Genomic DNA, 72,089 nt, shown 5'->3' with positions numbered 1-72,089 from the left:
TGCACGTAGTAAGTACACCGTCATGCTTTCGGGATATGTGTCATTTTAGATTCCACAATGATTCTTTAGTTGTGGACACTACATCACCCCGCACTCCCGCTCTTGCTCTTCGTCCTCATCTTTTTAAGTCACCTTGATTTAGCACCTGTGTGTTCTATCAAGTTTCTTTATGAAAATATTTAGCGAACTCCATGACAGTAGCTAAAGCAAGGGGCTATAACAGCACAAAAGTAGACTACAAATGTATGCTGGGCCGGGCATGCCCTGAGTTAGTGAAGTGAGCACTACTGGAGCTAAATTGGAGTGAGAACATACAAAAATGATATGGTAATACTAAATGCAGGTTTACACACTCCCAGGAATGGCATACATGATGGATCATTAGCTTATACACTAACTTTCACACATCTACAGTGGGGGAAAAAAGTATTTAGTCAGCCACCAATTGTGCAAGTTCTCCCACTTAAAAAGATGAGAGAGGCCTGTAATTTTCATCATAGGTACCACGTCAACTAAGACAGACAAAATGAGGAACAAAAATCCAGAAAATCACATTGTAGGATTTTTAAATGAATTTATTTGCAAATTATGGTGGAAAATAAGTATTTGGTCAATAACAAAAGTTTCTCAATACTTTGTTATATACCTTTTGTTGGCAATGACACAGGTCAAACGTTTTCTGTAAGTCTTCACAAGGTTTTCACACACTGTTGCTGGTATTTTGGCCCATTCCTCCATGCAGATCTCCTCTAGAGCAGTGATGTTTTGGGGCTGTCGCTGGGCAACACGGACTTTCAACTCCCTCCAAAGATTTTCTATGGGGTTGAGATCTGGAGACTGGCTAGGCCACTCCAGGACCTTGAAATGCTTCTTACGAAGCCACTCCTTCGTTGCCCGGGCGGTGTGTTTGGGATCATTGTCATGCTGAAAGACTCAGCCACGTTTCATCTTCAATGCCCTTGCTGATGGAAGGAGGTTTTCACTCAAAATCTCACAATACATGGCCCCATTCATTTTTCCTTTACACGGATCAGTCGTCCTGGTCCCTTTGCAGAAAAACAGCCCCAAAGCATGATGTTTCCACCCCCATGCTTCGCAGTAGGCATGGTGTTCTTTGGATGCAACTCAGCATTCTCTGTCCTCCAAACACGACGAGTTGAGTTTTTACCAAAAAGTTCTATTTTGGTTTCATCTGACCATATGACATTCTCCCATTCCTCTTCTGGATCATCCAAATGCACTCTAGCAAACTTCAGACGGGCCTGGACATGTACTGGCTTAAGCAGGGGGACACGTCTGGCACTGCAGAATTAGAGTCCCTGGCGGCGTAGTGTGTTACTGATGGTAGGCTTTGTTACTTTGGTCCCAGCTCTCTGCAGGTCATTCACTAGGTCCCCCCGTGTGGTTCTGGGATTTTTGCTCACCGTTCTTGTGATCATTTTGACCCCACGGGGTGAGATCTTGCGTGGAGCCCCAGATCGAGGGAGATTATCAGTGGTCTTGTATGTCTTCCATTTCCTAATAATTGCTCCCACAGTTGATTTCTTCAAACCAAGCTGCTTACCTATTGCAGATTCAGTCTTCCCAGCCTGGTGCAGGTCTATAATTTTGTTTCTGGTGTCCTTTGACAGCTCTTTGGTCTTGGCCATAGTGGAGTTTGGAGTGTGACTGCTTGAGGTTGTGGACAGGTGTCTTTTATACTGATAACAAGTTCAAACAGGTGCCATTAATACAGGTAACGAGTGGAGGACAGAGGAGCCTCTTAAAGAAGAAGTTACAGGTCTGTGAGAGCCAGAAATCTTGCTTGTTTGTAGGTGACCAAATACTTATTTTCCACCATAATTTGCAAATAAATTCATTAAAAATCCTACAATGTGATTTTCTGGATTTTTTTTCTCTCAATTTGTCTGTCATAGTTGACGTGTACCTATGATGAAAATTACAGGCCTCTCTCATCTTTTTAAGTGTGAGAACTTGCACAATTGGTGGCTGACTAAATACTTTTTTCCCCCACTGTAGATGGCCGGGCGGGGTGGGTGTGGAGCCAGAGACAGCAGGGGTTCAAACTGTAGAACCCTGTTCCTACATTTGATTATAAAAATGGATTTTATCAAACAAAACTACGCTACATTTTCTGTCTGGGACCCTTAGGATGACAAATCAGAGCAAGATTACTGAACGTAAGTACATTATAAACCTTCAGAGGTGAATGTATCAAACCAGTTGCCGTGATACGTTTTTTTGTTGTGCACTCTCCTCAAACAATAGCATGGTATTTTTTTCAGTGTAATAGCTACTGTACATTGGACAGTGCTGTTAGATTAACAAGAATTTAAGCTTTCTGCCCATATAAGATATGTCTATTATTGTGGAAAGTTTGCTGTTACTTACAACAGTCATGCTAATCACATTAGCTCACGTTAGCTCAACCGTCCCGTATATGGGACACCGATCCCGTAGAGGTTAAGAACCAAACAGGAGCAAACAGAACAAAACAGGGAGGGACCTACCTTACATTTGTCAAATTAAAATTCTCGTTTGCGTTTTCCGTTTGGAGTAAACGGTTTCTGTTCAAAACGTTTTGCAACAGACTAAACGTTTTGCAACAGAATCAGCAGAATGACTACACCCCAGAACATCTACCAGAGGGAAGATGGCGGAAGTGAATGATGAAGTGGAATCTGAGTACAATGGCGGTAGAATCAAGGAGAATTGGAGTTGTTTGCAGTGCCTTGCAAAAGTATTCATCCCCCTTGGCCTTTTTCCTATTTTGTTGCATTACAACCTGTAATTTAAATTGATTTTTATTTGGATTTAATGTAATGGACATACTCAAAATAGTCCAAATTGGTGAAGTGAAATGAAATAAATAAATAACGGAAAAGTGGTGCGTGCATATGTATTCACCCCCTTTGCTATGAAGCCCCTAAATAAGATCTGGTTCAACCAATTACCTTCAGAAGTCACATAATTAGTTAAATAAAGTCCACCTGTGTGCAATCTAAGTGTCACATGATCTGTCACATGATCTTAGTATATATACATCTGTTCTGAAAGGCCCCAGAGTCTGCAACACCACTAAGCAAGGGGCACCACCAAGCAAGCGGCACCATGAAGACCAAGGAGCTCTCCAAACAGGTCAGGGACAAAGTTGTGGCGAAGTACAGATCAGGGTTGGGTTATAAAAAAATATTGCAAACTTTGAACATCCCACGGAGCACCATTAAATCCATTATTAAAAAATTGAAAGAATATGGCACCACAAAAAACCTGCCAAGAGAGGGCCGCCCACCAAAACTCACGGACCAGGCAAGGAGGGCATTAATCAGAGAGGCAACAAAGAGACCAAAGATAACCCCGAAGGAGCTGCAAAGCTCCACAGCGGAGATTGGAGTATCTGTCCATAGGACCACTTTAAGCCGTACACTCCACAGAGCTGGGCTTTATGGAAGAGTGGCCAGAAAAAAGCCATTGCTTAAAGAAAAAAATAAGCAAACATGTTTAGTGTTCGCCAAAAGCCATGTGGGAGACTCCCCAAACATATGGAAGAAGGTACTCTGGTCAGATGAGACTAAATTGAGCTTTTTGGCCATCAAGGAAAACGCTATGTCTGGCGCAAACTCAACACCGCCCTGAGAACACCATCCCAGTGGCTAGATGTGCCAAACTTATAGAGACATACCCCAAGAGACTTGCAGCTGTAATTGCTGCAAAAGGTGGCTCTACAAAGTATTGACTTTGGGGGGTGTGAATAGTTTTGCATGCTGAAGTTTTCTGTTTTTTTGTCTTATAAAATATTTTGCATCATCAAAGTGGTAGGCATGTTGTGTAAATCAAATGATACAAATGATACAAACCCCTCTGGCGTTTCGTGGGAAGTTGATTTGGAAGAGATTAAAAATATTCCTGGAGTGATTGAAGCACGTCGGATGAATCGAGTGGTGAATGGGGAAAAAGTGAAGCGTTTATCTGTTCTTTAGTTTTTTGAAATTGAGTCTCTCCCTAATGAAGTGCGGTTAGGGTATATTAACTACAGAGTTAGAGCATTTATCCCAAGAACAATGCAGTGTGAACATTGTAAAGCTTTTGGTCATGTAGAAAGTGTTTGCAGATGGGAGAAGCCGAGATGTACAAGATGTGGAAAATATCATATTATGTGTTGTAAAAGTGAAGAAAATGTGACATGTAATTGCGGTGGGAATCATGAAGCCACGTCTTCTGAATGCCCCACAAGGGTAAAGGAGAATGAGGTGGCCAAAGTCAGGGTTGTACAGAGCATTTCATATGCAGAAGCTGTGAAAAGGGTTGAGGGTTTGAAGGTTGCACCAGAAGAGTCCATGGTAGTGGATAGGCCTTCACTGCAGGCTGCAGGGATTGTCTTACACCAAGAGGATCCTGACATTTTAAAGGTTAAAAAGGTGGACTTTGTGGCCTTTATCGCAATGATGATAAATGGCACTGCCAAGGTGGAGAAAAGATCTAGGAAGATTGAAATCATAGTGATTTTGGCGGAGCGGTTCCTGGGGCTGAAAGATTTCACAGCAAAGGAGTTACATGGAATATTAGCAAAAGCCGTACCACCTTCTCAGGACCTAGAGCCTGAGAAGGGAGACATGGAGAACTAAAAGAAGGGAGAAGTGGGAGTTTTCTTTGTTTTGGCAATGTACTATTTGTATTAGGGTGGATTGTTAGAATCACTATTAATTATGGATTTATTTTTATTTATTTATCTTTTGGTTTTAAATCGTCCAGTTGGTGGCGGCAATACAACTTTTGGATGAAGTCCGCCATAAAACCCACAGAAGAAGAAGAAGAAGAAGCCGGAGCAGGAGGGTCGGATTGGGAACTATGTGGCGGACCAACTATTTTCAGATAGAAGACGAATGCCAAGATGTTGACACAAGTCCAGAGGAGGAGCAATGAAGAGATCATTGTGGACTGTGAGGTCGAGGATAGAATAGACGCCGGAAGGGAAAGGAGGGGGAAAATGGAGTCCTTTGAGAAGGCAAGAAATTGATATTGGTTAGGAGAAATGCAGTATTATCATAAGGAGACGTATACTTGGATGAATGAGGAGGAATGGATGGAAAAAGAGAGGCAGAGGAGGTCTAAGAGAGAGAGGGAGGAAGACTGTGAGTTTGAGTCAGGAAAAAATGGCGAAGGGAGAAGGTTCGTTAAAGAAGAGTGGTAGGAAATGTAAGCAAAGTGAGCTGAAGACAGGAGTAGAAATGGAAGAGGGTGAAGTATCGAAGGTTGTAGGTGTGGTGAAGTGCTCGGAGCCAGAGGCTTGCGCAGAGGGTCAGGATAAAGATGAGTCTGTGACAGTAGGAGTGAAGTTTGTGGAAAAAGTGGATTCTTGCCTTTTGGCTGATCCATTTGTGGTTTCAAGATCGGTGAAAAAAGCGTTGGGTATAGTGGAATCGGTGAGGGTAACCAGAAGTGGTCTAGTGATAACGACATAAAAACAGGGTGGCGAGAGTGGGGAAACAGAAGAGTCATTGTCTGTTCTTTTGAGTTTTGAAGTTGAGTCTTTGCCGGATAAAGTGAAGTTAGGATATATAAGTTATCCTGTGCGAGCGTATGTGCCGAGTACGTTACGATGTTACAGGTGTCAAACTTATGGGCATGTGGCAGCAGTATGTAGGAGGGAGATTCCAAGGTGTGAGAAGTGTGCAGAAGGGCATGAGACTAAGGAGTGTGAAGCAGTGGGGAAAGTAGTGGTATGTGCTAATTGTAGGGGTGGCCATGGGGCTGGGGATCAGACATGTCCAGTGCGAGAGAAGCAGGTTGAGGTTTCCAGGGTAAGAGTAGAGAAGAAGTTGTCATATGCGGAGGCATATGCGGGGGGGTGGTGAGAGTAGGAGATATATACCAATACAGTGGGATAGGCAAGCAAGTGATATATGTTTCTGTAAGATTGGGTTTTTAGCGTTTATAGCAATGGTTATTAATTGTACTGCAGGGATGGAACGCAAATCGAAGAAAATTGAGATTGTGGTGGCAGCTGCAGAGAGATATTTGGGTGTGTGAGACCTGACAGCAGAAGAGTTACAGGGAGTGTTAAGTGGTGATGTCCCATCATTTCAGGTTGAGGGCATGAGGTAGGAGTGAGTATATTTAAATAGTGGAGAAGGGTGGGGTTAATTATTATTATTAGTTTTGAAGTTGTGAGTGTAGTGTTAGATGGTAGGATATTTCTTTGCTTTGTTTGATTTTATTTTTCAAGGAAAGATAAGGGAGTTGTACTCCAGTATAGTAGGTGGCGTTAATGCAACAAATTGGATGCCAACCGCCGTTAAACCTCATTGAAGAAAAATAATAAGAAGAAGATCTACCAGAGGACACGTCATTCATGTGCGACGGTGAAACGCCCCTACGCTACCTAGAAGATGGACGTCGAGCCGATGTAGGCATTGCGAGTGGCATATCTATATTTTATATAACCGTGCAAGTTTACTCCAGACACGCTATTAATATGACGTTATAGTAATAACAAACTTATGTTACTGAATATGGCTGAACATTTTCATTCATCATCGTCAGTATATTTGGCTTTCTAGCTAGCAGCACGGAGTCAACTAACGTTAGCTTGCCTGCAGTGCTAACGTAGCTAGCCAGCTAGTTATTTTTTTCGGGCTTAACTAACGTCAGTGAGCTAGCTAGCGAACTTGTCAATAACTAAGTTGACGCATTGGGATCACTATGATAATGACAGGTAGGTAGGACTGCTTAAGGCTAGCTACTTCTCTTTCACGTTAGACTAACTAGCTAATAGCTAGTTCGAACGAATTTGCTAGCTTCTGAAGTTGCGTTCTTCTCAGGCGGCGCTAGCTGGTCACCGTAGTAACTACCTAGCTATGACATGCAGGCGAGGAAATTGTAATAGCGGCATGGATTCTCATTTGAGTAGCAATAGCACAACCGGTGGTGCTAATCGTAAACAAAGTATAATCAACGCCCCAAACAGATCCGGGACTGAGCCTTGTTATGATCGTAAAGTAGGGAAGGCTGAGTATGGGCACCAAGCATGCCAGGGCAACATGACTGTATCCTCACTGAAGACACGTCTAGCCCCGACCATTCAAACCACGTTATCCGCTGCTGTGGATACCCTCTTGGGCGAAGTAGTACTTGTACTAAACGAGACCCAACAAGAGCTGGTTAACAAGGAGCAGGAGAACGAAAGACTCAAAGTGGAATTGAGGACTTTACAGGAATGCCTTAGCAGCGCCCAAAAGTTAATTGACCAGTTGCAAATTCCTTTCCCTGGTGCACAGACCATGGGTCAGTCGGTTTTCGCCCCGTCTCTCACATCTATTGGCTCTATGGACAGGGACCGCCAGAGCCACCGTAATGTGAACGGTGCGGATGGCCGGTGTGTTTCCGGGGTCGACCTAGAGATGGGTGGCTCTCTCAGTGAGTCTCTGCATGGTTATGACTCCAGGGATGACTATAAAATGTGTCAGCTCTCAATCCAATCAGATGGCTCTGTGACCAACCATTCTATGGACTCCTATGCTGCCAACGCACCTAACATCTGCTCCGACCCCAGCCGGCCAGGTAAATTATTCCTATTTGTCATAAGGCAATCCAATGTGTATACGTAGATATAAAAAGAGAGAATATCATTACAAATTTGTTGTAGCTCCATGCCATTCATTTAGAATTAATGGAAACATGGAATGTCTATGTGCTTCTAACATCCCTTTCTGTTGTTTTGTACTAAACAGATGAGAGGCGGCAGCAGGGGACCCAAGCAGTAGGACCAAGGTTTGAGATCAAAGAAGAGCAGGGGCCAGGTCCAAGTTCAGGTCCAGGGCAGGCCTGCAGTAGAGGCCCAGGGCTGAGGAGCGCCGGGGGTGCTGGTGGTGAGCAGACTGCCTCGAATGTGGGTGATCTGGGATACATCCATGTGGTGGAGCAGGAGGGGTCATTGCGCTCCAGCAGCTACTCTCTCCGCCACCCAAAACCCACGCGGCCACGTGCTGCTACCTTTGGTCCGGCTCAGGGGGGACTGGCAGGACAGAAAGCGGTGTTGAGGTCCCCTGGAGCAGTAGGAAGTGACATGTCCCCAGGTAGGGCAGGAGAGACAGCAGGACCATCCACCTCTCCAGGAGACCCAGACACAGATCGCCCCCACCATTGTCTGGAGTGTGGGAAGACCTTCCGCCTCATTTCCAGCCTGAAGAAGCACATCCGTATCCACACAGGAGAGAAGCCCTACCCATGTGGGGTGTGTGGCCGCCGCTTCCGTGAGTCGGGGGCCCTGAAAACCCACCTTCGCATTCACACCGGCGAGAAGCCCTATTCCTGCTCTGATTGCCCTAAAATCTTCCGCCACCTAGACGGCCTGCGCAAGCACCAGCGCACCCACACTGGTGACAAGCCCTATGTGTGTGCCATCTGTGGCAAGCGTCTGAGCCGACTGCAGCACCTGAAGCACCACCAGCGCATCCACACCGGAGAGAAACCCTGCAGCTGCCCCTTCTGCAACCGCACTTTCAAGGAGCCGGCGGCATTGCGCAAGCATGTCCGCACTCACCGTGAAGAGTCTGTTCACATGGAGGCAGGCATGGGCGACGACCCGGACCCAGACGCCCTGAACAACATCAACAGCCTCCACCCTGCTGCCCCCTCCCCTCAGATGAGGTTTGATGAGTGGGGAGCCGAAGGGGACGATGTGGACTGTGTGTAGGATGGTGTCATCCTTCTGTCTACTGCCTACAGCATTAGAACATGACGTTTAAAGAGTCTTCCTATTCCATTACTGTACTGTGTGAGGAAGTCTCCATTCCTTCCCTGAGAAACAGGCTATCTATCTACACCCTTAGTGTTGTCCAGTGACCAGGGTAGCCTGTTCATTTCAGAGACACTTCATGTGCCTGTCTGACCCTTTGACATATCTATCCTTTAGTGCTTTATAATCTTAGAAATGTGAAAGTAGTTTATATAATATGAAATGTACCTATGTATCATGTTCCCCCCTTCTCTCATTGCTAATGACCCTCCTATACAACTCCAACAACCTACCTAAACTGTGTTTGAATACTCATACTAAACATATTTGTGACGTAAATTGAGTATGTAGTATGCTTATTGGTCATAGTATGGATATAGTAAGAATGCCAAAAGTTCCCGAATGTTGTACTACATTTGCCAAAATACGAAGTATACAAGCTGTGGACACTATTTCCGTGCTTTTAGGGCCCATAATGCAATTCTTCAGGAAATGGGTGTAGCTTCACAACATTTTCAGATTTGAAGAAAATGTAGGAAAATAGGCAGCTGAAGTCCGACGAGAGCGGAAACAAATTCATTGCTTTAACTAATTATGACAAATGTTAAGAAAATGTTGACCAATGTAATAAAGTAATTACTTTTCAAATTACGAACTGCATAGCGTATCATTACACAGTTGCTTGTATGTACTGGTATGTTATCTAGCTAGCTACCTAACGTTAGTTGGCTGCTAACAAGATAGCAAGAACTTGCGTAACAAAAGCATCAACTTTCAGTAGACAGGCGAAGCGCTAGTACACTCAACTGAAAGGATACCGTTCGTTTACAGTATACTAAAATGAACTAATAGTATGTAGTATATACTCATTAAGTATGTAGTATACAGTATGTTAGTATGGGTTTTCAAACACAGCTCTAGTGTATAACAGCCATGTGTCCGCTGGAAATACAAATCCTGTAAGGTGCTCGTCATATGTATTTTGAGATTGAATGGAGTTTTATGCAACCATGTCCAAAGACCATTTAATGGAAATTTAACAACAGTTAATTTGCTACTATTATTGCCACCGCCATGGTGACATTAAACAGAGATTCAGCATTGTGACATTACCATAAACAACTGCAACTTCAGAGAGAGTGCAAGGCTTTACTAGCACCTACCCCACACAGATACTGATAAACAGCTGCATATATGTACCAGCCGGGAAATCCCTCTTTCATGCAACGTGATAGCTGTGTGGTAATGCTGCGCACATTAGCCTCTTGCTTCCTACTCTCTTTGTTTTTGTCAGAAGTTGTTACTAATAGTCATGTCATATTGCTGAATGTACCTTTAACTATTAATGCCGCTATGTAATGTAAATATGTAATCACTTGCAATTCTTCCTGGTATTGATTGTCCCATTCAGACAGAAAAGGGGAACCATCTCTATCTGAAGGAGTGTCTGTCTGATCAGAGCATAGCAGAGTACACTTCAAATTTCAGCCTTTTAAAGCTGTCAATCTCTTTCCCAGCGTATGATCCTTGTGAACCAGACTTGGTCCATCTGCAATTATGGAAAATGTACATTACTGTTGACAATATTGAAAATATGCTTTAAAATGCACAGCTGGAGTTACATCCAGCATACGTAGTGGGTTCTCTGGACCCAAGGTAACAGGGTCATGTACCGCATTCAGTGGTTATTTTTGCACGCCAATATTGAACAAATTGTTATATTTTTCTTCCTGCTAAGTCTTTGGTATGAAATGTTCAAGAACATGACTTTGTTATGACTTGTCCTCCTGTTTAAAATGTATTTTTCACCCATCTGATGCATCCAGTTACTTTGTCTTAATGTTACCTATTAAAGGGCCTTTGTTGATATTGTGGCCTCTTAGTCATTGTTATTGTATGTAATCAATAAGATAATATGTATTGATCTTGCTATGAGGGCTTGAGCTTGCAATATATATTTTCCACAATGTTGATGAGGACTAGTGGTGTTACAATTTCAAGTCAACAGTGGAGCTCAGGCACATTAAATGTAAGATGTTCCTGGTTAACAGAGGCAGAGTTGAACACAGCATCCTGTGGTCTCTCTGGTGTGGTCAGACTGGTGTTGTGGTGGCGGGCAGCCCTGTATTTCTGATCCACTCTCGGTTTCCACACATGCAACCAAAGTGGTGACCCTGCTCCCCTCCCTGACGGATATGGCCTGGCTGACACACCCTCACCCACAGACTACTCACAAACAATGACAAACACACAACCCCCCCCTCCCCTATGGATTGATTATAATGACAGTCTCATGCACACAGAAAACAGCCACACACTCCCTGCTTTTTCCACAGGATCCTTGTCATAAACGTTGATGACATGCTAGTAGACTGGGTCACAGGATATGACTGGAGAAGCACCATATTTAACATAATCAGGCCCATGGAAAACCAGTAGCATACAAAGGTTAGATAAATAGAAAAACCCTGCCAACCACAGCCAAACACTTCCATCCCACCTCGGACTTACGCACAGCAGTCCCTCCTTGTTTATCCAGTCCCACTGAAATGCCTCAGTGATGTCTGTAAGCCCACAGCCTCCACCCTGCCACAGCCCTGTGGTCTTACTGTCTGTCCCACTGGTACCACTGACCCAGTCTGGTGGTGTTCTGGCATTCACTGCTATCTCACGCGAGGATTGTCTTGATATGGAAGAGGAATATGGGTTGTTGTAATGACAGTCACAGTAGACTTACTACTTGGTCTGTAAGTAATAACCATTGCGTTTACAAAGGGGGCAATTTATAATAAGTGGAATTCCTTTGGCCTCCATGGGACTAAAGAAATTAGGCATTGATGTATACCCCCCCCCCCCCCCCTTTCTATAGCTGTGACTCCCTCATTCTTGAAATTCGTGGCAGTCAGTAATCAGACCTTTGATAGTCTTCTTCTGTCCGCACTATGTGCAGGTGGCTGTACCCTGATTGTGTTATTGTATTCCTTACTCTCCATTTCCCATCAGTCTAGTCTGTGAGTACCTCTCTCCTGTTCTAATGTAAAAAGCAGGACTGGGCTCTGAGTTGGGTATTAGTTTAGTTTGGGAGGGAGGCAGTGGACAACAGCTGTGTGTGCATCTAGTTTGAGTGTTTGGGGTGTGAGTGAATGTGCTTGAGTAGGTGTGTTACAGCTCGACTGGGTTCTATTTTTGTACGCTTCTGTGAGTGTTTGTTTGATTCGATTGTGAGTGCATAAGAGTGTGTTTTGTGCAAGTGTCTTTCTTGGCAGTGGATGTCGCTGTGCTGGACAGAAGCAGAGGCAGAGAAATGTAAGTGCAGCCTGTGAACTCTCCAGGCCCATGCAGTCATTTCCTTAGCGACTGAAAGCAAATATTCTCACTTTTTGTAGAGGAAGTGACTCAACCCTCTCCCCAACTCTCCCTTTCTCCGCCTGGCCCATCACAAGAAACCACCGGATGACCCCAACTGTACACCTTTGACTGATTGTGAAGGTCAGCTAATCATATTGGTGTGTGGTCTGTAAGTGAAGGGGGGTATGTGGTAATGCTCTATTGTTAGGTCATTCTTTATATTTCACTACTAAATACAGTGAAAAGAAATAGACTTTGATTGGATAGCTAGATTTGGCACTGTTACTTTCTCATCTAGTCATTGTATGGTGTCTCACATCTATACCAATATTGGTCATTTATTGAATAATCTAGATTTGAGATAGGCTTAAATTATGATGGCTAATGATTAATGTTTTTTTGTAAATTGAGTTTTGTCAACAGACACCTATTTTCCTCCCACAACTGTAACTGTAAGCCGTATGATACTCTACATTCCTCTGACTGGAGAGCTGTTTCGCACTGTTGGCATTCACACTTGATTTGGAGGTGTTTTCCAGAGCGACACGCACAGCTGTGCCGTTATCGTTCCCTGGATGGGGGGTTAGTGGGTGTTAGGAGAAATAACCAACAACGAAACCACTTTCAGCTTAGCTCCTGCGCTGCCTGGCCTACTGCCAGCTCTTTCTGGAGAGGATTGGCTTGGCTCCCTCTCCCTCTCTCCTCCCTCCCTTCTTTCCCAAACCCAGATACGCACACACCAACCATCCAAGCAACAGCAGGGAGAAAGGAGAGCGAGAAAGCGGGTAGGAAAATGGAAAAGTTATCTCGGTAACTTTTGGATCCTGTATTTTAGTTAAAATAAAAATGCCAAACATTTTACTGTTCCAAATGAATAATTTTTATATGCGAGGAGACTGAAATGTACTGTTTTTAAAGGGCAGGAGGGAAGAAGTACACCACTGAAGTTTTCTCAGCACTTTTTTTCGTTGTATGAGGCACCTTTATAATCAACATTTTGGAATACCTCCGGAAGTTAGTCGGTTGTTTTCAAGGTTCGATTGAAAGGAATACCGAGTCCCTTGGTGTTTTGTTACGAGCTGAACAGTCTTTAACAGCATTACATTTTGCCACCGTGAATGCCCCCTTCTCTTTGCGCACGGCGGTGAAGGATGCCAGGATGCCTTCTCTGATCATTTCCCATCTGCTCGTCATCTGGCTGGGTGTCCAGAGGCTGGCCTGGTGCGCAGAGCGCGCATCCACCCGTGAGCGCTTCAAAGTGGTCATCGCCCCTCTCATCTGCAAGAGGATTTGTTTAAAAGGCCAGTGCCAGGACACCTGTGAGCAGGGCAACAATACCACACTGATAGGCGAGAACGGACAGTCAGCGGATACTCTCACAGGGCCTGGATTCAGAGTGGGTGAGTGGTGATGCGATGATAAACAATAATTATTTTACACAGGCCTTATTATGCTGTTTTTTAAACACTAATCTCTGAACAATATCAGTCCTAGTAGGGAAGAAAATACACATAGGCCCCTAGGCCTTAATCATCAGAATCAAAATAAACATCTCCGTGTCAATTTGGCTATTACCATTGCATTGCTAAGACATTTGGCATATTTCGGATTTTCCCCCTTCTCTAATCTCTTGTCCACATTGTCTGGCTGGCATGAGTTGAATCTTTCTGCACAGAAGTCAGATAAACTGTGGTAAACCAAGGCTCCAGGGCCTATACCAGTTTACATTCTGGAGCCTACACTGGAGTTGACTTAGCTGACTAAACTCAACTCCACGATTTACGACTAGTGTGGGCGGACTGGAGCTCCAACATCACTTTACATTTTAGTCATTTAGCAGACGCTCTTATCCAGAGCGACTTACAGTTAGTGAGTGCATACATTTTTTTCATACTGGCCCCCCGTGGGAATGAAAGTTGAGTTTAATCTGCTAGAGTTTACTGTTCCCTCTCCCACTGCCCAGTATATAGCTGCGACCAGCAACCATTCAATCAACACACTCTCACAATGATAACAATTTTACCAGTATTGTGTTTTAAAAGCACCCTTGCCAGTTTAAATTTGAATTATCTACTGTGATGGATCACAGGCTAGCAGCAGTTGTCAGACACAATAAATACACTGAGTGTACAAAACATTAGGAACACCTGCTCTTTCCATGACATAGACTGACCAGGTGAAAGCTATGATCCCTTATTACATTTTACATTTTAGTCATTTAGCAGACGCTCTTGATGTCAGCTGTTAAATCCATTTCAATCAGTGTAGATGAAGGGGAGGAGACAGTTTAAATAAGGATTTTTAAGCCTTGAGACAATAGAACCCCACAGTGGAGGTGTCATAATACCCATAAAACCTAGCGGTCCAACAGGGAAATGGTTCCATTCATTTTTCCCATAGGGACTTTTAGAAACACTTAAAATAAGGGCTGTGTTTCGTGTAGGCTTACCCTGGCATAACGTTTTGATAACCATGTAAATCTCTCTTGGACAAGGTGACTTTTAGCAATATATATTCGGCTCTATTTACGCTCAGATTCGAAAATGCTAATTAGCATCAAAGTAGACAACATGCAAGACTACAAATCCCTGCAAGCTCCTGCACGTCAGCTCTACCTGGCACCTTTGCTAACAGGTACAATTAAAGAAATGTAGCCAATTTATTCATTACTACATTTAGCTAACATTAGATAGTTAATCCAGAGATTCTTACCTTTGCCTCAATTTGGCAGTCACGTCCATATCATCATGCCATTTATAGTGCTTTATGATAGCCACATTAGCAGCTAATTAGCATTTCATTTGTTGGGGGTAAATACAGGTGAATATATTGATAAAAGTCACCTTGTCCGAGAGAGATTTACACGGTTATCAAAACGTCATGCCAGGGTAAACCTACATAAAATCCCCTTTTGGAAAAATAAATGGTGGAAAAACGATTGGAAACATTTCCCTGTTTGATCGTTCCTTTGAACAGGGTATGGTAGTAGGTGCCAGGTGCACCGGTTTGAGTGTGTCAAGAACCGCAACGCTGCTGGGTTTTTCACACTCAACAATTTCCCATTTGTATCAAAAATGGTCCACCACCCAAAGGACATCCAGCCAACTTGACACAATTGTGGAAAGCATTGGAGTCAACATGGGCCAGCATCCATGTGGAACGCTTTTGACACCTTGTTGTCCATGCCCTAACTAATTGAGGCTGTTCTGAGGGCAAAAGGGGTGCAACTCAAAATTAGGAAGGTGATCCCCTTTGTTTTGTACACTCAGTGTGTTTATTGGGTCTGACAACTGCTGCTAGCCTGTGATCCATCACAGTAGATAATTAAAATGTAAACTAGCAAGGGTGCTTTTAAAACACAATACTGGTAAAAAAATATATATCAACAATATTGCCTCTGTTTAGATAGAGAACTGTTATTACTTGCTCAGCTTTTTCATTAGTTGTGATGAGGGGGTGTCCATTTCTTTGTTGATCTGTGTGAGGCCCAGGGTTATTTTAGTGTGACTTGATTTTCCCTCAAACCCCTAATTAAGGCAGACTAAGATTTGCTTTAGAATGTGAACAAGACCCCAAAATAAACTGCAGTAGTAAAAATAAATGAGGAAACTGATTCAGTCACTGTGAAAGCTACATTTATGGAAATGCATGCAGAGGCCGCCCTTAAAGTGTCGGCTGTGGGGCTCTGTGGTCAAGGGAGTTTGAGCAACATTCACATTCACTTAGGCCCACACATTTCCTATACATTTACCCACATTTTCCCAATGTTTAGATTTTTCTTGAACACCTAATGACTGTAATGCCAGTTTACCCTGTCATAATGTTGTCGTACAGATTTTGTTTTAGGACTTCTTGTGAAATGTGAAGTTCCTACGCTTTTTCTCCCACCAGCCCTTCATTACAGAACTACAGCATATTCCTAATGCATTTTTGTCATAATAAACTCTCTTTCTCTGCACTGTGAATGAACATGCTCACCCTTTCATCACAAAACCATCAGAATGGCCCTCCTTACATACTCCAGTTGTAATTACAGTGCAACACAGAATTGTTAATTTTGTGTAATCTGAACATTTGGTCTGGAGAATCAAACTAGTGTACAATCGGCCCTGTGTCTGGTATTGTACGGGTACTGTAAGCTGCATTTAACCAGGCTTTTGTGCAGTTGTTTGGGTTTGTCTGGCAGGGGCTACAGAGTGCAACTTGAGCCAGTGTCAGCTTTTGGCAAACCAGAAGTGTGTGTGGACAGTGTACTCTATGGACATGTGGAATTTTCTCTCTAGCATGTTAAAATGGCCGCGGTCAACGACAACAATATTAACACTTTTCCATAATATGAGTGGCTGTGACGTCAGCACCACAGCAAGGCTGAGACCTAGACTGAGCAGACCTGCCAGAACCTTGCCGTGAAGCAATTCACTTCCAAATGCATTAATTTTCTGCCTAATGATTCAAGATTTCCTGTCTTAAAGTCTTCACAAGAACAATGTTGTTAAAGCTGTTGTAGGATATTATGAGAAAATTAATAAACAAGGCTTAGTGAGTTTCAGCGAAATCTACTGGGCTTCAGCGGTTTTGCCAGGTTGGCCTCACGGCTATTACGTAGCTATTGGTATATATTACAGTAGGTACATTTCCATCCTGGATTTTTTTAGTTCAGTTAAAGATTTGTAATAGTATCTACTTGAACAGATTCTGACATGGTTCAAGTAACATAAACAGATATTTTGAAGCATGATTACATTTTTTCTACAATTCTCTGGTAAATGAGAATTGACTCAACCAATCAACTCAACATTGAAATGACATAAATAAGCAACCCTTTTCCATGTTCATTCTGTGCTCATTCCCTTAATCCTTCTCTTATGCTACTGTCTGAAGTGTATGGCACAAGCACCCTAATATATAATGTTCAGGAATTCTAGTGGTTTGGTCAGTCTTCTCTCATCACCAGGTGATCTGAAGTGAGACTGGACGTTCCTCCTTAAGTGGAGGATTGATGCATAGAAATAGAATCACCAGGACGTCTTCATTCCGTTCTGTGGAGTCTATGTATCTATCCCTGGTAAAGCAGGACTGGCTCCCACCCCAGCCCTCAGACAGACAGTGTGGGGAATCCAGCAGGGTTAAAGAGGGATTAACTACTGCTACTGTTACTGCTACTTTTGCTGTTACTGCTACGCTTACTGTTCCAGGGATAAATCAGCTGAGAGACAGCTAGGCCACACAGACTCCTGTCTGCACTGGATGAGGCCTCTGGATATACATGCTGTAGTATGGGAAAATAAACTAGAATGGCAGAGTTGCCAGAGTATAAGTAAGGAAGTAGCTAAATAAACGTAGGCTTCTATTTCTCAGCATTATCTCTTGTCATACTCAAATTACGTATGAAAGATAAATCCTAGATTCATATCAGAGATGGCATATGCTGTATGTTGAGATACTGTTATACGTTTAGTTTCCGGCAGGTTCTATAGATGAAAAGAGTCAGTCGGCGGTTGATCTTTGAACCAGGCAGGCATTGTTCTGTGTTATGTCTCCTCCACATGGTCATAGAGGTTGAGCTGGGTTGTGCAGGTCAGACTGAAGCAGCACTCTGGATGTATGACTTAAGAGACTGGGAATGGGAATCTTGATAGACATTCCTCCCACCCCCACCCTCCCTACAGTATTTACCCACAGTAGTTCTGAGCCTGTTCCCCCAGTTTTACTGCACACAGCTCTGTTTGGGTGAGGGACGGAGGACGCAGCCTTTCTTCTCTTTAAAGGTTGCTACCGCACAGGCATTCCACCCATCAACCTCAGCAGACTGGCAGCAGCTGCTCTCCACCTCTTCTGGACCTGCCTCTGCTTCTCAGTCACTCTCTCTCTGTATCTGTCTGTATCCTAAACTAAACCCGCTGTCTCATTCAGCGCAATCACAACAAGAGTCCCATCCTTACTGTTGAGGCTGAGCTGACTTCTGTCTCTCTAGAATGTCCTATGTCACTCCCCCTGTATTCAGTTCCTGATGGACTTCTCCCTCCATCCTACTGCAGTACCTCTGGCTCATGTCTCTCTATCCGTGACTCAGGATGGAGGTCATGTGAGAATGTTAAAAGCCAATGTGGTCATGCACAAAATATGAGTTTAATGGGTCATTCAAACCCAGTCATCCATTTCATTCTGAAGGCTCAGCTGTCCCATATTTTATTGCAGTGATTTATTTGGGTTTTCCCTGGGTATGGATCAGAGGTATGGGTCAGAGGTATGGGTCACAGGTACGGGTCAGAGGAGAATGAAAGGTAAAACAGAAGTCAGCAAAACAAGCCGAGCTGGAGCTGCCCAAGGCTAGCTGTCCCTGTTTAGAGACACACTTGAGTTTCCCTCTGAGAGCACTTCCCCACACTCACTCACTTCCTCCTCTGATGCCAAGTTATGGGTGCTGTAGTAAACATGGGCAACCCAGAAACCTGCACCACTCCACAGTGTGCCGCAGGCCTGGCTTTGCCCAGAGGTGAGGCTAAGCAGGGCTTCGCTCACACACACTCTCTGTCAGTCTCTCCCATGGCCATAGAGAGGGGGATTCACACAGCCATTTACGAACTTTGTTTGTGTGCGTGTGTGTGTATTTGATGCCATGTCATCAGCCTTCCCTCAAGGCTGTGTTTTAATGTTTATGCGTGCATGGTTTAGGCTGCTCTCGTATGGAGGGCAAATATCTCCGGTTATTTAAGGTCACAAGCGATGTAGCTCTACAGTCCAGTATTTGGGGATCTTAACTGGGATTTTTCATGGAATCAGATTCCTCCTCTCAGGGCTATTCCTGTCCTGTCACTGGCTCTATTCAAGTCAACACTTCGGTGCAGGTTGAGAAAAAAAAACAGTGCGAGGCAAATAGTTTTTAGCTGCTGAAGCTCCAAAAACAAAACACCAATTAGAGGTCAATTTTGAAAGGGATGAGGGAACACAGTGTGTGTGTCAGGGAGAAGGCTGTCTCGCATTTGAAGCTAATATAGGAGGAGCTAGCTCAAAAAACACCCCGGCTTGCCATGTTTAACACGCTTTCCTCCCATTTGCTTAGCGTGGGGGAGAAAGGGAGCAGTTATTTAAAGCTGGCCAGTGGAATGTGAGCACTGTGAGACTGTGTAACTGCACCCCCGCCAGACCTCTGGAGCTGCACAGCCATTAGCCAGGGTAAATACAGAATAACAGTGCTGCTGCCAGGACAGGGGGAGAAGGCCCTAAGACACCCTAGCCTGAACCACTACAGCTCCCCTGAGGGTGTGCCACCGCACCGCCATCGGGCCTGGGCAGATATCTCACATCAGCTCTGCTGGGTGCACCGTCAGCATTCCTCTCTCTACCTGGTCTGTTGTTATACAGAAAAACGGTGGATTAGACCAGTGATTACATGACATCACTTACCCAGAGTTGGTGCCAACATTCTGTCTCCCTCTCTCTCTCCACAGACGTTAAATTGCGCTGGAGCAGGGGGCTGCCAGGTTACACTGGGTTCATGCCTACCTCTTGGCCATAGAAACAACCTCACATACCTCCATGACATGTCATAATATGCCCATTGAGTAATCAGGGATTGGAGTGATGGGTTTGGGCAATTATACATAATCAGACAGACAGACAGTGCAGTATCATAGTCTCACACCAGATTAATGGTAATGATATGTAATGTTAGAAATTATCTGCCTAGTAGTCCCCTGTAGCTCAGTTGGTAGAGCATGACGCTTGCAACTCTAGGGTTGTGGGTTCGATTCCCACGGGGGGCCAGTATGAAAAATGTATGCACTCACTAACTGTAAGTCGCTCTGGATAAGAATGTCTGCTAAATGACTAAAATGTAAATATTGTTTATTTTTAAATAAAAATGTGTTCTAGATAATACTGCTTTAAAAAAGGGGTGGGGTTAATGAAAGTGGACAAAAATGAAAGTTGATCAAACCCAGCGAGGGTGGTCTTATTCATGAAAGATTTCTGCTAGATAATTTTGTGCCAGTAGACTGTTAAAGACAGCAATCATTTAGTGACTCAAATGTTCTATATGTGTTGAGCATTGGAACAGGCACTGTTTGGATAGCTAAGGGCTGCAGCCCTCCTTGCCAAGCGATCTGGGGTGGATGCGGGGATTGAGGGGATGCATGGGTACAATATGGGTATCTAGAGCCCATTCAGTAAACAGAGGCCGTTACTCCCAGGCGGCCTGCTAGTCGGCAGGAGGAAGCGGAGGAGACTTTCTCAGGCCTGTGTTTTTAAAAAGCCAGTGATTATGTCATTTACCCTGGGCTATGGGCTCAGCTACAGAAGTCTGGCCCAGTCCATAGTCCACTCTGTGGATGTGGTATGCGGTCTCACAATGCCAGTTTAAAGCAGGCATATTTGGGGATGTGGTTTCTTGCTTTTCTACTGACCGTGAAGGCAAGAGCGTCATAAGATGTTGTGCCTCCCATTATTGTAATAATGCCCTTTTAATAGTGGTAGTAGTGGTAGTGGTGGTGATTGTTATTGTGGTGTAATGTTGTTTTTGTCGTTGTCCTTTTGATGGTATTTATAGTGGGAATGAAGACATGAAAATTGATTGATTTGACGTGGTTGTGTAGCTTACTGGCATTAATGAATCATACATTGATTGCTAGTGACCCATAATATGTAATCCTCTAATCATCTGTTTTCTCTGTTACTCCTAGTATAAAACTGTAATACTAGTACAATACTGTAATACTAGTATAATACTGTATGTAATACTAGTATAATACTGTAATAATATACTAAAAAATAAACGTATTATCATTTTCTGATGTTTTGGCAAATACTCCCTCCTCTATAACACCATACTTTTTAAGGCATATAATCATAATCTCATGATCACTTTAAATGATGATGAATATTTGTTTAGCCATGAGAAGCTGGCCAGCCTTCACTGACCCACTGACATATTCAGGATGATCTTCTAAGAAATGTAAGATATCAGATGAACAGCTCACTGTACGTAGACTAACTGTTGAACTGGAACGTTAAACTATCATTTGATCATTTAGAGCTGGGAATATTTGAGTTGGGAGGGAGAGGCTGTGGTTGGATGGGAAGCTGTAGGGGGAGGTAACCAGGCTGCTGCTGCGTCATCTCTAGACAGACAGAAGTGGGTGGGTGGCCACAGTCAGAGCAAAACCCCAGGGGCATGCAGAGGGCGCCCCTTACACACACACACACACACACACACACACACACACACACACACACACACACACCTCCCCCACCTCCCTCTGCACACAGTGTACAGACAGGCAGGAGATCCCCCCTACTAAAGATACTGTTGAGGTCTGAGGGAAGTATGAGTCTTGCTGGTTTTAGATGTGCTGTATGAACTGTGATGTAGTGATATTAGAGAGCTCTGAGTTTTATCTCTTCAGCTAGGTTTGATTTGAATGGGGACTTAGTTGAACCTATTGTTGCTCCTGGGGCTTTGGATCCCTGAAGAGGAAATAGAATGGTCCTTGTTCAATCTGGAGTGTAGAAACGTGAGTCCAGGTTTGGCATTGGAAATGGGTCAGATCATTGCTCAAGACTTGAGTTTGTAAGGCCTATTGTTGAAATATTATCCTTGGCTAAAACTCTTCCACCCTGTCGCTCTCAAACGTGGTTGGTTGTAATGAAAAACCCAGCAGCCAGTAGTTGGTCTGAAATAATAACATAATTAAACATTCCAAAGTGTGTGTGTTGGTGTGTCAGAGTTTCTGTATATGTACAGCATAGTACGTATAGCTCTATGTTAGTGTGCCAAATCTGTGGTAGTGTGTCAGTGTGTGTAAAGCACACTGTATAGTTGTCTCATCTTGCTCACGCTACAGTTGAAGAATGACAGGTATGTATTTTTGAAAAAGTCCCTCTGCATTTGGAGAAAAAAGTGCAGATTCATTTGGATCCCTCTGATGTTTTTTCCATTGCACTTTCTCTATTCTACTTCTTTCTTTCTCTCTCTCTTTCTTACACACTTTCCCCCTCTTTCCACTCCTCCCTCTCTCCTTCTCTCTCACGCTCTCTCTTGCCTCCCCACTCTCTCTTTTTCTCTACATATCCCTTTCTTTCTCTCCCTTTATTTTTTTGTAGTGCCTCAATTGGCCTGTCTATCCCCTACACACTGTCGGTTTCAGTCTAAATCAGTGGTATTCAAACTTTTTCAGTGGGGACCCCATTTCGGTACATTTAGATTTTTACATCTACAAATAACCTTAAATTCATTGCATTTTCATCTCTTATCAAAATGAAAAGAAACCAATAAATACATTTACTCAATAAAATTGTATTTTCAAATTATATTTTTCAAAAATGTTTGTATATTGTCCCATATAATAATCTGTACTCTTAATTTTCTGTTCCCACCCACAAAAAAGAAAAAAAGTGTGTATACATAAACATAGTGCATTGGAAAGTATTCAGACCCCTTTACTTTTTCCAAATGTTATTATGTTCCAGCCTTATTCTAAAAGGATTAAATATTTTTTTCCCCTCATCAATCTACACGCAATACCCCAAAATGACAAAGCACAAACAGATTCTTAGAAATGTTTGAAAATGTATAAAGTATTCAAACCATTTACTCAGTACTTTGTTGAAGCACCGTTGCCAGCGATTACAGCCTCAAGTCTTCTTGGGTATGACGCTACAAGCTTGGCACACCTGTATTTGGGGAGTTTCTCCCATTCTTCTCTGCAGATCCTCTCAAGCTGTATGGTTGGATGGGGAGCGTCCCTGCACAGCTATTTTCAGGTCTCTCCAGAGATGTTTGATCGGGTTCAAGTCCGGGCTCTGGCTGGGCCACTCAAGGACATTCAGAGACTTGTCCCGAAGCCACTCCTGCGTTGTCTTGGCTGTGTGCTTAGGGTCGTTGTCCTGTTGGAAGGTGAACCTTCGCCCCAGTCTGAGGTCCTGAGCGCTCTGGAGCAGTTTTTCATCAAGGATCTCTCTGTACTATGCTCCGTTCATCTTTCCCTCGATCCTGACTAGTCTCCCAGTCCCTGCCGCTGAAAAACTTCCCCACAGCATGATGCTGCCACCACCATGCTTCACCGTAGGGATGGTGTCAGGTTTCCTCCAGACGTGTCACTTGGCATTCAGGCCAAAGAGTTTAATCTTGCTTTCATCAGACCAAATAATCTTGTTTCTCATGGTCTGAGAGTCGTTAGGTGCCTTTTGGCAAACTCCAAGCCGGCTGTCATGTGCCTTTTACTGAGGAGTGGCTTCCGTCTGGCCACTCTACCATAAAGGCCTGATTGGTGGAGTGCTGCAGAGATGGTTGTCCTTCTGGATGGTTCTCCCATCTCCACAGAGGAACTCTGGAGCTCTGTCAGAGTGACCATCGGGTTCTTGGTCACCTCCCTGACCAAGGCCCTTTTCCCCCGATTGCTCATTTTGGCCGAGCGGCCAGCTCTAGGTAGAGTCTTGGTGGTTCCAAACTTCTTCCATTTAATGATGGAGGCCACTGTGTTCTTGGGGACCTTCAATGCTGCAGAAATGTTTTGGTACCCTTCCCCAGATCTGTGCCTGGACACAATCCTGTCTTGGAGCTCTACGGACAATTCCTTCGTCCTCATGGCTTGGTTTTTGCTCTGACATGCACTGTCAACTGTGGGACCTTATATAGACAGGTGTGTGCCTTTCCAAATCATGTCCAATCAATTGAATTTACCACAGGTGGACTCCAATCAAGTTGTAGAAACATCTCAAGGATGATCAATGGAAACAGGATGCACCTGAGCTCAATTTCGAGTGTCATAGCAAAGGGTCTGAATAGTTATAAGGTATTTCTGTTTTTTATTTTTAATACATTTGAAAATGTTTCTAAAAACCTGTTTTCGCTTTGTCATTATGGGGTATTGTGTGTATATTGATGAGGACATTTATTTAATCCATGTTAGAATAAGGCTGTAACATAAAAAATGTGGAAAGAGGGAAGGGGTCTGAAAACTTTACGAATGCAATGTATATCAAAAACAATTTTGGAGACCCCACCGCAGTTACCCCGATTTTAAATACCACTGGTCTAAATCATGGCATTATGAGGAAGGAGCTCTCACATAAAACACGAGAAGAGCTTTAAAGCATTTGTTCCTTTCTTCCTCCTTCTCTCCCCCTCTCTTTTCTCTCTTTTGCTTCCAGCACATGCTGGATAGGAAAAAAGATTTCCCCTTTGACTACGGTTTGGAACACATGTGACCCAATTTTGAGTATGAAATCTATATCCGAAGACATGCCAATAAAATGGGATAATGTGAAAGTGAGATGTGAGCAAAATAAAAAAAAACATTCCCTGAGGATTTGGACCTCAGTATTAATGGTGGTGACTGAGAATTTATATCCATATTGGTATCATGGGTTTCATAGAAGTGCTTTATAATATATAGCACTGTATAATATAGCCTAGATAGCACCAAGCATTTGTTGGAGTGATCCTATAGCTCGGTGGCTTTAGTGTTTCAGATGATCTATTCTAGGCCATTCTGACTGCCTGCTACCCACTCAATAGAGTGGGAGAATTTCCCATCTGCAGACTTTGTGTGCCAAGTTGGGTTTCATAATTCAAGGATGCAGTGGAACACATATTATCATGACTGGATCATAACAGTCCCACGATAATTTCACTCACTCAGACACAGTCTGCAGAAAGTATTAGTCCATGTGCATTATACCCAGGTCTCTTAAGCTGCCCTGTACTGGGTTTAGATAGAGGAAGCAGATGTGGAGGAGAGTCTAGTTTAAATCCCTCCTATTTACTGTGAGAAACCAGTCTGAGACCTGGCCTCCTGGTCCAGTCAGTGTGGTGTAGTCTGATTAGTGGACTTGGAGGTCCACCCTCTCTACCTCATAAGATATGTGGTTAGCCTGTCATGCTAAGCACCAGTACGCCACACAACTAGCTAATCTGTGGGGAAGGGATTAACATTCTAAATACAAGCACACAGCAAGAGGTGTGCTAGAGATGGCAGACAGCAATGTGATGTAGTCTCTGTTGTGAAGCCCCATGCTGGGGTTAGTTCCAAACATCAAAAGAAAGGCTCATTCACCAGATTTTATTTTAACCACAGCTTATGTACAGTCTGCTTCAAGGTATGTGTGCAATATTTTCATGGAGACAAAGGTATAATTTTGAGTAACATTACCTAAAGGCTGTGTAATTTTTTTTTCATAGAACCCCTTCCTGTTGTTGGTCATGGAGTTGTTGGCCATGGAGTTTGTGTGTGTGTGTGTGTGCATGTGTGCCTGTGTGACTGCTGTGAGCTCCAGTACCCCGTCAGAGGGTCTACTCTGCTCTCTCTTAGACAGCTTCTCTGCCAGACGGGCCCTCTCCCCAAGCCTTACCAGACTTTTCCTATGTTGTCTCTCCGGTCTCTGTGGGTTGAAGTTGTATAATCGGGTTTGGAAGGAGGCTACGCCCCTGTCTTTCTTTCTCCGTCTCTTTCTCTGTTCTCTTCCCAATTCTCCATTCCCAACAGCTTTCTCCGCTTTCTCTCTCCGTCTTTCCAGCTTTCTCTACTGAGACAAAAAGTAATCAGACACACAATAGATGTCTGGAGAGCTGTGCGTGGGGAAGGGAAGTCCTTCTCCAGCTGGACTTACTCTCCAGGTTTTCCCCTGCTATCTGTGAGCCTCCCCATTAACCTGCTGCTGCGTGTAGCTGCCTGTTTTGGGTGTATGGTTAAAGACCACTGTCAAGTTTAATTATGGTGCAGGCAGTGCAGGCTGCGTCAGAACAACCCAGCCTATCCCACTACACATTTAAACATAAGCTGCACAGCCTCATGTAATTTCATTATGGCTGTGATTTCTCCAGTTGCTCTTTTCCTTGACTTTCATTGGTTTAAAGATGTCCCTGCTGTGTTTGAGGTGATCTAGTCCCGTCATTACACAGCGGCCTAGACTCCGAGGCAGTCCAGGCCTAATTGCTTCAGTGTGTGGAGCTCTACTCTGCGGGGCGGGTAACACGAAGAGGCCTCATCTCAACCACTGGGTGGGTCTCTGTGTCAGTCAGAGGTGCTGAGTCGCCACTCTCTCTATCTCTCTCTCTCTCTCTCTCTCTCTTCCTGCCCAGGGACTCACACTGCTGCAGGTCTGTGATACTGTTATGCTAGACTGCAGGGAAAGACATCCAAACCACTGAGCTTCAACTTCTGCTTTATTTCATGGCCACATTATGGGACAGAGAGAGACTACAACATTTAGTCGTTGATTAAAAGTTTCAACATTTTATGTTGTATGTCTATTGAACTATGTGTGTTATTACAGCATGTATTGCAGCATATCTTAACACAGCATATCTTGAATTAAGTTATGATTCCATTATTATTGCTGAACGTCTCAGTCTGGTATGTACTCCTAGCTCCCAGATCTCGGCTCCCACTATTTCATCTGATTCTCCTTTTTAGGGAGAAAACTAGCTACCATAAAAGTAAACACGAAGGGAAACCTACAGAACGGCATATATGGCATGAAGCTTTTTCTTTAAGCAGAGCTCCTGTGGTTTCAAATCTTTTCCAAATCCCAGTAAAAAGACGTCATTCCTATCAGTGTTCTGCTCTGGCCTGCTCTCATCCACAGCCAGCCCCACCCCCACCCCCTGCTGCTGATTGGCTGAGGCAGCTTGTTTGTACGTGGAGCTGATGTGATTTGACTGTGTCATTTAGTCCTGAAATCCAAAGTGACCTTGTGGGGGTGACTAATACTGGAAACTCCTGACATCAGGGTGTTGTTGTTCCCCACGAGGAAATCTGGGGGGGGGGGGGGGGGGGGGGATACTGTGGATCTGTCTCTGTCCATTAGTACATTTGTACGGTAGTCACATACAATATCTCAGACAGCACTGGCCCAATTTTTACGAAACTTGGGTGGATGATGTGTCTTGCCATAGAGGTCCGGTATTTACAAAATTACACTGATTGGCCAGATGGTGGTGCTATAGCAAGAGATTGAAAATGCAAATGTTGAAAGGTCACGCCCTTCACTCCATTTGACCTAAAGTCATGAAATTCGGTACATACGTCCCTCTTCTCACAAGGACCAAATTTGCCTCAGGGACCCATAAGGTCTGCCATGATGGATCTTCTGCCATTTTGAATTATATGAAAAACACTTAAAACGCTACTCTTCTGGCATCGAATGACCAATCTGCACGAAACTTGATACGTGGCATCTATGGAGAAAGCTCTCTCAACGCAATATTTTCCAGAGTAGTACCTAAAAGAACAAGGTAGAGGTATCTAAATATCTGAAAATGGGCATTACTGGTAAACCCTTCAGAGGCTAGTTTAAATTTAAACAAATCCTTTCTAATTGCGATTATTCTCTAAGCCATACAGAGAGGAAGGTTGCTAGACACGGACTGTGGTATCTATGGTAACTGCAGACTCCCCTCAACGGGAGTGCCGAGGGAAGGCTAGGATCTTGTGAACTGCCAACCCTTCCTTTGGACACATTCAGCTGCCTGGACAGCTAAATAAAGACAGAGGAAACAGATCATGCAAGCGGTTTCAACCCACACATCACAGAATACAATAACAACACTGACTGACTGCAGACATTTCATAGACAGACCATACCCAGGGCCATGCACATGGAATGGAGCAGCTGAGCACAGGCCACACATTGCCTACAGTGACATGTGAGATGGGGTGGCCGGACAATGGTAATGGGAATTACATTTGTATGTAAATTAACACAGCTACACTGTTATATACAGTGGGGAGAACAAGTATTTGATACACTGCCGATTTTGCAGGTTTTCCTACTTACAAAGCATGTAGAGGTCTGTAATTTTTATCATAGGTACACTTCAACTGTGAGAGACGGAATCTAAAATAAAAATCCAGAAAATCACATTGTATGATTTTTAAGTAATTAATTTGCATTTTATTGCATGACATAAGTATTTGATACATCAGAAAAGCAGAACTTAATATTTGGTACAGAAACCTTTGTTTGCAATTACAGAGATCATACGTTTCCTGTAGGTCTTGACCAGGTTTGCACACACTGCAGCATGGATTTTGGCCCACTCCTCCATACAGACCTTCTCCAGATCCTTCAGGTTTCGGGGCTGTCGCTGGGCAATACGGACTTTCAGCTCCCTCCAAAGATTTTCTATTGGATTCAGGTCTGGGGACTGGCTAGGCCACTCCAGGACCTTGAGATGCTTCTTACGGAGCCACTCCTTAGTTGCCCTGGCTGTGTGTTTCGGGTCGTTGTCATGCTGGAAGACCCAGCCACGACCCATCTTCAATGCTCTTACTGAGGGAAGGAGGTTGTTGGCCAAGATCTCGCGATACATGGCCCCATCCATCCTCCCCTCAATACGGTGCAGTCGTCCTGTCCCCTTTGCAGAAAAGCATCCCCAAAGAATGATGTTTCCACCTCCATGCTTCACGGTTGGGATGGTGTTCTTGGGGTTGTACTCATCCTTCTTCTTCCTCCAAACACGGCGAGTGGAGTTTAGACCAAAAAGCTCTATTTTTGTCTCATCAGACCACATGACCTTCTCCCATTCCTCCTCTGGATCATCCAGATGGTCATTGGCAAACTTCAGACGGGCCTGGACATGCGCTGGCTTGAGTAGGGGGACCTTGCGTGCGCTGCAGGATTTTAATCCATGACGGCGTAGTGTGTTACTAATGGTTTTCTTTGAGACTGTGGTCCCAGCTCTCTTCAGGTCATTGACCAGGTCCTGCCGTGTAGTTCTGGGCTGATCCCTCACCTTCCTCATGATCATTGATGCCCCACGAGGTGAGATCTTGCATGGAGCCCCAGACCGAGGGTGATTGACCGTCATCTTGAACTTCTTCCATTTTCTAATAATTGCGCCAACAGTTGTTGCCTTCTCACCAAAATGCTTGCCTATTGTCCTGTAGCACATCCCAGCCTTGTGCAGGTCTACAATTTTATCCCTGATGTCCTTACACAGCTCTCTGGTCTTGGCCATTGTGGAGAGGTTGGAGTCTGTTTGATTGAGTGTGTGGACAGGTGTCTTTTATACAGGTAACGAGTTCAAACAGGTGCAGTTAATACAGTTAATGAGTGGAGAACAGGAGGGCTTCTTAAAGAAAAACTAACAGGTCTGTGAGAGCCGGAATTCTTACTGGTTGGTAGGTGATCAAATACTTATGTAATGCATAAAATGCAAATTAATTACTTAAAATCATACAATGTGATTTTGTCACGATCGTCTAGAACAGGAGACCAAGGCGCAGCGTTGCGAGTGAACATATTAATTTATTAAATGCTCACAACAACAAAAGCAATAAACAACGAAAGCGTGACGTCCAGTGTACAACACGAACACACACGAACAAAATCCCACAACCCGAAAGGAAAACAGATAGATTAAATATGGCTCCCAATCAGAGACAAACAGCCGACACTCGTTTGCCTCTGATTGGGAGTCACACCGGCAAACATAGAAAATAAACCACCTAGAACACCCACCAGAGAAACCGAAAACATAGAATGAACACACCCTGGTTCAACATAATGAGTCCCCGAACCAGGGTGTGACAGTACCCCCCCCTAAAGGCGCGGACTGTGACCGCGCCTAAATACGAGCAAAACAGGGGAGGGCTGGGTGGGCATTCTTCCTCGGCGGCGGCTCCGGCTCCGGGCCTGATCCCCACTCCCTCTCCAACCCCCCAAAGTACCCCCGGTCCCGTCTAGCCCCGCTGGCCGGAGCCGGACTGACGACACGCGCCCCTGGCTTGGTGCGTGGAGCAGGAATGGACCGGAATGGGCTGGCGACGCACACCACCGACTTGGTGCGGAGAGCAGGAACGAGCCGGACAGGGCTGACGAGACGCACCACAGACTTGGTGCGGGAAGCTTGGATGGGCCGGACTGGGCTGGCGACGCGCACCACAGACTCGGTGCGGAGAGCAGGAACGGACCGTGCCGGACTGACGACGCACCCCACTGGCTTGGTGTGGACAGCAGGAACGGGCCGATCCGGGCGGCCGAAACGCACCACAGACTTGGTGCGGGGAGCTTGGATGGGCCGGACTGGGCTGGCGACGCGCACCACAGACTCGGTGCGGAGAGCAGGAACGGGCCGTGCCGGACTGACGACGCACACCACTGGCTTGGTGTGGACAGCAGGAACGGGCCGATCCGGGCGGCCGAAACGCACCACAGACTTGGTGCGGGGAGCAGGAATGGGCCGGACCGGGCTGGCGACGCGCACCACAGGCTTAGTGCGGGAAGCAGGAACAGGCCGGGCCGGGCTGGCAACGCGCACCACCGGCACGATGCGAGGAACAGGACCAGGCCGGCCCGTACTGGAGACACACACCACTGGCCCCACGCAGAGATCAGGAACGGGCCGGACCGGACTGGACACACACCCCAGTACCTCTCGCCGTGCCTCCACACTATCCCTCTCCTCTGTGACCAGTGGCCCCCTCAACCTGGCGGCCTCCTCTTCACACCCGCTGGACCGCTCCATCGCGGCCTCCTGCTGCCCCGTCGTGAGCCCCCCCCTAAAAATTTTCTGGGGTTCTCTCCTCCCCGTGGACCAGGCCTCCCTAGCTCTCGTCAGACTCTCGATCCATTGCTTCATCGACCAGCCTCTCTCCTCTTCATTTAGCGTGGCCCAGCCGAAACTCCTACTCCCCTGATCCCAGGTCCTTCCTTTCTCCTCCTCACGCTGCTTGGTCTGGTACTGGTGGGATTTTCTGTCACGATCGTCTAGAACAGGAGACCAAGGCGCAGCGTTGCGAGTGAACATATTAATTTATTAAATGCTCACAACAACAAAAGCAATAAACAACGAAAGCGTGACGTCCAGTGTACAACACGAACACACACGAACAAAATCCCACAACCCGAAAGGAAAACAGATAGATTAAATATGGCTCCCAATCAGAGACAAACAGCCGACACTCGTTTGCCTCTGATTGGGAGTCACACCGGCAAACATAGAAAATAAACCACCTAGAACACCCACCAGAGAAACCGAAAACATAGAATGAACACACCCTGGTTCAACATAATGAGTCCCCGAACCAGGGTGTGACAGATTTTCTGGATTTTTTTCACAGTTGAAGTGTACCTATGATAAAAATTACAGACCTCTACATGCTTTGTAAGTAGGAAAACCTGCAAAATCGGCAGTGTATCAAATACTTGTTCTCCCCACTGTAACTATTGTCAAGATCTTTGGAATATCCACGTAGCAGAGAAACAACACACACACACATGCACCCACACAGACGTCCTCAGTGATGGAACTAGTGGTCTGAATATCAGACCGTTACTGCTCTGGGGCAAAATATCACAGAATTTCATATCTGAGGAAGCAGTCTAATGTAACTGCTGCCATTTGAAGACATTAAAGCATGACAGGTCAACCTGTAATGCTGAAGTCCCCATAGATCTCATCAAACATCCCTCTGATTAGATTCATTAACAGCTTACATTGATCAGCGAAATGTGAGTCCTCTCCTGTCATGCATTATGCCACCACCACAGTACATTCCTATCAATACTGGTTTAGAGGGAAGGCGCCCCAGAGGTGTTGATCCAGCTTCCAGAGGTTAATATTCTACTACCTGCTGATGACAAAAGTTTTGATTGCAATCAGAATGAAATGTATGAAATCTGGTAAAGGTTATTGTAATTAGATAGTAAATCATAGATAGGGATCATGTTCAGTCCATTCCCCTAGTTGCTATACAGAATAGTTGCAGCATAGAAGTAATAGTATACTGCTTCAAGTTACAAATAGTAGCTTCATAAGAATTAAGTGTTGCAAGTGTTTTTAAGCTGTACAGTCGTGGTCAACCACTATTGACCAATAAACATTCAAGTGGGCGTGGTCTGGCACATAAATGCATATAAATCAGTCGAGGATATTCGTATTGTAACAACATTTGGTACACATGTTGCAAACACTATCACAACTCAACAAATGCAAGAACATTCATATCGACCACACAGTGGCATTATAATGGGCACATGTTTATATCTCTTGATCTGTTTGACGCACAGTGCTGAGATTTGGCACACATGCTCAGGGATATCTCAGACACCACTGGCCCGATTTGGATGAAAATGATGTGTGAATGATGCGTCTTGCCATAAAAATCCTTCATTTAGAAAATTACACTGATTGGCCCAAGGGAGGTGCTATAGTAATCAACTGTACATACGTTAGTTATACGCAATATCTCAGACACCACTGGCCCAATTTCATGATATCCAATTACGATCTTGTCTCATCGCTGCAACTCCCCAACGGGCTCGGGAGAAGCAAAGATCGAGTCATGCGTCCTCCGAAACATGACCCACCAATCCGCACTTCTTAACACCCGCCCGCTTAACCCAGAAGCCAGCCACACCAATGTGTCAGAGGAAGCGCTGTCCAACTGACGACCGAAGTCAGCCTGCAGGCGCCTGGCCCACCACAAGGAGCCGCTAGAGGGCGATGAGCCAAGTAAAACCCCCCCCGCCAAACCCTCCCCGAACCTGGACGACGCTGGGCCAATTGTGCATCGCCCTCACTGGTCTGATTTTGACGAAACTTGGGTGAATGATGCTTCTTGCCATAGAGATCCAGGATTTACAAAATTACACTGATTGGCCCAAGGGGGGCGCTCCATCATTCATGGATTTAGGGATGTAGCTCAGTTGGTAGAGCATGGCGTTTGCAACGCCAGGGTTGTGGGTTCGATTCCCACGGGGGGCCAGTATGAAAAAAAAAAAAATAATGAATGCACTCACTAACTGTAAGTCGCTCTGGATAAGAGCGTCTGCTAAATGACTAAAATGTAATGTAAAAGGGGGATGACATGTTTATTTTCTACTGGAATGATGCGTCTTGCCATAGAGATCCGGGATTTACAAAATTACACTGATTGGCCCAAGGGGGGCGCTCCATCATTCGTGGGGGATGACATGTTTATTTTCTACTGGAGCTATGGTCCTGCTATTGTAAAAGTCCCAACTGCTCTCTGTTTAAAATAATGTTCCAAATGAAAAAAAGCACAACATTACGTTATGTTGATGATGTTCGCCATGTGTACATGTTTTTCCTCTCCTAATGTCTTGGTGATGTGTTTTATTTTGTATTTAGTAACAACACCTCTTTCTCTCTCCCTGTCTCTTTAGTTGTGTGTCCACTGACCTGTATGAATGGAGGGGTGTGCAGCTCGCGGACCCACTGCCTGTGCCCGCCAGGTTTCACTGGTCGCCTGTGCCAGTTCCCGCTCCGGCAGATGCCTGAGGCCCAGGCGGCGCGGGGCAACAAGCAACCCGTCTACACGCTGTCAGTGCTGCCAGACGGCCAGAGCCAGGGTGAGCAGGCGGCCATGGGGCGACCACAGCTGGCACAGACCCACTCTGTGTTCACCCTTCCCCTGGCACAGGGGGCAGGACATCACTCATCAGAAGGTAACCATTATGGCAAACTGTGGGCACTGAAACCACAGTCATATTGCTGTATTTATCAATACCATGTAGCAGTTTGTTTTGGGTGACATTATACAGAACTGTAATCATATTAATGTAATCTCCCTTGTGTTTTTCTCTTCCTCTTTCTTGGCATCTCTCTTCCCTCCGCTACTCTCTCTCGCTCTCTCGCGCTCTCTTTTTAGTGCAGTTCAATGTCCGTGTCCACCATGCACACGACACATCCGTTGTCATCCACCCTCTCGACCAATCGGATTCGAAGCCCCCTCATAAAACCGTGACACGCTTGACCCCTCAGACACACAAACCCAGGGGGCGGTGCTTCCAGGAGACCACGCCCAAACAAGCTGTGAGTTACACCCCCCATCGACACAGTGATTGTCACTTTACATACAATAAATGTGTTATGGTTTTTCAATCGCCATTTTGTGCATTTCCCTCTTTCTTTCCCTTTCTCACGCCATGTGCTTCAGTGTAGCAGTACCCCTCTCCCTGTACTGACCAACCAGGAGGACTGCTGTGGAAGTGTCGGGAACTCCTGGGGACAAAACAAATGTTATAAATGTCCCAAGCTACCATGTGAGTAACAAATGCCTCAGAATGGACTTGTGTGTGGGTGTATTTCCTGGACTACTGGTGATCTGACATTCTTTCATTTGTGATCTTCTATCCAACATCTCTAACTGCATATCTGTCATGTATAGTGATTATCTGTCATGTATAGTGATTATCTGTCTTGTATAGTTGTATAGTATAGTGTATAGTATAGTGTATGTATAGTATAGTGACAGATAATCATCTAGATTATTATCTGTCAGATGTGACAACTGAGCTTCCATTATTTATAATCTAACTCCTTGGCAGATGTCCATCTGATCTGGATCTCTCTGCTGTTATACGCATTGTTATTTGTTTATGGAGCCAAAAAACGTCAAGCGTCCACGCCAATCATTCATTCCCAGCTTATGAAATAATGAGCCTGCATTAACGCAAGCGATTTGTGTATGTCTATGTTTGTATAAGTGTGTACGCATGTGTGTGTATGTGTGTGTGTGTGTGTGTGTGTGTGTGTGTGTGTGCATGTGTGTGCAATTGAGTGAGGGAGAGCGAGAGAGCGAGAGAGAGTGAGAGAGACAGAAAATAACTCTGCAGTTACGTGTCTTCCCATGTGCCAGGCCAGTGGAATACTGTCATCGAATTGCTGAAGATTGAATTTCAAGCTGCGCCCCATGAAAGTCTTGGCCAACTTACCTTTTTCCATTTTTCTATTACTCCATTCCTCATTTGTGTGTCAGACAAAGAAACCTTTGTAAGAAAATGATAGTTATGGTTAATCTTTCAACTTGGGACATCCCTGTCTGGCGTGCTTCTCGCCTCTTTTCTAGAAACGTTGAAGGAACGTTGTATTGTTTTTATGAGACATGTCTTCTGCGTATGAACAGACACAAGCAAGTGGAAAATATGATTCTGGCCTTTTCTTGGGAAGCATAACTTTTTGAAGTTGTACTTTTCTTCAATCTATTTTTGAAAGGTATTCTGGAACGCAATGCTCCCACAGTTTCCCACAAAAGCATTCTTTCAATATTTCTGCCTGGAGGAAAATTCACTTATAGACCACCATTTTTTTCTATCTTCATTTGATTCCTTTCGGTTTAATCTCTCTTTCCGAGACGAGGTGGAATTTGACTTGGTCGCTTTACCTCTCTTTTATTTTATTTTCCCTCTTTTAGTACTCCTTGTTTCATACTCATGCTTGGATACCTGGAATCTCTCAAACCCAGGCTCTGATCAAACGTGTCTCATCTATACAGATATCTTTGTCCCATGGAACCACACACACTTACTGTCATGCTGCCTATGCTGACAGACTAAAGAGGGAACAGCTAAATGAGCTACTTAGTCCAGGGCAGCAGGTAGCCTAGCGGTTAAGAGCGTTGGGCTAGTAACCGAAGGGTCACTGGTTCGAATCCTCGAGCTGGTAAAGTTGAAAAATCTGCCATTCTTCCCTTGAGCAAGGCAGATAACCCCCAACGACAATTGCTCCCAAGTGCCGATGTTGATTAAGACAGCCCCCCGCACCTCTCTGATTCAGAGGGGTTGAGTTAAATGCGGAACACACATTTTGGTTGAATGCATTCAGTTGTGCAACTGACTAGGTATCCCCTTTCCCTAGTGTATGACTAACTGGAAGAAATTATCACAGACCCTACTGCATTTACGTCATTTAGCAGACACTCTTATCCAGAGCGACTTACAAATTGGTGCATTCACCTTATAGCCAGTGGGATAACCACTTTACAATGGGGGGGGGGGGGGGGAATGGGTAGAATGATTACTTTATCCTATCCCAGGTATTCCTTAAAGAGGTGGTGTTTCAAGTGTCTCCGGAAGGTGGTGAGTGACTCCGCTGTCCTGGCGTCGTGAGGGAGCTTGTTCCACCATTGGGGTGCCAGAGCAGCGAACAGTTTTGACTGGGTTGAGCGGGAACTGTGCTTCCGCAGAGGTAGGGGTGCCAGCAGGTCAGAGGTGGATGAACGCAATGCCCTAGTTTGGGTGTAGGGACTGATCAGAGCCTGAAGGTACGGAGGTGCCGTTCCCCTCACAGCTCCGTAGGCAAGCACCATGGACTTGTAGCAGATGCGAGCTTCAACTGGAAGCCAGTGGAGTGGGCGGAGGAGCGGGGTGACGTGAGAGAACTTGGGAAGGTTGAACACCAGACGGGCTGCGGCATTCTGGATGAGTTGTAGGGGTTTAATGGAGGGAGCCCAGCCAACAGCGAGTTGCAGTAATCCAGACGGGAGATGACAAGTGCCTGGATTAGGACCTGTGCCGCTTCCTGTGTAAGGCAGGGTCGTACTTTCCGAATGTTGTAGAGCATGAACCTACAGGATCGGGTCACCGCCTTGATGTTAGCGGAGAACGACAGGGTGTTGTCCAGGGTCATGCCAAGGTTCTTCGCACTCTGGGAGGAGGACACAACAGAGTTGTCTACCGTGATGGCGAGATCATGGAACGGGCAGTCCTTCCCCGGGAGGAAGAGCAGCTCCGTCTTGCCAAGGTTCAGCTTGAGGTGGTGATCCGTCATCCACACTGATATGTCTGCCAGACATGCAGAGATGCGATTCGCCACCTGGTTATCAGAAGGGGGAAAGGAGAAGATTAGTTGTGTGTCGTCTGCGTAGCAATGATAGGAGAGGCCATGTGAGGATATGACAGAGCCAAGTGACTTGGTGTATAGCGAGAATAGGAGAGGGCCTAGAACTGAGCCCTGGGGGACACCAGTGGTGAGAGCACGTGGTGCGGAGACAGCTTCTCGCCACGCCACTTGGTAGGAGCGACCGGTCAGGTAGGACGCAATCCAAGAGTGAGCCGCGCCGGAGATGCCCAGCTCGGAGAGGGTGGAGAGGAGGATCTGATGGTTCACAGTATCAAAGGCAGCAGACAGGTCTAGAAGGACAAGAGCAGAGGAGAGAGAGTTAGCTTTAGCAGTGCGGAGAGCCTCCGTGACACAGAGAAGAGCAGTCTCAGTTGAATGACCAGTCTTGAAACCTGACTGGTTTGGATCAAGAAGGTCATTCTGAGAGAGATAGCAAGAGAGTTGGCTAAAGACGGCACACTCAAGAGTTTTGGAGAGAAAAGAAAGAAGGGATACTGGTCTGTAGTTGTTGACATCAGAGGTGATCAAGTGTTGGTTTTTTGAGAAGGGGTGCAACTCTCGCTCTCTTGAAGATGGAAGGGACTTAGCCAGCGGTCAAGGATGAGTTGATGAGCGAGGTGAGGTAAGGGAGAAGGTCACCGGAGATGGTCTGGAGAAGAGAGGAGGGGATAGGGTCAAGCGGGCAGGTTGTTGGGCGGCCGGCCGTCACAAGTCGCAAGATTTTATCTGGAGAGAGAGGGGAGAAATAAGTCAAAGCATAGGGTAGGGCAGTGTGAGCAGGACCAGCAGTGTCATTTCACTTAACAAACGAGGATCGGATGTCGTCAACCTTCTTTTCAAAATGGTTGACGAAGTCATCCACAGAGAGGGAGGAGGGGGGAGGGGGAGGAGGATTCAGCAGGGAGGAGAAGGTGGCAAAGAGCTTCCTAGGGTTAGAGGCAGATGCTTGTAATTTAGAGTGGTAGAAAGTGGCTTTAGCAGCAGAAACAGATGAAGAAAATGTAGAGAGGAGGGAGTGAAAAGATGCCAGGTCCGCAGGGAGTCTAGTTTTCTTCCATTTCCGCTCGGCTGCCCGGAGCCCTGTTCTGTGAGCTCGCAATGAGTCATCAAGCCACGGAGCTGGAGGGGAGGACCGAGCCGGCCGGGAGGATAGGGGACATAGAGAGTCAAATGATGCAGAAAGGGAGGAGAGGAGGGTTGAGGATGCAGAATCAAGAGATTGGAGGGAGAAGGATTGAGCAGAGGGAAGAGATGATAGGATGGAAGAGGAGAGAGTAGCGGGAGAGAGAGAGCGAAGGTTGCGACGGCGCATTACCATCTGAGTAGGGGCAGAGTGAGTAGTGTTGGAGGAGAGCGAGAGAGAAAAGGATACAAAGTAGTGGTCGGAGACATGGAGGGGAGTTGCAGTGAGATTAGTAGAAGAACAGCATCTAGTAAAGATGAGGTCAAGCGTATTGCCTGCCTTGTGAGGAGGGGGGGACGGTGAGAGGGTGAGGTCAAAAGAGGAGAGGAGTGGAAAGAAGGAGGCAGAGAGAAATGAGTCAAAGGTAGACGTAGGGAGGTTGAAGTCCCCCAGAACTGTGAGGGGTGAGCCATCCTCAGGAAAGGAACTTATCAAGACGTCAAGCTCATTGATGAACTCTCCAAGGGAACCTGGAGGGCGATAAATGACAAGGATGTTAAGCTTAAATGGGCTAGTGACTGTGACAGCATGGAATTCAAATGAGGAGATAGACAGATGGGTCAGGGGAAAAATAGAGAATGTCCACTTGGGAGAGATGAGGATTCCTGTGCCACCACCCCGCTGACCAGATGCTCTCGGGGTATGCGAGAACACATGGTCAGACGAGGAGAGAGCAGTAGGAGTAGCAGTGTTTTCAGTGGTAATCCATGTTTCCGTCAGCGCCAAGAAGTCGAGGGACTGGAGGGTAGCATAGGCTGAGATGAACTCTGCCTTGTTGGCAGCAGAACGGCAGTTCCAAAGGCTGCCTGAGACCTGGAACTCCACGTGGGTGGTGCGTGCAGGGACCACCAGGTTAGAGAGGCAGCAGTCACGCGGTGTGAGGTGTTTGTATAGCCTGTGCGGAGAGGAGAGAACAGGGATAGACAGAGGCATAGTTGACAGGCTACAGAAAATGGCTACAATAATGCAAAGGAGATCGGAATGAAATTAACTAAACATCTGGGAAAGGAGAGAGCGGGGCCTCCCTCACCACAACACCCAACTTCCACCTCAGAAACTATAATTGTTGTAAACTACAGCGGTTCAATGTTTTCTAGGAATAGACTAACTTAGTTTATTCAGCTAGCTAACTTGGTACAGTATTCTTCCGTGAAAATCTTCCAGGACACCTAGTCATAAGACGCCACAGCCAGCTAGCATGCCAGACTCCAACAACACGGTTTAGCACCAATACTCGGCCACAACAAACCACCAGTATGTCAACACGCCAAGCAGATCATTAGTGTCCGTGTCTAACGTTGTGGGTTAGTCCCGACAGCTTGAGCGAGTTCGACGTCAACTTATTCAGCCAGTTAGTTAGCTAGAATAGTTAGCATACTAGCTAGCCATTGCTTTCAGATAAAGAAGAAACCCCTCCTTTCACGGCACGAACACACAGAGAGAGCCAAGCTAACGTTAACTAGTCACCCATGTCCCGAATTCCCTTGAACGACTCTGGCTACCAATATGTAAAAACAAAACATAAATGTAGGTTATAACTTACTACTGTTAGCTAGCCAAGTGCAAAGCTAGCCACTGAATTGACTCAGCCAGTTCGCGTCTGTTTGCTAGGTCGTTCCAGCTATTGTTTACTAGTAGCTATCCAGGTAGCAACAAGCTAGCTAAATTTCAAGCACAATAGCCACTTACTACCTAACGTTAACGCTTCAGACAATGAGGTTAGAAACAGCTGAATGGTAGGCATTAATGTATGTAATTATTGTAGGCAGCCAGCTGGCTTAATTACAGTCACTCTCAGGCGTGAAACAACTATCCACCGTTGCTAATAGTTGCCAGTAGCTACCCGCTAGCTAGTCCAGGTAGTGGGTTAGCTAGCTAGCTTCGTGCTTCACCGGGCTCAGTCGAATACAATACTAACCTACAATAATTACATACAACAACCCACGATAACTACCTACAATACCTAACTACAATCTAAATACATAGTTTAAGCTTTACTCGACAAAGCCCAAACTATGTATAAAGCCAAGCTTACCTCCCGCCAGAGAGAGACACAACCTCACCCGACGACCTCCTGCTGGTAAAGTACTTAAGATCAGGTGTGCTACTTAAGGTGTGCTACTTAAGATCAGGTGTGCTACTGCTATTAGAAACAGAGTAGGATCCTACTGACATAGGCCTGATCCATTACTAATGATTTAGGCCTGTCTTATCAGATTCTCAGACATTTTATGATACGTTTTTTTTGTTGTTGTTGATGAGCGGTGTGTAGTCTCTCCTTGCTCTCTCATTCTTCCATTCTCTCCTCTTTTGATCCCCCCTTCTCTGCCTCACCTTCAGATGCTGTAGTGAAGCTGCATACCATCATAGAGGACTATGGTTCCACCTGCCCTCAGGGCTACAAGAGACTCAACAGCACCCACTGTCAAGGTAGCATGAACATACTGCCTCTCCCCTGACTGATTCAACCCACATCAGGAGGATGTATCAAACAATAGATAATTTACACACACGTTTTAACACATTTTGTTTGGTACGCATTTGGTATGCCTGGTATGAGTGTAAAACTTTGCCCATTTGCTTCACTAATGTGAGGAGAAAAAAGCCAATCCTCACTTTCTCTCTCTCCCCCAACTCTTTCTTTGTCTCTCACCTGTAAGACATCAACGAGTGCACCATGCAGGGGGTGTGTCAGAACGGAGAATGCCTGAACACCCAGGGTAGTTTCCTGTGTGCCTGTAAGCCTGGCTTCACCCTGGACAGGACTAGATGTGTGGGTGAGACTCAGAATCTCCTCCAGTCAGACCTGCTCTCCACACAACTCTGCATTCACTCAGCACAGCCATATCACTTTCAGTAGCAGCAGCACTATACACTATACATCCTCTCCTCACGTGTGTGAAGATTAATTATTGTGGGGTTTTCATTTCTTGGCAATGGAGTGGTCAAGTGGTGACCTCAGCACCTGATAGGTAGATGAGCTGAATATGTTTCACATCCATAAAGCTGTCACCAAAGCAGACAACTAGCCTTTTATGTCCCCATATTTAGTACAGTGTTTTCACACATCCATTATGTCCTTACTTAAAATGCCACATCTGAAATAATAGAAATGTCATGTGATTTTCCCTTCAAGAAACAGCACTACCCTTACTGACCTCTTCTGTCAGCCTAATGTCCTAACTCCAACCTCTGTTGTGTTTTGCTCTCTTCTGATTGGTCCTGGCTGTCAGAGTCTCCGTCTCCGGTGGAGCAGGGTCAGTGTTTCCTCATAGTAACAGAGGCGGGTCGCTGTGAGCACGCCCTACCCACGTCCCTGTCCCAGGAGATGTGCTGCTGCACCGTGGGCAAAGCCTGGGGCTCCAACTGTGAGAGGTGTCCCCAAGATGGCACGGGTCAGTGTGATGCTAGAGTAGGAGAGTGGGGGTCGGTTTCTAGTATTTGACAGGTCAGATGCTGTATGATTAGTGCTCATCTCATCCCCTCTTGTCTTTCCACCTCTATTCCTCTCTCCCTGGTCCCCCAGCCTCCTTCAGTAAGATTTGTCCAGCAGGGAAGGGCTACTTCTTCCATAATGTCCGGGAGACGGTGGCGTTCCCACCTCAGATCCACACCAGCCTGGAGCAGGTCCCCCTCAAGCCTGACAAGAGCCACAAGAAAGACAGTGAGTCACTGTGGCTTCCCCCAGGAAGTAGATGAAGGGTGGACATGATTACCTTTGTCCGCCTGCCAACAGATGTACTTCATTCTGGATTCACTTAGTCACTTAGACCGATGCGATTGCTAAGCTTGTGAGAGAATGCAGTCGGGCTATTGGGGGATGCCTCCATATTACTGGGACTTTAGAGTGCTTAAAAATCTAATCACATGTGCCGAATACAACAGGTGTAGACCTTACTGTGAAATGCTTACTTAAAAGCCCTTAACCAACAATGCAGTTTTAAGAAAAATAAGAGTTAAGAAAATATTTACTAAATAAACAAAAGTTTGAAAAAGTAACACAATAAAATAACAATAACGAGGCTATATACAGGGGGTACTGGTACCGAGTCAATGTGTGGGGATACAGATTAGTCGAGGTAATTGAGGTAATATGTACATGTAGGTAAGGGTAAAGTGACTAAATTCATCATCTGTAAATGAAAATGGATAATTATTCAGTATTTTGACCTGTTTTTCTCTGTGTGTTCTCCTTTTCAGAAGTCAAGCCCCCGGTAAGAAACTATTTTCCTTTAGACACCAGTCATTATGCGAGAGACTGTGTGTCCGCAGCTCCTCTTAGACATGTCTGTGTCTCTGTCCCCTTTCCTGTAGGAGGAGCCTCCAGAGACAACCACACCCATGCAGCTGTCTCCCATCAGCACCCACAGCCCCCGTGTCCCTGGTACGCCTCTCATTCCTTTATTCTTTATTTCACTTGTATTCATCCAGAAAGTCCTATTAGGGTCAAGAGAGCCCATTTGCTAGGGAAACCTGTTGATATTCAGGGAGACATGGGGCATTGATTGGGTCTGTCTGTTTCTCTGGTTGGTCCCAAAGTGATCATCACCAAGCCCACCCATCCGCCCATCATTCGGTTGAACCCAGGCAGTGATCCCCTGGAGGTGGCACAGACGCAGGTCTCACGTGAGTTCCACTACACAATCGAATCAAAACTACTATCAGCCTATTAACTCTCAGCTTTATAGCTGCAGTGTTGTTGTCACCATGATGGGATGTGCAGTACAGAGATCAACTGTCTTAGGTAGATTGCTGTGTGTCCCCTCCCCACAGCAGAGACAGACGAGTGCAGGCTGAACAGGAACCTCTGTGGCCATGGGGAGTGTGTCAACGTGCACACTGGCTACAAGTGTGAGTGCTATGCTGGCTACCGGCTCCACCCTCAGAGGAACGCCTGTGTGGGTAAGTCAAGGGACAGGATAGGGGCATGGCCAAAGGGATGGGAGGGATTTACTGGGTAAAGATTTTGGCACTCTATATCCAAAAAGTTCAATTGTGACCGACCGGCTCGATTCGGTCTTATGTAGCAACATTTGAAATTGTGTTTTTTACATTGGATAAAAGTAAATGGTATATCATATACTACAGTTGAGGAACAATGGGAAAGTAATTCTGCTTTGAAAGTTGATGAATTTGTAACCCCACTTTTGAGAAAATGACCCTTGAATGTTTTGGTACACGTTCTGGAGAGCTCTTCTTTGTCTACACCCATTCAGTATCGTTCACACCCTCTTAAGCCTTAGCCCCACCCATCTCCTTAAGGATTCACATGCATGACATCAGCAGCCTGGTGGTCCAAAATAGCATAACTGGTATATTTTTACACCAATAAACCCATCCGTTTAAAAATGAATTTAGTATATGTAAATCTAGCAAACCAGGCAACTAAAAGCAAAACATTTTTGTTTGTAATTTTTACCCCCTTTTTCACCCCAATTTCATGATTACAATCTTGTCTCATCGCTGCAATTCCCCAATGGGCTCGGGAGAGGCAAAGGTCGAGTCATGTGTCCTCCAAAACATGACCCACCAAACTGCGCTTTTTAACACCCACTCGCTTAACCCGGAAGCCAGCTGCACCAATGTGTCAGAGGAAACACTGTTCAACTGACGACCGAAGTCAGCCTGCAGGCGCCCGGTCCACCACAAGGAGAACGCGATGAGCCAAGTAAAGCCCCCCCGGCCAAACCCTCCCCTAACCCGGACGGCGCTGTGCGCTGCCCTATGGGACTCTCGGTCACGGCTGGAAATGACACAGCCTGGGATCAAACCCCAGGCTGTAGTGATGCCGCAACACTGCGATGCAGTGCCTTAGACCGCTGTGCCACTCGGGAGGCCTACTAAAAGCAACTTTCTAAACAATGTTTTGGTTAGTTTCTAGCTTGTTAGCTAGCTAGCTAACGTTAAGTTAGCTGGCTAACCAGTTCAAATAATGACCATATTATATAGCTGACAACGTCTTAACTTTAGCTAATTTGTATTAATTATTACAGGAAAATAAACTCACTACAAGATCATTATTTACAGGTTAATGGCAAGCTAATTACAGAAAATAGCTTACGGTTGTGAGTGTGACTAAATAAAACCATTCTACTGGAGAATTTTAGAACTTGGACACTGTCTTGTTGGTCTAACGTTATATCCTAATTGGACGTTGGTGCAGGTCATGTTGTTCTTCACATTACCGTCTCTGGTAAACACACACTATATCAAATAAAATCAAAGTTTATTTGTCACATGCACAGGATACAGAAGGTGTAAACGGTACAGTGAAATGGTACCTTGCATAGTGGAGTCTTTTGTTTAGACAATGAAGCATAATCCCAACTCATAACGTTACTACCCTGCATGAATCTGCAGGTAGCTAACCAACTAAATTCAATGTTAGCTAGCTAGCTAACATTAGGCTATAACTAGTAATGCAAATGGCTCTGAGATATGAATACTCTTACTACACAGATCATACATGTAATGTTAGCTAGCGAGCCAGCCAGCTAACGTTAGCTAGCTAGCTAACAGTACGCTTTAACTTGCAATGAAAATGACTTTCGGACAGAATTTGAAACATATAATATCTGATAATGTAGCTAGCTAGACTCTCTTACCCGTATACATGGATGAACGCTTCTCCATCTCTGTCATGGATGCCATATATGCATCTGTAATCTGGAGACAGGTGTTTTATACAACAGCCTTCTGTGTGTTCTCTTTTCGACTCCCTACGCATATTTGCAATCAAACGGCAGAATTTTCTCCATCTCCTTAGCTATCATACTCTGCTTCCACCGGGCATTCCACTGATTTCAAAACTCTGTCCTACAGAAAGTGGAGAGCAACACTTTTGCAGTTATTCGTGATATCTTTAAAAAAAACCTGCGTTAGAAAGGATTACCTACACATACTGAGCAGCCCTTTGTTATAGACAGAAGCGTGCTACATGGCAGACCAATCCGAACTCATCTCTCGGCATGTCCAGCCCATCCATTATCTCATGGCTAGCGGGAAGGTTCCTGTCTTTTTCCGTGGCTAAACCAACTAGGCTCGTAATTTAACAATTGTATTCGTATTTACAGATGGCATACAATTTTGTTATTAAGGCACATGAAAGGTCACATTCCAGAATGCATTTTTGCCAAAAAACGCATTTTGCTAAAAAATGTATGTTTACGTTCAAATGCATTTCCTGTGAAGTAGTGATGCGTGACATATGCCTAGTTTCCTGAAACTAGTCAAATCAAATCAAATCAAATTTTATTTGCCACATGTGCCGAATACAACAGGTGTAGACATTACCGTGAAATGCTTACTTACAGCCCTTAACCAACAATGCATTTATTTTTTTATAAAAAAGTAAAATAAAACAACAACAACAAAAAGTGTTGAGAAAAAAAGAGCAAAAGTAAAATAAAATAACAGTAGGGGGGCTATATACAGGGGGGTACTGGTGCAGAGTAAATGTGCAGGGGCACCGGCTAGTTGAGGTAGTTGAGGTAATATGTACATGTGGGTAGAGTTAAAGTGACTATGCATAAATAATTAACAGAGTAGCAGCAGCGTAAAAAGATGGGGTGGGGGTGGGGGGGCAGTGCAAATAGTCTGGGTAGCCATGATTAGCTGTTCAGGAGTCTTATGGCTTGGGGGTAGAAGCTGTTGAGAAGCCTTTTGGACCTAGACTTGGCGCTCCGGTACCGCTTGCCGCTCCTCTGACACCGCCTGGTATAGAGGTCCTGGATGGCAGGAAGCTTGGCCCCAGTGATGTACTGGGCCGTACGCACTACCTCTGTAGTGCCTTGCGATCGGAGGCCGAGCAGTTGCCATACCAGGCGGTGATGCAACCAGTCAGGATGCTCTTGATGGTGCAACTGTAGAATATTTTGAGGATCTGAGGACCCATGCCACATCTTTTCAGTCTCCTGAGGGGGAATAGGCTTTGTCGTGCCCTCTTCATGACTGTCTTGGTGTGTTTGGACCATGATAGTTTGTTGGTGATGTGGACACCAAGGAACTTGAAGCTCTCAACCTGTTCCACTACAGCCCGTCGATGAGAATGGGGGCGTGCTCAGTCCTTTTTTTTTCCTGTAGTCCACAATCATCTCCTTTGTCTTGGTCACGTTGAGGGAGAGGTTGTTATCCTGGCACCACACGGCCAGGTCTCTGACCTCCTCCCTATAGGCTGTCTCATCGTTGTCGGTGATCAGGCCTACCACTGTTGTGTCGTCTGCAAACTTAATGATAGTGTTGGAGTCGTGCCTGACCATGCAGTCATGGGTAAACAGGGTGTACAGGAGAGGACTGAGCACGCACCCCTGAGGGGCCCCCGTGTTGAGGATCAGCATGGCAGATGTGTTGTTACCTACCCTTACCACCTGGGGGCGGCCCGTCAGGAAGTCCAGGATCCAGTTGCAGAGGGAGGTGTTTAGTCCCAGGATCCTTAGCTTAGTGATGAGCTTTGAGGGCACTATGGTGTTGAACGCTGAGCTGTAGTCAATTGAACTTGCGTGTTAATTCTCTAAAGGAGTTGTAACCTCCCAATTCCCTAAACTTCCAAGTTATCCCTCTCTGCCAGATGATGATGAATGTGACGCTGAGCCATGTGGCCACAGCAGAGGAATCTGCATCAACACAGAAGGCTCCTACCGCTGCCGCTGTCTCCATGGCTACAAGCTCCTGGTGTACCATGGGAAGCTCAGGTGTATAGGTGAGTGGTGTGGTGTGGTGTGGGTTCAATTGTTCAAATGTTATCTTTTCGTCTTCACATTGTCATATGGGATTTCTCATGAGGGTGTTTTGAACTTATCTTTAGATGTGAATGAGTGCTCCAAGCCTGACATCTGTGGGCAGGGGGGTCAGTGTGTTAACCTGCCAGGGTCCTACAAGTGTGAGTGTCAGAAAGGCTTCAGGAGCAAGTCACAACGCCAGCCAGCCTGTGAAGGTAAGAGCTGCATCTGTTGCCCTTATATTCCTTTGTGTGTGTACGTACAGTATATGTATATGTATTGGTTTAATAATGTTTATGTGTGTCTGTGTTTGTCTCATATCTGTGTTTGTCTCTAATGTCTCAGATATAAATGAGTGTCTGGACCCCAGCAGCTGTCCCAATGAGCAGTGTGAGAACATCCCAGGCTCCTATGAGTGTGTTCCCTGCTCAACTGGTCACCAGGCCCAGGATGGGGTCTGCTACGGTGAGAGCCAATAACTTTATGTATGCATACTAAAGAGAACACACACGAATCAACTATTTGTATTACCTATAACTCAGTGGCGGTCAGTGCCATTTAAGATGAGGAGGACAATTTTTTTTTCATGAGCATGGCCTTATTTCTATTACAGCATATTGGATGACTCTCACTCATATTCCATTCACCCAGTTCAATGTAACAGTGATAGGTTTAGGCTACTACATGATACAAAAAATTTCCCTATACCCATCATGAGGTTGCTACAACCTAGCCTATGAATGAAAGTTTACAACGTAGCTACACACAGGTCGAGAGACAAATTTGAGGTCACAGATAGTGACAGTGACATTCAATACCGCCTTGGACACTCTTGCCTGCATCTAGCTGATATAGGGTGTAATCATTAGTCCAACAGTTGCAAACAAGAGTTTCTATTGGATAAATTCAGATGTTTATCCCCGTTTTGTTCCGTTTGCTTCCGTTTAAGAAACATCTTTCAACAGAATCGGTGGAATGAATACACCCCTGATCACGCGTAAACACAGTTAACTTTCATAGCAGCCACTTTGCATTCCTTGTCGCTCTCCTCCTCTCACCTCTTCCCTTTGCTTGTGGACTTCAATGCACAACACATCAGCTGTATGTGACCAGGCGAAAAAACCTTTCCAAGCCAAACCGCTACATACAGCCTACATCGTTGTCACCATATTAGCTAAAGTAAGGTCATAGTCAGCATAGCTAATAGAACTAACATTTTACATTTTTGTCATTTGGCAGACGCTCTTATCCAGAGCGACTTACAGTAGTGAGTTCATAAATATTCATACTTTTTTCGTACTGATCCCCCGTGGGAATCAAACCCACAACCCTGGCGTTGCAAGTGCCATGCTCTACCAACTGAGCCACACGGAATGCTTTAGTAAACCTGCTACAATTATGAAGTAACGTTACAGTATACAGTCAGTAAGCAGTTACACCGGCGATCCCCGGTCGCAATAAATTAGTAATACCAAAAGCTTACCTTGACTTGAAAGAGTTCCAGTGTTGTGTTGGAAAGTCATAGCCAGCTAGCAAATATAGCATCCCTCTGTTTGAGCAGGGTGTTTCAGTAGGCTAAACTAGCTAGCTGCATTTGCTAGCTAAGTAAGTGAAACTGAAAGTGAAATAAACGGACAATCTCTCTCGCTCTCTCTCTCTCTCTCTATTTCTCTTTTGCTTCTCCTTCATTTTGGAAGATCTTTATTTGTTCAAAACTGTTCAACTATTGTCTTTCTCTCTTTGATTCAACTACTCACCACATTTTATACACTGCAGTGCTAGCTAGCTGTAGCTTATGCTTTCAGTACTAGATAATTCTATGATCCTTTGATTGGGTGGACAACATGTCAGTTCATGCTGAAAGAGCTCTGATAGGCTGGAGGACGTCCTCTGGAAGTTGTCATAATTACTGTGTAAGTCTATGGAAGGGGGTGAGAACCATGAGCCTCCTAGGTTTTGTATTGAAGTCAATGTACCCAGAGGAGGATGGAAGCTAGCAGTCCTCCGGCTACACCATGGTGCTACCCTACAGAGTGCTGTTGAGGCTACTGTAGACCTTCTTTGCAAAATAGTTTGTTTTAATCAATTATTTGGTGACGTGATTATATTTAGTATAGTTTTATCTAAAAATGATAACTTTGTAAATGTTTTGCAATTTTAAGTTTTATGAAATTCACTGAGGAGGATGGTACTCCCCTTCGTCCTCTGAGGAGCCTCCACTGCTATAACTATCTATCTCACTGTTGTATATATGTGCCTCCCGAGTGGCGCAGTGGTCTAAGGCACTGCATCGCAGTGCTAGCTGTGCCACTAGAGATCCTGGTTCGAATCCAGGCTCTGTCGTAGCCGGCCGCGACCGGGAGACCCACGGGGCGGCGCACAATTGACCCAGGGTAGGGGAGGGATTGGCCGGCAGGGATGTAGCTCAGTTGGTAGAGCATGGCGTTTGCAACGCCAGTGTTGTGGGTTCGTTTCCCACGGGGGGGCAGTATGAAAAACTGCACTCACTAACTGTAAGTCGCTCTGGATAAGAGCGTCTGCTAAATGACGTAAATGTAAATGTTATATCTTTTCTAACTTGAGCCATTACATTTGGTGATGTATTGCCACCTAGTGGCCATGCTACCATAGTTGGCATTACTAAGAGGATAGTCATAATGGAAACAGTGATAGCAAGTCAAATCAGCAATTAGAATATTGAATCTGAACATTCAATATGTTGATCTTCCCCAGTTAGTTTTGTCTGAACCATGACATTGAAGGTATTCACTATTCAGAGCTGTGTGTGATGTAGAGAATGGATTTGATCAGTCATAGTCAGTAAATCAGCCAGAGGGAGTCTGCCCCAGACACACAGGGCCAGCAGGCAGGATGCCAACAGGCACTGGGCCAGTCCAGAGCTAGTATTCCTCTGTATGACTGACTGTTTCCATCCCTCCCCTACTCCACCCCTACCCCCTGCAACCCCTCTACCTCTCCACTAGATGTCAATGAGTGCCAGAAGCGCGGTGTGTGTCCGAACGGGCGCTGTGAGAACCTCCCAGGAACCTACCGCTGCCTCTGTAACGAGGGCTTCCTCCCAGCAGCAGACAGCAAAGACTGCAGAGGTCAGTGCACTGATTAATGTTAAATAGAATATATCTTAGTGCTGCACAGACACTATTATATGCTTGCAGACTTGCAGTGGTGTAGTGGTTACCAGTATTTCTGCACAATATTGAAAAAAGAGAACTAGGTAGCCTAGCGGTTAGGGAGTTGAGCCAGCATCCAGACAGTTGCCAGTTCGATATCCCGGGTACGACGGGAAAAATCTGTCATGAAGTGAGCTCGCAACCGGAGGGTTGCTAGTATCAAATCCTAGATGCAATTTCCTGCCATTGTGCCTTTGAGCAAGGCACTTAACACCAACAGCTCCTCTGGCTCCCAGTGTGGCAGACCCCTGCACCTCTCCAAAACCTGCATATGTACTGTATGTGTATGCATGTGTGTCTTTCGGAGGGGTTGGGTTAAAAGTAAAATTTCGGTTGGACCTTGGGTGCAATTGACCAATAACGTGATCTTATTATTTTAATGGGTATACAGGTTCTATTGACAGGCTGCATGTGTCTCCTCCTCTCTCCCCTCCAGACATTGACGAGTGTGAGGATGACAGACTGTGTGCCAACGGGCGCTGTGTCAACACAGAAGGCTCCTTCCAGTGCCAGTGCTACCCAGGATACCAGCGTACTCAGGAGGGCAGCCATTGTGAAGGCAGGAGCTACCTCTTATTACTCACTATAGCTTCATTGTTACAACATTATTACACTACTAGTGAAGTATGAGTAATATGTTCACTGCATAGGCAGCACATACGTTTCAGATTTGGGGAAGCTATTTGTTTACCATAAACATTTTCCTTTATAATAATGCATTGCATGCATCTATCATCACATTTGCATCGCTTGTGATTTAAAACAATCCACAGCAAAACATTTTAAAGATACAAATGAACCTCTGTGGCTCAATCATGTTTTCTGGTGTAGTATTTTGAATTATTTTATTTATTTCTGTATAGGCAGAAGTAATTATATATATTTTTGGCAAATGTAATTCAATTTACTTTAAGGGAAGCTTAGCTTCCCCTAGCCTATTGGGTACGCCGCCTATGGTTCACTGTATAGAGCTGGTGATCAAATACATGGCCGCTGTTTGATCGTTCTTTTCCTCCCTCAGATGTAAATGAATGTGAGCGTCCCTCTAACTGCCAGAGGGGGCGCTGTATCAACAGCATGGGCTCCTACCGCTGTGAATGTCAGAAGGGCTACATGCTGGTCGGAGGGAGGCGGTGCCAAGGTCAGTCTGTCTCCACCCTCTCCATGAGTTTCAGGGAGATAAATCATTAGTGTTAACCATTCTGGCAGTTGAGCTCTGTAACCAGTGGAAACTGTCATAATTGAAGCTTAATGGAAGTCATGAGGATTGTAGCAGATGTTCGTAACACATTCTCCCTCTCCCTCTCCCTCCCACCCACCCAGACATAGATGAGTGTGCGACAGACAGGGGTCTGTGCCAGCCTCATGGTGTGTGTGAGAACAGACAGGGCTCCTATGTGTGTGTGTGCAAAGACGGCTTCATCCTGTCTGAGGACAAGCACAGCTGTGAGGGTAGGATTTCTGATATCCTCTCATCCCTCTCTCCATATAGCTATATTCTACATGTACACACACACACACACACACACACACACACACACACACACACACACACACACACACACACACACACACACACACACACTCACACTCACACTCACACTCACACACACACACACACACACACACACACACACACACACACACACACACACACTCACACTCACACTCACACTCACACTCACACTCACACTCACACTCACACACACACACACACACACAGTCACACACTCCAATCTATTTCCTCTCTGCCCCTCCAGAGATTGAGGTAGACGTGGAGGATAAGAAGGAGTGTTACCTGAACCTGGATGACACAGTGTTCTGTGACAGTGTCCTGGCCACCAACGTCACCAAGCAGGAGTGCTGCTGCTCCATCGGTGTGGGCTGGGGAGACCACTGTGAGATCTACCCCTGCCCCGTCTACCACTCATGTACGTACCTCAGGCCCAACACAGGGGTTAAAGGGATGACATAGCCTAATATAGTCAGAAGCATGTCTGTTCAACTAAATATATTTCCAAATAAATGTATTCTCAAATATTTTATTTTCTCTGTTAGATGTGTGCACTGAACTGACATACATGATTGTTGATGACACCCCGATGTTCTGATGAAGGGAATTAAATAGTCTATAATGAGCACCACAGCAGTGGTCAATTCAGACAGCAGTGTGAAGCCTACTGTAGCTGCTGGAAAGTAAATCAAAGCCTATACTTTATCACTCAGGATGTAACTTTCCAGTGCTACTATTTTTGCCATGTAATGTTGTTATTAAAACAAAATCAGACAACCACATAGTAGAATAGTTTGCATATTTACATAGTTGGCTTTTTGTTATGTGTTCTATGCCAGATAAATATCTCTCCAGGCAACCTGGTCTCAGAGCATTTTGTATTATTCTGTATGTAAATCTGAGAAAAGCAATTTAGTGTGATATGTTATGTTTCGTATGGTATGTATTCATTTGTGGATGTCCATCACCCATATCGTATGAAACGTTACGAATTAAAATTCGTATTATATGTTACAAATTTACAAAACATACAATATGTTATGAATTTGCAAAACATATGACATATTATTAATTCTAGCAAGGTGGCTAGGTGGCTAACGTTAGCTAGGCTAGGGGTTAGGGTTAAGGTTAGGGGACGGGTTAGCTAAAAGGGTTAAGGTTAGGGGAAGTAGTTGCAAAGTAGCTAAAAATGTGTAAGTAGTTGAAAAGTTGCTAATTGGCAAAAAATATTAAAGTTGGCCATGATGAGATTCAATGTCGCAACCTTTGGGTTCACGTTATACGCCCACCCATCTACCCCGACCAACCACCCTACTTTCGTTTTTTGACTTAAGTAGCCGCCTGTCTTATGTAACCATACCAAATGTAACATATCATATTAATTTGGTTTTTCATAGATATACATTTACTATGTTACGTCTAGTCTATGAGACCAGGCTGCTCGAGGCGCATTCAAGTTGCAAGCAGTCAATGCACAACAATTCTTAATGCAATTGCAGGAAAACACTTTTAAAAGCAGTTTTGGCAAATGTACTTTGAAAGCAGTTTTGTCCTTTGTGGAAAAAAAAGTGGGAGATCCCAGTTTTACACTTCTACCATGTTTATTTCTCTACTCCTTCAATTGCGAGTGTGGCATCATTTTACAAATACAGTTTTACATTACAACCTGAGTATCAAGCATGGTTTAGGGCAGCTGCGCAACAGAGCTCTTAAAGGGGCAAGTTGTCTTAAAAGGGAAATGACATACTTTGTAATAGAAACAAAAAATATATATCATTTTTTGTGTGAATAATAATTATTTATATATTCGTATTTATAATAAAATAATAAAAATTAATAATAATAACAATCAGGATGTTGTGTCCAATGGGGTAAATGCAGATGGATAAACCCCATGCTTCAGCCTATGTGCATTTTATAGCCACTATCCTTCATCAGTTGGGTTATAGGTTATTATGCTTATTGCTAATAGCACATCTGATAATATAGACCATGCATAGGCTATATGCATGGTCCAATATGTTAAAATCATTTTTACATAATTTTTACAAATTTTATTGGGCCCATTTCTGGAGGTGGAAATTACATTTTATACTGAACAAAAATATAAATGCAACATGTAAAATGTTGGTCCCATGTTTCATGAGCTGAAATAAAAGATCCCAGAAATGTTCCATACGCACAAAAAGCATTTTTTTATTGTGAACAAATTTGTTTACATTTGTATTTTACTTACAGACTTACAGTTAGTGAGTGCATACATTTTCATACTGGCCCCCCGTAGGAAACGAACCCACAACCCTGGCGTTGCAAGCACCATTCTCTACCAACTGAGCTACAGGGGACATCCCTGTTAGTGAGCATTTCTCCTTTGCCAAGATAATCCATCCACCTGACAGGTTTGGCATATCAAGAAGCTGATTAAACAGCATGATCATTACACAGGTGTCCCTTGTGCTGGAGACAATAAAAGGCTACTCTAAAATGTGCAGTTTTGTCACACAACACAATGCCACAGATGTCTCAAGTTTTGAGGAAGCGTGCAATTGGCATACTGACTGCAGGAATGTCCAACAGAGCTGTTGCCAGATAACTGAATGTTAATTTATCTACCATAAGCCTCCTCCAAAGTTGTTTTGAGAATTTGGCAGGACTATTTCTGTCTGTAGTAAAGCCCTTCTGTAGGGAAAAACGAATTCTGATTGGCTGGTCCTGGCTCCCCAGTGGGTGGGCCTGGCTCCCAAGTGCCCTCCCAGGCCCGTTTTTTTCTGTTCAGTATATATGGTGTCAACTATATGGTGTCAACAAAGCAAGAGGACTGGAATTGGTGAAACTCGCAGTTTAATACATGTACAAAATTATTATCTTTGCCTAAAAGCATTATGGTCATGACTTTCTTACATGAAAGGGGAGGTTAACTTGGCCCCAGACAATCGATGTGAGTGAAGTTTCAGTCATCTGATTTTTTGGGGGGCTTTTACCCCTGGACCAACAACATACACACTAGTTTAACAAACCATCAAGTGGGCTGGGGGTCAGTTCAGTTATTTGAGCTGTTCAATGTCATTCATTGATTACTAAAAGCAGGTGAATTAAGTGAATAGGTAAAGTGTGATAAGTACATTGTTTAATTGATTTCCTGTTTTTCCCTCAACCAGCTGAGTTCCACTCCCTGTGTCCAGTGGGCAGAGGTTTCTACCATGAGGAGGGAGTAACTGACTATGGCCTGTCTGTCCACAGAGGTGAGTAGCTACACAACCACAACCCAACACTGTAGGTTTGCTGTTATCTGATTTACAGCATTCATTTACATGACAGTATTTGTTCTCAGGGGGAGTTTGTTTGTGTTGAAATCTGTGTTCCTGTCCCTCTGTGTACAGATATCGATGAGTGTGTGCTGTTCTCCAATGAGATCTGTAAGGAGGGCCGCTGTATGAACACACAGCCTGGCTATGAATGTTACTGCCAACAGGGCTTCTACTACGACAGCAACCTACTGGAGTGCATCGGTAACCCACCAGAGACCCACCTGCCTGCACCAAAACACACCTCTATTTCATTACATACGAATACACATCAGATATCCCATTTAGTCACAGATCCTCTATGTTAATGTGTCTTCTCCTCAGATGTGAATGAGTGCCACGACGAGTCTCTGTGTACCAACGGTCAGTGTAAGAACACCAGAGGCTCCTTCTACTGCACCTGTAAGTCCCCCTGGATCTACGAAGCCTCCAATAAGAAGTGTGTCATCCCCACGGTGGCAGGTGAGATCTGGGTAGAGCCCTCTACTGTACATACTGTACCCGCATCCGCACACACAGGGAGGTACAGTACAGTATAGGCCATAGAAGAGGACTGGTGTTAAGTCAGCAGTGTGTTTGTGTTGTTGCAGGTGTGGATGAGTGTCAGGACTCGTTGAACTGTAAGAATGGCCACTGTGTGGACACCCCTGGATCCTACTACTGTATCTGCTCTCCCCCCTGGATACTGGCCACCGACCGCAACAGCTGTGTGACCCCAGAGGAGCAGGCTGGTGAGTGGAGGAGAGGGTACTGCTGTCCTTAGCAGGGCAGGAGGTGGGTTCAGGAAGCTCAGGACGGATGACTGGATGGTAGTGGTGTTGTGAGAGAGGCTGGGCAGTCTAGTTCACAGTGGGTTGGTTCTCAGGGGTGGCTGTGTGTATGAAGGTTGAATGAGATCATGTTTTTTAATGTTAGTTCCAGTCTAACACTACTAATCAGCCAGACCTGCCCCTTCAGCCTCACCCGCTCTGACATTTACATAACCTCATGTCTGTCACATACATCAGAGATAAACTCAAACACAACCCTGGTCCTATAGCCACCTCCTGGCCCGTGTTCACTGTTGTACCGATAGACACCCAAACACTCTGCATGCTCTCAGGAAGCAGTGTAACGTAGTGATCTGCCTGCAGGCCTGTTCAACGTCACTTTAAGCTGTGAGCTCGCCCCAGGCTGGTGTCCATCCATCCGTAGGTTGTGTAACCGTGTTTGTGGTGTCTGTGGTGCCCTTGCAGATATCAATGAGTGCCAGGACCCCTCGTACTGTAAGAATGGGAGGTGTGTGAACACGCCCGGCTCCTTTCACTGTATATGTACCCAGCCCCTCACCTTCAGCGCAGCGCTCAAACAGTGTGTCTATGACGGTGGGTATAACCAATCGGCGCTCAGCTCGCCTGAGCCTGACCAATCAGTGCTTAGCTCACCTGAGTTTTGGCTTACCTGTACACCTGCCACTCCTGCTACTCTTTTTAACTCCTCCCCTTTTGAGCCCCCTCTCCCCAATACTGACCCTATGCACAGGCTCACCACTCCCCCTCTTGCTTGTTTCTATAGAAACACACTCTCAGTTTAGTGAGCGAGTTCATGAGACTTGAGTTAGTCAATGTGATCTCAGTTCTATAGATTCAGTGTGATCTCTGTTGCCCATTTCTCAGTTTCCGTGGTTGTCCCACTAAGCTTGCATAGTCACAGGAAAACACTTTATTACTTCATCCTTCATTGTGTGCACTTGCTTGTGTGTCAGAGAAGTATACATAAAATGGAGGCAAATGAGATGGCTTGTGGCATTTTCTGCACCTTCCTTTCTCCAAAGCAATGTTTCTCCTTTTAACCAAACTGTTTACTATTGTGATACATGTGATGTTGTAACATGTTGGATACGTTGTTGTGACATTACTCTTGTGATTGTGTTACTTTCTTTCAATAATTTTGTTGTAAACTCTCACAAGTTTGCATTGACAATACAGCTTTTACTTTATTGTGTCTAGCTGGTCTTTATGGATCTTTATGGCTCCATCTTTGTGTGTGATGTGTGACCGTAATGAATGTGCAGAGCAGAGGACTGGTGTAGCTCTGAGCCCTACCACCTCAAGCTAGGCCTCATCACTTATTCATATCTACCTGCTGGCTGTTAACATGCTGAGCAATTACTTGCTTAATCATAGAAGTCATGAAAAGTTTCAGGATCTGGCCTGATTGCATAATGCAGGAGCAAAGATTGGCTTCTTTATTTGATTGAATAATACTTAAGATTCCTCTCTTTCTCTTTCTCTCTCTCTCTCTCTCTCTCTCTCTCTCTCTCTCTCTCTCTCTCTCTCTCTCTCTCTCTCTCTCTCTCTCTCTCTCTCTCTCTCTCTCTCTCTCTCTCTCTCTCTCTCTCTCTCTCTCTCTCTCTCTCTCTCTCTCTCTCTCTCTCTCTCTCTCGCTCTCTCTCTCTCTCTCTCTCTCTCTCCCACCCACAGACCGCACAGCGGCCCATAAGGACGTGTGTTTCCTGCAGGTGGATGAGGACCTGATCTGCAGCCACCCCAGGAACGGTTTGGTGGTCACCTACTCTGAGTGCTGCTGTCACTATGGCCGTGGATGGGGCCCTGAGTGTAGGACCTGCCCCCAGAGAAACTCCGGTGGGCACCAGCAACATTTCCTTCACTGGTTTTTGGTCTGCTGGTCACTTCAGTTTCAGCTTTGCCCATATCAGCATAAATAGTCTAATACTAATAACTTAAAGGTCCAATGCATCTGTTTTAATATCAAATCATTTCTGGGTAACAATTAAGTACATTACTGTAACAGAGTTCCATTAAAATTGACAAAAATAGATTTTTTTTTTTTTTTTTTAGCAAAGGGCTGTCTGGGAGTGGTCTGAGTGGGGATAGGAAAATTGAAAACTAGCTGTTATTGGCAGAGATGTTTGGAACTATCTTTGTTATTGGTCTATTAACCAATTTACCGCATGGTGATGTTACCATGGAAAGCCGAAACTCCCGCCCATGCAAACCTGCTGATTAGAAGGTCCTGTGTAGATTGTATTTTCAACCAGCAACTATCAGGAAATAACACTGATCACATTCATTACACTTTTACAGTGTTAGTTTCATCAGCTGTTGTACAATATGATATAAAACACAGGTAAAACAGAATTTTGACTGCACTGGGCCTTTAAGAAGACTTAACTATTTGTCTCATTCAGGGATCTTTAACCGGCTGTGTGAGATGCACTTGGAGACAGAGTCTGATGGTGAGGGAGATTTCCTGGCAGCTTTCGCCAACTACAACCCAGGTATTGGTAAGGCCTGTAATATATTTGATTACACTCTGAATTTGTTTATGAATTTACCTCAGAGCACACCCTCAACCATCACACCACTATAATAATATTTTCTCTCCCTCTCTCCTGTATCTTTCATTCTCTCTCTCTTTCTGTTTTGGCTCAGAAGGGGACAGTTCAGAAGAGGACTCAGATGAGTGTAGTTGTGCCAATGGTCGCTGTGTGCGTTCCTACTTGGGCACTATGTGTGAGTGCAACACAGGCTTTAGGCTGGACCACTCCCGCACCCGCTGCACAGGTATGTTGACAATCCACATATTCTGTCTGTCTGCTTCCCTTTAACTTTGGGTTGGATTAGAGGGAAGGCGAATGCTTGCATTTTAGCTTCAGTTCAGTCATCTCAATCTTTAGGTGGATGCCAATTTGGATGCTCATCAATTCTGCGAACAGAAGAGTCTCTGTATAATTTGTAGCTGTTGTCCTTTGTTGAAGTGTTTTGACAGACATGTCTGAAATTGTATTTAGCATTTAAAAGAACATCTGGTTGTTGATTTTATATGCAATGTTCCCTCTAAGCTGCGTGCGTGTGTGCGCGGCCCCAGCTCCACGGGACTACCGCACAGAAGAAATATCAGTCCACGCAGAGAAGCACGAGACTGAACTTCACTCAACTTTCTAGTTTTCCCCTTTAGTTAACACTATCAACGTTTCCCTCTACTGTGGGAATTGCCAATATTAGCCACTTTCAATGCAATATACCGAAACATAACAAACTATGCAAGACTTAGTATGCAAAACTAACTATGCAAGAGATTTTCTTGTAGGCAGAACGCACCAGAGTAGGATTCTATCGCATTGACAGGCACATCTCAGCCCATACTCTACAGACCGGTGCGGCATTAACCAATCAGAGCTGCAGTATCCCTATATGCAAATAGACAATTACCATATATGGATCTGTGCCATCCACTTTGAACTGGACTGTGTTTACAGCATGAGTAGATACACTTGTTTTGAGATCAAAGCGTGAGCTGCATGTAGCCACGTGTACACATTTGTTAATATTCTTTGCTAGTAAGTGAGTTATTAGCCCAGTTATAGCTAATTTCTAGTCAGCAATGGGGAAATGGTTGCTTCTTACAAGAGTACAAAACGTGTGCATTTCTAGACATCTTTGAAAAACGAGTCAGGTAAAGAGCATTGTTTCTCTCTTAAAGAGGCAGTGTTGTATTTTGAGACAGGCTTGAATAAGCTAAGTTGCCAATAGGCAGAGGGTAGCATAATTTGTCTGATTCTCTGTAATAATGGTATGGGAATAATAATGAACTTTATTTTGTAAAGTGGTTTCTTGCATTAAACAGCACGTTTTCAGTCACCTCCTTGTCCGAAGGACAAGTGGATAAACAGGTTCATATCAAGCCCTGCATATTTTTTCCAAAAGTCTCACGGAATGTAGGCCTACATTGAACACCACACATTGCCTGCTACTGTAGGCTGAATGACAGAACAGCTATTTACAGGTTAAAATGTTATGGGATGCATTTTCTCTATTGTTTTTGATGGTAGGCCTCTCTATAATGCCTATATTATGATCAAATAGCCACAGTAGCCTACTTGGCCACTGTTATAACTGTAACTTAAAGCGGGTACAGCCTCAGTGTTCACAGTAAACGCGTGCCAAACGTTGCACAGAATTTTCACAACGTTTAAGTTTGCGCTCAGCAGACCTAACATTTGCTCAGCGCCCAAAAAAATTTGAGGGAACATTGTTTATATGTAAATTGATGTGCAGGCAGATGGCAAGCTCTCTGTTTTGTGTCAAACCATCTCCCTCTTTCTCTCTCCCTTTTCAGATATTGATGAGTGTGCTGAACCAGGGGTCCGAGTTAATCCATGCAAGAATGCCCGCTGTGTCAACACGATAGGCTCGTTCAAGTGCTACTGCAAAAATGGCTTTGTCCCTGCACGAAGGCCCAACATGTGTGTACCAGGCACGAAGGTCCAACATGTCCGTACCAGGGCTCTATAAGAACTGTATCTCTGTCGAACATACATAAATACACACATGCAACCCCTCTGTCTTATAAGTTCAATATTCAGTATGTGCCTGCCTGTCCCTCGAAAAAACGTTGTGGTGCCTTCAAAGGGCTCGTTTGAAATGTTTGAAATGTACAAAATGTGTTGTTGTTGTTGGCTCCTCCTTCGCTGAAATTAGAAATTAGCTTCCAGTTTGGTTCTTCGCAATTATTTTCCTTATACCTAATTAAGAAAATGCTTTGGTTTATTTTTATGTATTTTTGTAATTATTATTATTTTTAAACTGTTTGTGTCCATTGACTGTTAAACTTGTGTTTTTGTTTATTTGTTGAGTTGTTTCCTTGTTGCGTTGATCTCATACATCCATGAATCTTAAGCCCTCCTACAGGCAGTTTGATGAGGAAGTTCCTGTCAAACCCACTTCCTTCCTGTGTGTCTGAACTCCTATATGAGTAGCAGACCATTATTGTACATTTTGGGATATTAGAGACTCTGTCCTCCTTCATTGTCCAGTTTTGTACAGTATGTGAAGTGGAGATTACTTTGTTGCCTGTTGGATCGGTGCCTATCAAGCTCCTGTAATCATTTGTTTTACGGGATGTTTTGGAAATTGCACTTCATTGGAAACCATTTAAGTGCCTTGTAGACTGTTGACATGTGCATATTGAGTGCAAATGAAGCTAGACTAAAGGTAAATGGGGTAAAAGGTAATATTCAGACCTAACTCGTGGATCCAGAGGAAATCCTCAGGAGTACGGTGGAAAATCGACCCCAAAGTAAATGGAATGGCATACATACTTAGTGACTTCTCTTAACAAAATGACAGAGTTTGTTTGCCTATGCATTATAAGGAACCAAAGTGGCTTTTGAGAAAAATAAATTAAACAGCAGAAGTCAACCACCAAATGTGTGTTTGTGAGTGTATTCTTTATAAAGTGGATTCGTTCTTTCTTTGAGATTATAGGTTTTTCCCATCCATATCCTGTTCTGTCCATGAGAAGAAAATCAACACAGACTCATGCACTACAGAACAGATTGCTTCATAAATTAATCACATTACATGTACTCAGTGAGATGACGAGCCTCTGCCAAACAAATAAATTGTAATCAATATACAGTATAACTTTGTTTGAATATTCATTGTCATTGATTGGTGTTAAATTCTCATCTATTAAAGGGGAATAGAAACACTTAGATTTAGAACTTGAATTTTAGTGTTTCCATTCCCCTTTAAGACTGGCTATGAAACTGATACAGAGTATGACATTAAAGAGGGAATATCTGACAGAGATGTATTCAACTGGTGAAGAAAGGAGTTTTTCTTCTGCCTGTCATGATCGATGGAGAAGAAAGAAGACTTCAAAGTACTTCAGAGAGAATGGCTGAGAGAACTCTATTGTGATCCACATACTGTATACACTTAGTACACCAAACTCCAATGCTTCCCACAGTTGTCAAGTTGGCTGGATGTCCTTTGGGTGGTGGACCATTCTTGATACACACGGAAACTGTTGAGTGTGAAAAATCCAGCAGCGTTGAAGTTCTTGACACAAACCGGTGTGCCTGGCACCCACTACCATACCCCGTTCAAAGGCACTTACATTTGCTGTCTTGACCATTCACCCTCTGAATGGCACAAATACACAATAAATGTCTCAAGGCTTTAAAAATCCTTCTGGAACCCGTCTCCTCCCCTTCATCTACACTGACTGAAGTGGATTTAAAAGTGACATCAATAAGGGATCATAACTTTAACCTGGATTCACCTGATCAGTCTATGTGATGGAAAGATCAAGTGTTCTTAATGTTCAGGGTCCCTGCTCTCCCTGTCTATAGTTTGTACATATTTATTCTGTATGCCCATTGTCAACATCATCCATGTTCATCAGAATGTTAATGTAGTTATGATGTAATATCTTATTATACTGGAGCAATTTCTGCCAGACTTTCATCATTTAGAATATAATTATATAGAGTAGAATTCAGCACACGTTGTCTTCAGATTCAAATGTATTTTACTCCAAATAAACTTAAAGGTAACACTTTATTTGGATAGTCCATTTGCAGATGATCTACAGACTTCCTGACTGGCCGACCCCAAGTGGTGAAGGTAGGCAACAACACCTCCGCCACGCTGATCAACAACACGGGGGCCCCACAGGGGTGTTCACCCATGACTGCTCGACCACGCACGTCTCCAACTCATCATCAAGTTTGCTGATGACCAAAAAGTGGTAGGCATGATTACCAACAACGATGAAACAGCCTACAGGGAGGAGATGAGACCCCTGGTGGAGTAGTGCCAGGAAAATAACCTCTCCCTCAACGTCAACACAATGAAGGAACTGATCATGGACTGCAGGAGACAGCAGAGAGAGCACGCCCCCATCCACATAGACCGGGCCATAGTGGAGAGGGTCAAAAGCTTCAAGTTCCTCGGCGTGCACATCACTGACAACCTGAAATGGTCCCTTCACACAGACAGTGTGGTGAAGAAATTTGGCTTGGCCCCTAAGACCCTCACAAACTTCTACAGATGCACCATTGAGAGCATTCTGTCGGGCTGTATCACCGCCTGGTACGGCAATTGCGCCGTCTGCAATTGCAGGGCTCTCCAGAGGGTGGTGCGGTCAGTCCAACGCATCACGGGGGGCACACTGCCTGCCCTCCAGGGCATCTACAGCACCCAATGTCACAGGAAGGCCAAGAAGATCATCAAGCACATCAGCCCATACCCTGTTCAAAGGCACTTAAATATATTGTGTTGCCCATTCACCCTCTGAATGGCACACATGTGTGTATTGTGTTTTTCATTGCTAGGTATTACTGCACTGTTGGAGCTAGAAACACAAGCATTTCGCTGCACCTGCGATAACATCTACAAATCTGTGTACGCACCAATAAGATTTGATTTGAGACTATCAGTAACATTTCAACTAACTATCTACTAACCCTAACCCTAACCTTAACCCTTACACTCTAAACCTAACCATAACCTAAGCAAGCAGTTGCTTATCAACAGATAACTTGTTAATAGTATGACCATCTGTAGAGCATCTCCAGATGCATTATCCGGACTATCCAAATAAAGTGTGTCAGTCTATTTACAATCATTACATGATACAATAATAAAAGCAAGGTTCTCTTGGTTATTCGTAGTGACACCATGCCCAAAAATGACACTCTTATTTTATTTTACCTTTATTTAAACAGAGAGTCACTATTTAGACCAGGGTCTCTTTCGCAAGGGAGCGCTGCATATACAATTCATAGTACAAAAACAAACTAAAATACAGGACAACAAACAATCAAGAAAAACAGCCACATTCCTCAACAAATTGTTCCCCAATCAATATTTTGAATTGCCCAAGCGGCATCAGAGCATCCAATCACAGTGTATTTTGTAGTTGGTTCCAGTAATGAGGTGCATTAAAACTAAAAGCGTATTTACCTAATTCGGTGGAGACCCGAGGAACCTCAAGAGTTAACCAACCCTGTGAGCGGGTTTGGTATCTCATGTTTTTTTTATACTTTAACAATGAAGTTAGGTAAGTTGGAAGCTATCTAGAACCTAAAAGGGTTCTTCGACTGTCCCCATAGGAGAACCCATTGAAGAACCCTTTTTGGTTCCAGGTAGAACCCTTTTGGTTCCAGGTAGAACCCTTTCCACAGAGGGTTCTACATGGAACCCAAAAGGGTTCTACCTGAAACTCAAAATATTTTTCCTATGGGGACAGCCGAAGAACCCTTTTGGAACCCTTTTTTCTAAGAGTGTATACACCGTGTACAAAACATTAGGAACACCTTCCTAATATTGAGTTGCACTCCCTTTTGCCCTCAGAATAGCCTCAATTCATCGGGCATGGATTACAAGGTGTCGAAAGCGTTCCACAGGGATGCTGCTGGCCCAATGCACAGTTGTCAAGTTGGCTGGATGTCCTTTGGGTGGTGGACCATTCTTGATACACACGGGAAACTGTTGAGTGTGAAAAACCCAGCAGCATTGCAGTTCTTGACACACTCAAACCGATGCGCCTGGCACCTACTACCATACCCTGTTCAAAAGCACTTATCTTTTCAGGTGACATCAACATGGGATAGGGAAAATATATCTCTTACTCTTCCTCTCTTGAGGTTTTAATGGTCTACTACATGAGGTCCTTTCAGTCAAAAATACATTTTGTGTCCAAGATGTTATAAATTATAGTTCCTTTGCTAGGATTTTGAGCAAAGATTTAAAAAATAGTTAAAGTTATAGCAACCAACATCAATAATAGGATAATCAAAGTAACGCTCACAAAGACGTCATTAGTTGATGTTGGTGGAGGTGGGATTGGCACAGCTGTGGTCGTTGTAGATAAAGGTTTGGTTGAATCAACTTTGTCCGTCACACTGCCAGGTTTAGTTATGACTGAACCTGCAGTGGCTTTTGTAATTTGTATTTTTGTTGTCATCCAAGTTATGTTGTGGTTTTAAGTATTTGTTACAGAAAAAGTAGATGTTAAAGTAGATGTCAAATTCTGAGTTGTGATTTCTGGGAGGGTATTCGATGTTGATATACTCATCTTCTCTGAAGAGGCTGTAAATGTTGTTGTTACACGTGTGTTTGTAGCTGGAGGTTCTGGAGTGATGGAAGATTGGTTTGCTGTTTTTCCCTCAGTAGTTGAAGCAGATATTGAGGATGTGATTGTAGTTGTCAATGCATTTCCAGGTGAGGTTGTTGCTGTTGGACTTTCTGTTGCAGTTGATATTCCGGTGGGGATTATCTCTGTAGTTACTGGAATGGTTGATATTGATGTCTCAAATGTAGCTTTGGATGTTTCTAATGGTGATTCTGTTGGTGGGGCTGTAGTTATCTTTCCTGATGTAACTGTAGACAGTCTTGCAAGTACAGTAATAGCTGAAGAGTCACTTGGTGTAGAAACTGGAGTTTCAAGTGTAGTTATAGATGTCTCAGTTGTGGTTTTAAATGTTTGAAGGGAGGCTTTTGACAGTTCTACTGAGATAGTGGTTGTGGTTCCAACTGGTGTAAATGTTTCAGATATGAAGTTCACTGATGTTTCATGTTTTGTTATTGCAGATGTTGTAGTTGTGGATGATGTTTCAGTTGATAGGGATGTTGTAGTTGTGGATAATGTTTCACTTTCAGTTGATAGGGTTGTTGTGGATGTGGATGATGTATCAGTTTCGGTTGATGGGGATGTCATGTATGTGGCTGTGTATGATGTTTCTGGTTCGGTTGGTGGAGATGATGTGTTTCTGGCTGTGAATGATGTTTCAGGTTCGGTTAATGGGGATGTTGTAGTTGTGGATGATGTTTCAGGTTTGGTTGATGTGGATATTGTATCTGTGGATGATGTTTCAGGTTTGGTTGATATGGATGTTGTAGTTGTGGATGATATTTCAGGTTCGGTTGATAGGGATGTTGTTGTTGTGGATGATGTTTCAGGTTCAGTTGATAAGGTTGTTGTGGATGTGTATGATGTTTCAGTTTCGGTTGATAGGGATGTCATGTATATGGTTGTGTATAATATTTCAGGTTCAGTTGATGGGGTTGTTGTGGATGTGGATGATGTTTCAGTTTCAGTTGATGGGGTTGTTGTGGATGTGGATGATGTTTCAGTTTCGGTTGATGGGTAAGTAATGTATGTGGCTGTGTATGATATTTCTGGTTCGGTTGGTGGAGATGATGTGTTTCTGGCTGTGAATGATGTTTCAGGTTCGGTTGATGTGGATATTGTATCTGTGGATGATGTTTCAGGTTTGGTTGATATGGATGTTGTAGTTGTGGATGGTGTTTCTGTTTTGGTCGATGGGAATGTTGTAATTGTGGATGATATTTCAGGTTCGGTTGATGGGAATTATGTAGTTGTGGATGATGTTTCAGGTTCGGTTGATAGGGATGTTGTTGTTGTGGATGATGTTTCAGCTTCAGTTGATAAGGTTGTTGTGGATGTGTATGATGTTTCAGTTTCGGTTGATAGGGATGTCATGTATGTGGTTGTGTATGATATTTCAGGTTCGGTTGATGGGGTTGTTGTGGATGTGGATGATGTTTCAGTTTCGGTTGATGGGGTTGTTGTGGATGTGGATGATGTTTCAGTTTCGGTTGATGGGTAAGTAATGTGTGTGGCTGCGTATGTTATTTCTGGTTTGGTTGATGGGAATGGTGTAGTTGTGGATGATGTTTCTGGTTCAGTTGGTGGATATGATGTGCTTCTGGCTCTGGATGATGTTTCAGGTTTGGTTGATGTGGATGTTGCAGTTACGGTTGATGGGAATGTTGTAGGTGTGGATGATGTTTCAGGTTTGGTTGACATGGATGTTGAAATTGTGGATGATGTTTCAGTTTCGGTTGATGAGAATGTTGTAGTTGTGGATGATGTTTCAGGTTCGGTTGATGGGTATGTTGTGTATGTTGCTGTGGATGAGGTTTCAGGTTTGGTTGATATGGATGTTGTAGTTTTGGATGATGTTTCAGTTTCAGTTGATGGGAATGTTGTAGTTGTGGATGATGTTTCAGGTTCGGTTGATAGGGATGTTGTAGTTGTGGATGATGTTTCAGGTTCGGTTGATGGGAATGTTGTGTAGGTGGCTGTGGATGATGTTTCAGGTTTGGTTGATATGGATGTTGTTGTTGTGGATGATGTTTCAGTTTCGATTGATGGGGATGTTGTAGTTGTGGATGATGTTTCAGGTTCGGTTGATGTGTATGTTGTGTATGTGGCTGTGGATGATGTTTCAGGTTTGGTTGATATGGATGTTGTAGTTGTGGAGGATGTTTTAGTTGATGGGAATGTTGTAGTTGTGGATGATGTTTCAGGTACGGTTGATAGGGATGATGTAGTTGTGGATGATGTTTCAGTTTCGGTCGATGGGAATGTTGTAGTTGTGTATGATATTACAGGTTCGGTTGATAGGGATGGTGTGTATGTGGCTGTGAATGATGTTTCAGGTTGTCATGCCCTGACTTATGGGACTCTAGTATGTTGAGTCAGGGTGTGGAGTTCTATGTTGTTATTTCTATGTTCTCATTCTAGGTGTTGTATTTCTATGTTTGGCCGGGTGTGATTCCCAATCAGAGACAGCTGTCGCTCGTTGTCTCTGATTGGGGATCATACTTAGGCAGCCTGTTTGTATCATTAGTTGTGGGATCTTGTTCCGTGTAGAGGCTTGTATTGTGTTTCAGAGAGAGGAGCTGGTTAGGCAACATAAGGAGCGTGGGTTAATAGAGGAACCCATGTATGCGGAGATACGCACTGTATCGCCAGTGCGCATGCACAGCCCAGTGCGTTCTGTGCCAGCGCCCCGCACGTGTCGTACGAAAGTGGGCAGCCAGCCAGGACGGGTTGTGCCGGCTCAACGCTCCTGGTCTCCAGTGCACCTTACCAGTCCTGCCCGGCCCGTTCCTGTTCCTCGCACCAGGCCAGTGGTGCGTGTCGCCAGTCCGGCCCGGCCCGTTCCTGCTCCTCGCACCAAGCCAGTGGTGCGTGTCGCCAGTCCGGCCCGGCCCGTTCCTGCTCCTCGCACCAGACCAGTGGTGCGTGTTCCCAGTCTGGTACGACCCGTTCCTGTTCCTCGCACCAGGCCAGTGGTGCGTGTCGCCAGTCCGGCCCGGCCCGTTCCTGCTCCTCGCACCAGACCAGTGGTGCGTGTCGCCAGTCCGGCCCGGCCCGTTCCTGCTCCTCGCACCAGACCAGTGGTGCGTGTCGCCAGTCCGGCCCGGCCCTGCTCCTCGCACCAGACCAGTGGTGCGTGTTCCCAGCCCGGCCCGTTCCTGTTCCTCGCACCAGGCCAGTGGTGCATGTTCCCAGTCCGGCCCGGCCCGTTCCTGTTCCTCGCACCAGGCCAGTGGTGAGTGTGTCCAGTCCGACACGGCCCGTGCCTGTTCCAGCTCCAGTCAGCTTCTCCACTCCGGAGCCAGAGCAGTCCGCTCCACCGGGGTCCAGTCCAGCTCCGGTCAGCTGCTCCACTCCGGAGCCAGAGCAGTCCGCTCCACCGGTGTCTGATCCAGCTCCGGTCAGCAGCTCCACTCCGGAGCCAGAGCAGCCTGCTCCACCGGTGCCCAGTCCATGTTTCATTGTTTTGTTTGTGTGTTTATCGTGGTAATAAACATGTACGCATATCACGCTGCGGCTTGGTCTGACCCATCCTTAAACGAACGTGACACAGGTTTGGTTGATGGGGATGGTGTGTGTGTGGCTGTGGATAATGTTTCAGGTTTGGTTGATATGGATGTTGTAGTTATGGATAATGTTTCAGTTTCGGTGTGTGGGATTGTTGTGTATGTGGCTGTGGATGCTGTTTTAGGTTTGGTTGATGGGGGGAATGTAGTTATCCTTTCTGATGGAACTGTCAACAGTGTTGCAGATACAGTAATAGTTGTAGAGTCACTTGTTGTAGAAGTTATAGTTGATGTACCAGTTGTAGTTGTGGTTTCAGATGTTTGAAAGTAGACTGTTGACAGTTTTTCTAATGAGCTAGTGGCCATGGTTGCATCTGTTGTAAAGGGTTCAGAAGTAACTTTCACAGATGTTTCAGGTGCAGTTGATGGGAATGTTGTATAAGTGGATGATGTTTCAGCTTTAGTTGATGGGGTTGTTGTATCTGTGGTTGTGGATGATGTTTCAGGTGTGTTTATATCAGTTGTTTCATATGAAATTGCAGCTGTAGTTTTAGGATTGTTTTCATCTGTACGTTCTGTTGTAGCTGAAGCTTTAGTTTCCAATGGGCTATCAGGTGTAGGAACTGATACAATAGGTAGGAATATAACTGTGGCAAAAGTGAACCTTTCTGATGTAATTGTAGGCAATGTCTCAGAAACGCTGCCTGGCGCTGAAGAAGCAGATGTCGACATTGGCATTATAGTTGACGTCACTATTGTTGTTTCAGATGGTTTTTCAGCGGAGGTGGCTAACAGCTTCTCAAACGCTTTTTCACCTAATGTCCAAGTTGTTGGTATGGTTTGTAATGTAGTTGTTTTTACCATTCCAGGTGAGTTTGTAGCATATACAGATGTTGGTGCTATTTCTGATTAGATTGCAGATTTAATTTGAGGTGTTGTTATCAAAGAAGAGGTTGTGGGTGTAGTTATCATGTCTTTTGAAATTGAGGATCTTTCAGGAGCGTCAACAAGGACTGGTTCAAATGTACTTGTAGACATTTCAGATGTTTTTACCTCTGAATTTTCAGATGATGATTTCAAGATGCCTGTTGCTGATGTTTTGAATGAATTTACGGCTGTTCTCTCTGTTGTTTTTGTCTCATATGAAGTTTCTTCCAATATGTTTGTAGTTTCTATAGACTTTAGATCTGCTGTTTCAAATTGGGCAGGCATTTTCGTTGCAAGGGCTATTTGAGACGTGCTTGCAGGTTTTTTTTTGTGGAAGGTGCTTGTGTAAAAGTGGTTGTCAGGACATGTGAAGTTTCCGTTATGATGTCATCCGCAGGTGAGGGAGCTCCTAATGTTGTTGAAGGGGGGTTTGACTCTCCCTGTTGTGATTTTGTAAAGGCTGTTTCAGTGGTGTATAATAATATGCCATTTAGCAGACGCTTTTATCCAAAGCGACTTACAGTCATGCGTGCATACATTTTTGTGTATGGGTGGTCCCGGGGATCGAACCCACTACCTTGGTGTTACAAGCGCCGTGCTCTACCAGCTGAGCTAGTCCATGGATGTGGTGGTAGCTAATATTTCAGATGATCCTGTAGATTCAGGATCTCCAGGACCAGTAGTGGGGTGTGTAGTGCCCCTGATGTCAACATAGGGATCATGTGCATTTCGATTCACCCTAAACACAAACCAATGAGATAAATGTAATGGTGTAATTATTCTCTTTTATAACTGTAATTTCCCTTTTAAAAAAAGTAGTTACTGACATGGAATAAACAAGAGGCAATAAAATATAGAAACCAAAGATACTGTAAAGCATATGATTTTTATACCTGATAGCATTGCCTGGCAATGGTGACATAGTGCTGTGAACAATTCCTGTAAGAAGACAGAGGTGTGCTGATTGTATTATTCATCATTGAGACCACACTTTCTTTGGATAGTCTGGAGAGTCCATCTGTAAATGCTCTACAGATGGTCATACTATCAAAAACAACACCATAAACAAACTATTTCTCTGTAAGATAGGGATGCCATATTTACCTGAGATAGGATGAGTGGTAGGACTTTGATACTCCTGGACCATAGGATTGTCTCACAGTGAGTGGCACTCATGGTGCTGTACCTACTTCTTACCCTCCTATCTGCTTTGCATTCCAGCCAGTCATATACTCTCCATCACACTGTCTATCCTGTCAGAGAAACACACACATTTTTTTGTATACATTTACTACGCACATATCTTTACAGCAACATTTCAGGTTTTGTTTGTTTGTGGTGAGTTATGTTGAGGGATGGGATGAGAAATGTTTGCTGTTGATTCTTCACTTCAACAACAGCTGCTGTATTTCTTCCTCTGTTTTAGATGTTATATAAACACTTGATTAGGGCAACATATAGATTCAGTTTGTTTACGACTAGTGCTTTCAACTGAATCACATAAGATCCCCCAATTTTAGGAATGTTTTCATGTCGTTTTGTAGCTGCTGCAGTTTTGAGATGTTTTATTGATTGTATATCCACTAGGGGGAACCCTTGCTTGAAAATGCCAATGCGCTTCATTCATTATCTTAACAGGGAATACTTAATCAGGTATTCATATCTGTACATTTATAATTAAGTGAGAGATGTTATTTATAGGTATGGTATGCTGTTAGCAACTGTAACATGAAGGAGTATCACATTTTTTCAATGTGTTTTGTGAGAGAAGTGAAGGTGGTAGTGGTGAGGGGGGGGCATAAAAAAGTTGGGCCATTTAGGTATAAAAAAATAACTGTTATCATTACAGAGTTATTTGTACCTGTTACTAGACAGCCACAGCCACCATTGATTCAGTACTATTCTGGTTCCAGGATCGCCTAGCCACTCTCAAATCTCCCTCCAGCTCAGTCTAAAGGTCTGCGAACCTGAGATGATCTCTTATCGCCTGGCCCTGGAGGTCAGATAAGGTTTGCTCATAGCAGATTTGCTATGAGCTCCATGTTTTACTGGCAATCTGATAAAAAAGAGAATGATACTGTAGTTGCATAGCAACAGGATCCATGTTTGACTGGTTCTCTCAGTCAAACTGTAGGGATGAAAATAATGTTGGATCATAATGAGTGCGAAAGACTGTTCGTATCAGCATGATAACCAGGCCAGAGGTGGTGGGTTTTCCTCCATACTGTCTCACTTCCTGTTTTCCTGCCCAATGTTCATCTCACAGACCAGATAAAGAAATAAGCCACATAGACTTATTTCTTTCAATATTGAAGTATTTCACAGTATTAACACATAAACTCTTTACACGGGGGCACACTTACAGTACATTAATACTCACCTACACCCACCACTCCTACACAAATACACTGTCTGTTACACAAGAGAACACCTACACTTACTAGCACACCTACTGCTGTTCACACACATCTTCTCTATACAGTAAACTGTTTAGTATCCTAACCCACTCTCTAACATTACAAGCTCAGTGCACGTCCTAAAGCCAGTACCAAAACCCTCAGCAAGACCACTTACATAAACAAAACAAGCCGACACACCCATTCATAAACGCAATAATACTATGTGACAGAAGTCCCGGTTCCTGGCTTTCATTGGGAAGACGATGTCAAACATTTAAGCATTATTATTACAGAGGAACATACTAAGGTTCTAAGGAAACTTCACAGTGAATAGTGATGAATGGTTGGGACGGTGAACTTCAGAGTGGAAGATGAAATTGGAAGGCTGTGCTGCAATGACAACCTGTTATTCTCTATTATAACTCAAAAACACATCTTGCCATAACAACGCATCAGATGTTCATTGTGGGAGTTGTCCTGGAAACTAGAGCTTGCGGAGGGAGCATGGAGACAAATGGTTTTAGTTTATCGGGTTCTATTCTACGATGGGCTGATTCTCCTGTGACCTGATTTAATCATTCCCTCCCTCCAACCACAAGTGTAACAATGCTCTCAAATCAGGTCATATCCAGGCGAGATCTCTGCTACATCCCCACTCTGAAACTGGATCTCTCTCCGGCTCTGCTTTTCACTGCTGAGCCCAAAACGAGAGCAGTCAGGTTAACCATGTGATGGCTACAAGTAATGGAC

General features: G+C 44.5%; 2 protein-coding genes across 3 annotated transcripts; both read left to right on the top strand.

Moving 5' to 3' along the window:
• The first annotated feature begins 6,390 nt into the window (after positions 1–6,390).
• LOC311142025 (uncharacterized protein) lies at positions 6,391–10,606 on the top strand. The gene is made up of 2 exons (XM_084177571.1): positions 6,391–7,560; positions 7,731–10,606. The coding sequence occupies exons 1-2, from the start codon at positions 6,858–6,860 to the stop codon at positions 8,693–8,695; spliced, it is 1,668 nt and encodes a 555-aa protein (XP_084033697.1). The 5' UTR covers positions 6,391–6,857; the 3' UTR covers positions 8,696–10,606.
• A 2,222-nt stretch (positions 10,607–12,828) lies between these two features.
• LOC311143228 (latent-transforming growth factor beta-binding protein 3-like) lies at positions 12,829–60,794 on the top strand. 2 transcript variants are annotated; one of them, XM_084179040.1, is made up of 29 exons: positions 12,829–13,485; positions 33,218–33,499; positions 33,703–33,866; positions 33,991–34,096; positions 40,198–40,287; positions 40,518–40,634; positions 41,091–41,252; positions 41,384–41,521; positions 42,058–42,071; positions 42,172–42,241; positions 42,397–42,483; positions 42,631–42,759; positions 46,424–46,555; positions 46,661–46,789; positions 46,920–47,039; positions 49,559–49,681; positions 50,202–50,324; positions 50,787–50,906; positions 51,089–51,217; positions 51,526–51,696; positions 54,437–54,520; positions 54,659–54,787; positions 54,908–55,045; positions 55,174–55,314; positions 55,819–55,947; positions 57,046–57,207; positions 57,774–57,863; positions 58,018–58,149; positions 59,705–60,794. In XM_084179040.1, the coding sequence occupies exons 1-29, from the start codon at positions 13,245–13,247 to the stop codon at positions 59,878–59,880; spliced, it is 3,828 nt and encodes a 1,275-aa protein (XP_084035166.1). In that variant the 5' UTR covers positions 12,829–13,244; the 3' UTR covers positions 59,881–60,794. The 2 variants fall into 2 exon arrangements, with proteins under 2 accessions (XP_084035166.1, XP_084035165.1); XM_084179039.1 differs by having other exon boundaries at positions 57,774–57,869.
• Positions 60,795–72,089: the final 11,295 nt, after the last annotated feature.

Source organism: Coregonus lavaretus (genome assembly GCF_964263955.1).
Source record: "Coregonus lavaretus genome assembly, chromosome: 15".
NCBI lineage: Eukaryota > Metazoa > Chordata > Actinopteri > Salmoniformes > Salmonidae > Coregonus > Coregonus lavaretus.
This window is presented reverse-complemented; position numbering and strand designations above follow the sequence as displayed.

Coding starts and splice junctions, on each gene's coding strand:
- LOC311142025 (XM_084177571.1), top strand. CDS start 6,858: ATGACATGCAGGCGAGGAAATTGTAATAGCGGCATGGATTCTCATTTG. Junction 7,561..7,730: donor CTCCGACCCCAGCCGGCCAG/GTAAATTATTCC, acceptor TGTACTAAACAG/ATGAGAGGCGGCAGCAGGGG.
- LOC311143228 (XM_084179039.1), top strand. CDS start 13,245: ATGCCTTCTCTGATCATTTCCCATCTGCTCGTCATCTGGCTGGGTGTC. Junction 42,242..42,396: donor CCACAGCCCCCGTGTCCCTG/GTACGCCTCTCA, acceptor TTGGTCCCAAAG/TGATCATCACCAAGCCCACC. Junction 50,325..50,786: donor GGAGGGCAGCCATTGTGAAG/GCAGGAGCTACC, acceptor TTCCTCCCTCAG/ATGTAAATGAATGTGAGCGT.